The 61,604-nt window shown below is 47.0% G+C and overlaps 1 protein-coding gene across 2 annotated transcripts; it reads right to left on the reverse strand.

Moving 5' to 3' along the window:
• Positions 1 to 23,859: 23,859 nt before the first annotated feature.
• Positions 23,860 to 52,858, reverse strand: PIDD1 (p53-induced death domain protein 1). 2 transcript variants are annotated; one of them, XM_073347157.2, is made up of 16 exons: positions 52,761 to 52,858; positions 50,169 to 50,534; positions 47,704 to 48,117; positions 46,553 to 46,756; positions 45,648 to 45,702; positions 44,806 to 45,007; positions 43,306 to 43,434; positions 41,099 to 41,278; positions 37,628 to 37,775; positions 32,794 to 32,929; positions 31,928 to 32,078; positions 30,270 to 30,393; positions 28,439 to 28,557; positions 27,850 to 27,957; positions 26,438 to 26,643; positions 23,860 to 25,838 (listed from the first exon to the last, which is right to left on the reverse strand). In XM_073347157.2, the coding sequence occupies exons 2-16, from the start codon at positions 50,431 to 50,433 to the stop codon at positions 25,601 to 25,603; spliced, it is 2,679 nt and encodes an 892-aa protein (XP_073203258.2). In that variant the 5' UTR covers positions 50,434 to 50,534; positions 52,761 to 52,858; the 3' UTR covers positions 23,860 to 25,600. The 2 variants fall into 2 exon arrangements, with proteins under 2 accessions (XP_073203258.2, XP_073203259.2); XM_073347158.2 differs by lacking the exon at positions 27,850 to 27,957.
• Between the last annotated feature and the right edge of the window lie 8,746 nt (positions 52,859 to 61,604).

The following is a 61,604-nucleotide window of genomic DNA, read 5'->3' on the forward strand; positions in this document are numbered from 1 at the left end:
CCACCAGTGGTGTTACAAACGGTTTTCACTTTCAGCCCAAATTACAGGGCAACCCAACCTCATCCCAGCACAGAAAATAAAATCTTTTTCTTTTTCTCCAGACTGCAGGCTAGAACCTTGCAGGTAAGTCAAAACCATGGAGACCTAGGTGAAGGGTTGGGATCTGGGGGAAGCATGAGCAGTGATAGCAGGGACAAAGGAGAGGCAAGAGGGAACATAGCAGGGAAATCAAAGCAGTATGTTAGATGTCTGTATACGAATACAAGATGTATGGGGAATAAACAAAGAAAAAATGGTTACTCTAGAAATACTAGTGAATAATCACAATTATGACACAATTGGCATCACAGAGACATGGTGGGAGAATTCATATGACTGGATTATTGGTATAGAAGAGTACAGCTTGTTCAGGAAGGACAGGCTGAGAAAAAAGGGAGGAGGCGTTGCCTTGTATGTCAAAGATCTACACTTGCAGTGAGGTTGAGATGGAAATAGGTGATAGTCTTGCTGAACGTCTCTGGATAAGGACAAAAAGGGTAAAAAACAAGGGTGATGTCATAATAGGGATCTACTCCAGACCACCTAACTGGGAAGGAGAGATGGATGAGGCTTTAAAAAAAAAAAAAACCCACACCACAACAATCATCCAAAGCACAGGACTTGGTGGTGAGGGGGGACTTCATCTACCCAGACCTCTTTTGGGAAAATAATACATCAGGGCACAGATTATCCAACAAGTTTGTGGAATGCACTGGAGACCATTTTTTTATTTCAGAAGGTGGAGAAAGCAACTAGGGGAGAGGCTGTTCTAGATTGGATTTTGACAAACAGGCAGGAGCTGGTTGAGGATTTGAAAGTGGAAAGGAGCTTGGGTGGAAGTGATCATGAAATGGTAGAGTTCACAATTCTGAGGAACAGTCGGAGGGGAAAACAGCTCAATAAAGATAATGGATTTCAAGAAGGCAGACTTGAGCAAACTCAGCAAGTTGGTGGGTAGAATCCCATGGGAAGCAAGTCTAAGGAGGAAAACAGTTCGAGAGCATTTGAAAAACTGCCAAGAGACATGAAGGGCACAAGAGCAAACTATCCCACTGTGTAGGAAAGACAGGAAGTGTGGCAAGAGACCATTCCAGCTTAACCAGGAGATCTTTAATGATCTGAAACTCAAAGAAGAGTCCTACAAAAAGTGGAAACTAGGTCAAATGATAAAGGATGAATATAAAAAAACCAAACACAAGCATGTAGGGACAAAGTTAGAAAGGCCAAGGCACAGAATAAGATTAAGCTAGCCAGAGACATAAAGGGTAACAAGAAAACATTCTACAAACACATCAGAAACGAGAGAAAGACCAATGACAGGGTAGGCCCATTACTCAATGAGGGAGGAAGAGACAATAACAGAAAATGGAAAAATGGCGGTAGTGCAAAATGCCTTGTTTCCGTTTTTACCAAAAAGGTTAGTAGTGATTGGACATCTGACATAGATCCTACCTCATTTTCACTGGCATTCACTAAGGCTAAAATAGAGAAAGAACAAGTTAAAAATTACTTAGACAAGTTTGATGTCTTCAAGTCCACATGTCCTGATGAAATACATCCTGGAATACTCAAGGAGCTGACTGAGGAGCTACCTGAGCCATGAGCAATTATGGAAATTATGAGCAAATTATGAGCAAAAAACTCATGGAAGATGGAAGAATTCCAGAGGAGTGGGAGAGGGTAAATATAATGCAACCTGGGGAATTACAGATCATAGAATCATAGAATATCAGGGTTGGAAGGGACCCCAGAAGGTCATCTAGTCTAACCCCCTGCTCGAAGCAGGACCAATCCCCAACTAAATCATCCCAGCCAGGGCTTTGTCAAGCCTGACCTTAAAAACCTCTAAGGAAGGAGATTCTACCACCTCCCTAGGTAACGCATTCCAGTGTTTCACCACCCTCTTAGTGAAAAAGTTTTTCCTAATATCCAATCTAAACCTCCCCCACTGCAACTTGAGACCATTACTCCTCGTTCTGTCATCTGCTACCATTGAGAACAGTCTAGAGCCATCCTCTTTGGAACCCCCTTTCAGGTAGTTGAAAGCAGCTATCAAATCCCCCCTCATTCTTCTCTTCTGCAGGCTAAACAATCCCCGCTCCCTCAGCCTCTCCTCATAAGTCATGTGTTCCAGACCCCTAGTCATTTTTGTTGCCCTTCGCTGGACTCTCTCCAATTTATCCACATCCTTCTTGTAGTGTGGGGCCCAAAACTGGACACAGTACTCCAGATGAGGCCTCACCAATGTCGAATAGAGGGGAACGATCATGTCCCTCGATCTGCTCGCTATGCCCCTACTTATACATCCCAAAATGCCATTGGCCTTCTTGGCAACAAGGGCACACTGCTGACTCATATCCAGCTTCTCGTCCACTGTCACCCCTAGGTCCTTTTCCGCAGAACTGCTGCCTAGCCATTCGGTCCCTAGTCTGTAGCTGTGCATTGGGTTCTTCCGTCCTAAGTGCAGGACCCTGCACTTATCCTTATTGAACCTCATCAGATTTCTTTTGGCCCAATCCTCCAATTTGTCTAGGTCCTTCTGTATCCTATCTACCACTCCTCCCAGTTTAGTATCATCCGCAAATTTGCTGAGAGTGCAATCCACACCATCCTCCAGATCATTTATGAAGATATTTAACAAAACCGGCCCCAGGACCGACCCTTGGGGCACTCCACTTGATACCGGCTGCCAACCAGACATGGAGCCATTGATCACTACCCGTTGAGCCCGACAATCTAGCCAGCTTTCTACCCACCTTATAGTGCATTCATCCAGCCCATACTTCCTTAACTTGCTGACAAGAATACTGTCAGTGTAACTTCAGTATCCAGAAAGAAAATGGAGCAAATAATCAAACCACCAATTTGCAAACATCTAGAAGATAATAAAGGTGATCAGTAACAGTCAGCATGAATTTGTCAAGAACAAATCATGTCAAACCAACTTAACAGCTTTCTTTGACAGGGTAACAAGCCTTGTGGATAGCAGGGAAGCAGTAGATGTGATATATCTTGGCTTTAGAGTAAAGCTTTTGATACGGTCTCCCATGACCTTCTCAAACAAACTAGGAAAATATAACCTGGATGGAACTACTATAAAGTGGGTGCATATCTGGTTGGAAAACCATTATCAGTGGTTCATAGTCATGCTGGAAGGGCATAACGAGTGGGGTCCCACAGGGATCAGTCCTGGGCCCAGTTCTGTTTGATATTTTCATAAATGATTTAGATAATGGCATAGAGAGTACACTGATAAAGTTTGCAGATGATACCAAGATGGGAGGGGTTGCAAGTTGCTTTGGAGGATAGGATTAAAATTCAAAATGATCTGGACTAACTGGAGAAATGGTCTGAAGTAATAGGATGAAATTCAATAAGAACAAATACAAAGTACTTCGCTTAGGAAAGAACAATCAGTTGCACACATACAAAATGGGAAACGACTGCCTAGAAAGGAGTACTGTGGAAAGGGATCTGGGGCGATAGTGGCTAACAAGCTACATATGAGTCAACAGTGTAACACTGTTGCAAAAAAAAGCAAACATCTGTCTGGTATGTATCAGGAGTGTAATAAACAAGACACAAGAAGTAATTCTTCCACTGTACTCTGTGCTGATTAGGCCTCAACCGAGTATTGTGTCTAGTTCTCGGTGCCACATTTCAGGAAAGATATAGACAAATTGGAGAAAGTCCAGAGGAGAGCAACAAAAATGATTAAGGGTCTAGAAAACAGAACCTAGGAGGGAAGATTGAAAGAGCTGGGTATGTTTAGTCTGGAGAAGGGAAAACAGAGGAGACATGATAACAGTTTTCAAGTACAGAAAAGATTGTTACAAGGAGGAGAGTGAAAAATTCTTAACCTCTGAGGATAGGACAAGAAGCAATGGGCTTAAATTATAGCAAGGGAGGTTCAGGTTGGACATTAAGAAAAACTTTGCTGTCAGGGTAGTTAAGCACTAGAACAAATTGCCTAGGGAGGTTGTGTAAAGCTCCATCATTGGAGGTTTTAAAGAACAGTTTAGACAAACCTGTCTAGGAATGGTCTAGTTATTACTTAATCCTGCCCCAGTGCAGGGGGCTGGACTAGATGACCTACTGAGGTCTCTTCCAGTCCTACACTTCTATGATTAATGTTCACTAAGGCACCACTGCTTAGAACTGGCTGTAGCCAAACTTCTTCCTTCCCCTGCTCCCATTACACTATATTCATAAATGAATGTAGCAGTGATCGGATTGTCTCTGGCTTCCCCATCACCATAGAAGCGAGGCTATTGGGGGTGCAGAAAAGTACGGTGCTGGTCTATTGGACCTCAGAGAAGAAGGGAGGGCCCTGGAAGTGCTCACCCACAGGAACATCATTGGTCACCCCCTCAGAATAGGGACAGGACAAATGTACAGGAATGGGTGTGGGGGTCAAAGGGACAATACAAGGTAACCACTGGGGTCTCCAAGCACGGAACTCTCACCAAGCCTGGCCTATCTGAGCTCTTGTAAATGGGCAGAGCCCCCAAAGAAAAACAAACAAACCACCTCCCTCTCGACAGAGGGGCAGGGCCATAACACAGAATTCAGCTAAATGCAGGGGACAAAGAGAAACAGAACAGGGATGGGCAGGCAGGTCAAAGGGCTAAGGCAAGGGAATGAGAAGGGGGCCCCGAGCAGAGTATTCAGGATGGGGAAAGGTGCCAGACTGAGGGCCCTAGAAGGCCTGTATTCATCTACAGTAGGGGTGGGCAAACTTTTTGGCCTAAAGGCCACATTGGGGTTCCAAAACTGTGTAGAAGGCCAGGTAGGGAAGGCTCTGCCTCCCCAAACCTTAACCCTATCCACTCCCTCCCACTTCCTGCCCCCCAACTGCACTCCTCAGAACCCCTGACCCATCCAACCCCCCCTACTCCTTGTCCCCTGACCGCCCCCTCTTGGGACCCCTTACCCCTAACCGACCCCCCCCCGGGACCCCATCCCTTATCCAACCCCCCCCACTCCCTGACTGCCCCAACCCCTATCCACAGCCCCGCCCCCTATCCAACCCCCCCCCCCAAGTCCCTTTCGGAATGCGGCCCTGTGAACATGGGCGAAGGACTCAGGAGGAGCAAGGGCAGCGGTGCAGCTGGAGAGAACCAGCAGTTTCCCCTTCAAAGCGCTGCTTCTGTCCAGCCAGCTGTGCGGCCGCCCGGTGCTCCTCCTGAGTCCCCCGCCCGCATTCGCCATGCTCCCGCCACCCGCACCGCCTGCCTGCTCCCCTGTGGCTGCAGGTGAGCCTCCCTCCCTGCTCTCCCCAGCCCCCGCAGTGCAGCCTCCTCCCGCCCTGGTGGTGCGTCACACTGAGGCTGCGGGGGAGAGGGGAACAGTGGGGGAGGGGCTGGAGGGCGAGCCTCCCTGGCCAGGAGCTCAAGGGCTGGGCAGGACAGTCCCGCGGGCCAGATGTGGCCCGCGGGCCGTAGTTTGCCCACCTCTGATCTACAGCATGTGTAGTGTCAGCCAGCATGACCCTTGACCTCTAGGGGCCAGAGGAGAGTTCAGCAATTGTAACGGTAAGTTTAACGACTGGGATGCCTGTTCTCTCAGAACTGCACCCAGGCCACTAGTGCCTCACACACTGACCCCCCAAAAACAGGCGTCAGGTGGGGATTTCCCCGTCAACAGGGGCTGAATGCAAAGGTACTGCACAGTGCCGAAGGGCTTCATCTCCCCCATCCTTACTTCCAAGGAATACCGCAGTAGTAACACCACCCTTATTCTGAGGCACTTAACGCTCTCTGGGGGAATTGCCTTTCCATAGCCATGCCTTCATGATCCCATTGTTTTCCTCCTCAGCACACACCCTAATTCCAGCAGTTTTTCCCACCAGGCATCAACTAAATGGGGGGGATTTTGTTGTTGAAAGTTTAATGGTAAAAATCATGACAGAAGGAAACACATGTGGAGCCCAGAGAACCCATCCCTGCCTCATCTTTCTGCTTGGTGGGGATTCCCTCTCCCAGAACCTGCAGATCTATCTTTATACTCCTTGCAGTCCTACAATACAACTGCTAAAAGGCCAGCAGAGGCTCCTCAGGGCATAAGCCCAATCTGCTCCTTGGAGAATCTGGCCTGCACGTGGAAAATATCCAACTAACGTGGATTTCCAGAGATGAGGGTGCAATGGAACCTAACTCAGAGTTAGCTGGAGACAAGGCAGTTTGCATAGGAAGGGTTGGTTGGGAGCATATGAGCCTCACTGGAATAGTAACAGACTGCTGGGGGCAAGGAAACAAGCACTGAGAAGCAAGAAGCAGGATGTCATTCCTGCATGCAGAGTTAGGGTATATCTACACTATGAAATTAGGTCGAATTTATAGAAGTCGGTTTTTTTAAAATCGGTTTTATATATTCGAGTGTGTGTGTGTCCCCACAGAAAATGCTCTAAGTGCATTAAGTGCATTAACTCGGCGGAGCGCTTCCACAGTACCGAGGCAAGCGTCGACTTCCGGAGCGTTGCACTGTGGATAGCTATCCCACAGTTCCCGCAATCTCCGCTGCCCATTGGAATTCTGGGTTGATATCCCAATGCCTGATGGGGCTAAAACGTTGTCGCGGGTGGTTCTGGGTACATATCGTCAGGCCCCCATTCCCACCCTCCCTCCCTCCCCCCGTGAAAGCAAGGGCAGACAATCATTTCGCGCCTTTTTTCCTGAGTTACCTGTGCAGACGCCATACCACGGCAAGCATGGACCCCGCTCAGGTAACCGTCACCCTATGTCTCCTGGATGCTGGCAGACGCGGTACGGCATTGCTACACAGTAGCAGCAACCCCTTGCCTTGTGGCAGCAGACGGTACAGTACGACTGGTAGCTGTCATCGTCATGTCTGAGGTGCTCCTGGTCGCCTCTGTGAGGTCGATCAGGAGCGCCTGGGCAGACATGGGCGCAGGGACTAAATTTGGAGTGACTTGAGCAGGTCATTCTCTTTAGTCAGTCAGTCCTATTGAACCGTCTTATGGTGAGCGGGCAGGCGATACGGACTGCTAGCAGTCGTACTGTACCATCTTCTGGTGAGCGGGCAGGCGATACGGACTGCTAGCAGTCGTACTGTACCATCTTCTGCCGAGCAGCCATGAGATGTGGATGGCATGCAGTCCTTCTGCACCGTCTGCTGCCAGCCAAAGATGTAAAAGATAGATGGAGTGGAGCAAAACAAGAAATAGACCAGATTTGCTTCCCCCGCTCCCCTGTCTAGGGGACTCATTCTTCTAGATCACACTGCAGTCACTTACAGAGAAGGTGCAGCGAGGTAAATCTAGCCATGTATCAATCAGAGGCCAGGCTAACCTCCTTGTTCCAATAACAACGATAACTTAGGTGTACCATTTCTTATTGGAACCCTCCGTGAAGTCCTGCCTGAAATACTCCTTGATGTAAAGCCACCCCCTTTGTTGATTTTAGCTCCCTGAAGCCAACCCTGTAAGCGCCCCTCCCAGCGTCAGAGCAATGGCAAACAATCGGGCATCTGAGAGTGCTGTCCAGAGCACTCACAATGGAGCACTCTGATGGGGCTAAAACATTGTCGCGGGTGGTTCTGGGTACGTGTCATCAGGCCCCCGTTCCCTCCCTCCCTCCGTGAAAGCAAGGGCAGACAATCGTTTCGCGCCTTTTTTCATGAGTTACCTGTGCAGACACCATACCACGGCAAGCATGGAGCCAGCTCAGGTAACCATCACCCTATGTCTCCTGGGTGCTGGCAGACGCGGTACGGCTTTGCTGCACAGTAGCAGCAACCCATTGCCTTCTGGCAGCAGACGGTGCAATACGACTGGTAGTCGTCCTCGTCGTGTCCGAGGTGCTCCTGGCCACGTCGGCTGGGAGCGCCTGGGCAGACATGGGCGCAGGGACTAAATTTGGAGTGACTTGACCAGGTCATTCTCTTTAGTCCTGCAGTCCTATTGAACCGTCTTATGGTGAGCGGGCAGGCGATACGGACTGCTAGCAGTCGTACTGTACCATCTTCTGCCAGGCAGGCAAGAGATGAGGATTGCTAGCAGTCGTATTGTACCATCTTATGCCAGGCAGGCAAGAGATGAAGATGGCTAGCAGTCGTACTGTACCATCTTCTGCCAAGCAGCCATGAGATGTGGATGGCATGCAGTCCTTCTGCACCGTCTGCTGCCAGCCAAAGATGTAAAGGATAGATGGAGTGGGTCAGAACAAGAAATAGACCAGATTTGTTTTGTACTCATTTTCCTCCTCCCCTGTCTAGATCACACTGCAGTCAGTCACAGAGAAGGCGCAGCGAGGTAAATCTAGCCATGTATCAATCAGAGGCCAGGCTAACCTCCTTGTTCCAATAACAACGATAACTTTGGTGCACCATTTCTTATTGGAACCCTCCGTGCAGTCCTGCCTGAAATACTCCTTGATGTACAGGCACACCCTTTGTTGATTTTAGCTCCCTGAAGCCAACCCTGTAAGCCGTGTCGTCAGTCGCCCCTCCCTCCGTCAGAGCAACGGCAGACAATCGTTCCGCGCCTTTTTTCTGTGCGGACGCCATACCAAGGCAAGCATGGAGGCCGCTGAGCTCATTTTGGCAATTAGGAGCACATCAACCACCACACGCATTATCCAGCAGTATATGCAGCACCAGAACATGGCAACGCGATACCGGGCGAGGAGGCGACGTCAGCGCGGTCCCGTGAGTGATCAGGACATGGACACAGATTTCTCTGAAAGCATGGGCCCTGCCAATGCATGCATCATGGTGCTAATGGGGCAGGTTCATGCTGTGGAACGCCGATTCTGGGCTCGGGAAACAAGCACAGACTGGTGGGACCGCATAGTGTTGCAGGTCTGGGACGATTCCGAGTGGCTGCGAAACTTTCGCATGCGTAAGGGCACTTTCATGGAACTTTGTGACTTGCTTTCCCCTGCCCTGAAGCGCATGAATACCAGGATGAGAGCAGCCCTCACAGTTGAGAAGCGAGTGGCGATAGCCCTGTGGAAGCTTGCAACGCCAGACAGCTACCGGTCAGTTGGGAATCAATTTGGAGTGGGCAAATCTACTGTGGGGACTGCTGTGATGCAAGTAGCCCACGTAATCAAAGATCTGCTGATATCAAGGGTCGTGACCCTGGGAAATGTGCAGGTCATAATGGATGGCTTTGCTGCAATGGGATTCCCTAACTGTGGTGGGGCCATAGATGGAACGCATATCCCTATCTTGGCACCGGAGCACCAAGCCGGCAAGTACATAAACCGCAAGGGGTACTTTTCGATAGTGCTGCAAGCTCTGGTGGATCACAAGGGACGTTTCACCAACATCAACGTGGGACGGCCGGGAAAGGTGCATGATGCTCGCATCTTCAGGAACTCTGGTCTGTTTCAAAAGCTGCAGGAAGGGACTTTATTCCCAGACCAGAAAATAACTGTTGGGGACATTGAAATGCCTATATGTATCCTTGGGGACCCAGCCTACCCCTTAATGCCATGGCTCATGAAGCCGTACACAGGCAGCCTGGACAGTAGTCAGGAGCTGTTCAACTACAGGCTGAGCAAGTGCAGAATGGTGGTAGAATGTGCATTTGGACGTTTAAAGGCGCGCTGGCGCAGTTTACTGACTCGCTTAGACCTCAGCGAAACCAATATTCCCACTGTTATTACTGCTTGCTGTGTGCTCCACAATATCTGTGAGAGTAAGGGGGAGACGTTTATGGCGGGGTGGGAGGTTGAGGCAAATCGCCTAGCTGCTGGTTACGCGCAGCCAGACACCAGGGCGGTTAGAAGAGCACAGGAGGGCGCGGTACGCATCAGAGAAGCTTTGAAAACCAGTTTCATGACTGGCCAGGCTACGCTGTGAAAGTTCTGTTTGTTTCTCCTTGATGAAACCCCCCACCCCTTGGTTCACTCTACTTCCCTGTAAGCTAACCACCCTCCCCTCCTCCCTTTAATCACCGCTTGCAGAGGCAATAAAGTCATTGCTGCTTCACAGTCATGCATTCGTTATTCATTCATCACACAAATAGGGAGATGACTACCAAGGTATCCCAGGAGGGGTGGTGGAGGAGCACTTTAAGCACAGTACTTTAAAAGTTTACAACTTTAAAATTTATTGAATGACAGCCTTCTTTTTTTTGGGCAATCCTCTGTGGTGGAGTGGCTGGTTGGCCGTAGGCCCCCCCACCGCGTTCTTGGGCGTCTGGGTGTGGAGGCTATGGAACTTGGGGAGGAGGGCGGTTGGTTACAGAGGGGCAGCAGTGGCAGTCTGTGCTCCAGCTGCCTTTGCTGCAGCTCAACCATACACTGGAGCATTCTGGTTTGGTCCTGCAGCAGCCTCAGCATTGAATCCTGCCTCCTCTCATCACGCTGCCGCCACATTTGAGCTTCAGCCCTGTCTTCAGCCCGCCACTTACTCTCTTCAGCCCGCCACTTACTCTCTTCAGCCCGCCACCTCTCCTCCCGGTCATTTTGTGCTTTCCTGCACTCTGACATTATTTGCCTCCACGCATTCGTCTGTGCTCTGTCAGTGTGGGAGGACAGCATGAGCTCGGAGAACATTTCATCGCGAGTGCGTTTTTTTTTCTTTCTAAGCTTCACTAGCCTCTGGGAAGGAGAAGATCCTGTGATCATTGAAACACATGCAGCTGGTGGAGAAAAAAAAAGGGACAGCGGTATTTAAAAAGGACACATTTTATAAAACAGTCGCTACACTCTTTCAGGGTAAACCTTGCTGTTAACATTACATACATAGCACATGTGCTTTCGTTACAAGGTCGCATTTTGCCTCCTCCCACCGCGTGACTACCCCCTCAACCCTCCTCCCTCCCCGTGGCTAACAGCGGGGAACATTTCTGTTCAGCCACAGGCAAACAGCACAGCAGGAACGGGCACCTCTGAGTGTCCCTGAAGAAAAGCACTCTATTTCAACCAGGTGACCATGAATTATCTCTCACTCTTCTGAGGATAACACAGAGAGATAAAGAACGGATTTTGGTTGAATGCCAGCAAACATACACTGCAATGCTTTGTTCTACAGTGATTCCCGAGTACGTGTTACTGGCCTGGAGTGGTAAAGTGTCCTACCATGAAGGACGAAATAAGGCTGCCCTCCCCAGAAACCTTTTGCAAAGGCTTTAGGACTACATCTAGGAGAACCGCAAATGCCAGGGCAAAGTAATCCTTTCACATGCTTGCTTTTAAACCATGTATAGCATTTTAAAAGGTACACTCACCAGAGGTCCCTTCTCCACCTGCTGGGTCCAGGAGGCAGCCTTGGGTGGGTTCGGGGGGTACTGGCTCCAGGTCTAGGGTGAGAAACAGTTCCTGGCTGTCGGGAAAACCGGTTTCTCCGCTTGCTTGCTGTGAGCTATCATCTTCGTCCCCAAAACCTGCTTCCGTATTGCCTCCATCTCCATTGAAGGAGTCAAACAACACGGCTGGGGTAGTGGTGGCTGAACCCCCTAAAATGGCATGCAGCTCATCATAGAAGCAGCATGTTTGGGGCTCTGACACAGAGCGGCTGTTCGCCTCTCTGGTTTTCTGGTAGGCTTGCCTCAGCTCCTTCAGTTTCACGCGGCACTGCTTCGGGTCCCTGTTATGGCCTCTGTCCTTCATGCCCTGGGAGATTTTCACAAAGGTTTTGGCATTTCGAAAACTGGAACGGAGTTCTGATAGCACAGATTCCTCTCCCCAAACAGCGATCAGATCCCGTACCTCCCGTTCGGTCCATGCTGGAGCTCTTTTGCGATTCTGGGACTCCATCATGGTCACCTGTGCTGATGAGCTCTGCATGGTCACCTGCAGCTTGCCACGCTGGCCAAACAGGAAATGAGATTCAAAAGTTTGCGGTTCTTTTCCTGTCTACCTGGCCAGTGCATCTGAGTTGAGAGTGCTGTCCAGAGCGGTCAGAATGGAGCACTCTGGGATAGCTCCCGGAGGCCAATACCATCGAATTGTGTCCACAGTACCCCAAATTCGAGCCGGGAACGTCGATTTAAGCGCTAATCCACTTGTCAGGGGTGGAGTAAGGAAATCGATTTTAAGAGCCCTTTAAGTCGAAATAAAGGGCTTCACTGTGTGGACGGGTGCAGGTTTAAATCGATTTAACGTTGCTAAATTCGACCTAAAGTCCTAGTGTAGACCAGGGCTTAGTATAGTCACTGGCTGAGGGATAGGGATCCAGAGCCTACAGTGGAAGCTTGACAGAATGGAAGTGGCAGAATTATCAGTAATAATGTAGAAAAGGCAAAAAAAAAAAATCCATAAATATTTCTGTTATGGATCCGGGAAAAAACAGATGATAGTCTCATCATGTGATGATGATAACACACTTTCCATTCCACTAGAATTTCTGGAGGATGTTAAACAGCAGCTATTACAGTTAGACATTTATAAATCAATGATTTGGTCTGGATCACTTGCATCCAAGAGTTTTAAAAGAGCTGGCTGAAGAGCTTGCTGGGCTGTTAATGTTGATTTTCAGTAAGTCTTGGAACACTAAGGAAATACCAGAAGAATGGAAGAAAGCTAATGTTCTGTTCTATTCATTTGCTCTAAAGCATCTGGCACTGGGCACTGTCAGAAGAAAGGATACTGGGTTAGATGGAGCATTGTTCTGACCCAGTATGACCAGTTTTATGTTCTTAATGTTTTGCCAATATTTAAAAAGGGTAAATGGGATGACCCAGGTAATTATAGGTCTGCCATTCTGACATCGATCCTGGGCAAGATAATCGAGCGGCTGATAACAGGACTCTATTAATAAATAAAGACTTAAAGGAGGGTAATATAATTAATAATCAACATGGGTTTATGACAGATTGCCAGATTAACCTGATATCTTTTTCTATGGGATTACAAGTTTGGTTGATAAAGATAATAGTGCTAATGTAATATACTTAGATTTCCATAAGGTATTTTACTTGGTACCACAGGACATGTTGATTAAAAAACCCTAGAATATAAAATTAATATGGCACATATTAAATGGATTAAAATCTGGCTAACTGACAGATCTCAAAATGTAATTGTAACAGGGTAATCATCATTGAGATGGTATGTTTCTAGTGGGGTCCCACAGAGATCTGTTCTTGATCTTATTTAACATTTTTACCAATGAGCTGGAAGAAGACAAAATCATCACTGATAAAGTTTGCAGATGACACAAAAATTGGAGGAGTGGTAAATAACGAGGAGGCAGGTCACTAATTCAGAGCAATCCGGATCACTTGATAACCTGAGCACAAGCAAACAACGTGCATTTTGATACAACTAAATGTAAATGCACACATCTAGGAGTAAAGAATGTCAGCCATACTTACACGATGAGGGACTCTATCCTGGGAAGCAGTAACTCTGAAAAACAAATGTGGGGGTCGTGGTGGATAATCAGCTGAACACGAGCTCCCAGTGCGACGCTGTGACCAAAAGGGCTAACATGATCCTGGGATGCATAAATAGGGGAATCTCAAATAGGAGTAAAGCAGTTATTTTACCTCTATATTTGGCACTGGTGTAACCACTGCTGGAATACGGTGTCCTGTTCTGGGGTCCACAATTCAAGAAGGATGTTGATAAGTTGGAGAGGGTTCACAGAAGAGCCGCAAGAAAAGGATTAGAAAATCTGCTTTACAAATGATAGATCTAAGGAGCTCAATCAATTTAGCTTAACAAAGAGAAAATTAAGGGGCGATTTGATTACAGTCTATAAGTAACTACATGGGGAACAAATATTTAATAATGGGCTCTTTTGGCTAGCAGAGAAAGGTGTTGCACAATTCAATGATCGGAACTTGAAGCGAGACAAACTCAGACTAGATACAAGACAAATTTTTAATGGTGAGCATAATTACCCAATGGAACAATTTATCAAGGGTTGTGATGGATTCTTCATCACTGTCCATATTGAATCAGGATTGGATGTTTCTCTAAAAAGACATGCTCTAGGAATTAGTTTGGGGAAGTTCTATGGCTTGCGTTATACAGGAAGCTAGACTAGATGATTGCGATGTTCTCTGCTGGCATTGGAATCTATGAATCTAGCCCCACTACAGTTACCAGCGACAGAGTAGGGGGTTATCCTTAGTGGAACAATGATACCAGAGACATTTTTTGGTGAGTGCATTTAATGCTCCTGGAACTGAAGTTGAGCAGCTCAATCCAGTACCAGGACGGGGCTTGACCCAAAGCCCTGGGGACAGTGAAGGTGGTTTCATGCCACCATTGAATCTGCTAAGCTGGCTGAAGGCCACTTTAGTTTTTGGCAGCCCTCTTAGCATTATTAATGATTTCACCTCAGTGAGGCCTTCCATCCTATATACTCCCATTTCACTGGGCAAAGTTATTGTATGTCTGGTGATAGACAGTCCCATACAATAAAGTAGTTTATCTAGAACCTCACTAGATGGCACTGTTGCTCTAGCAAAATAAAAGCTCTTCAGCAAGTGATATCAGCCTTCAACCAATGCGATGAGGGTTGGGCAACTCTTTGGGAGGGGGGCTGTTTGTTGAGAGCTTTGCTGCCCCCAAAGTGAGATTTTTGGTAAAACTAAAATTTGTGGAAAAATTTCAGTTCTTATGACAAAAATACCCCCCCCCCCATGGGAATTTCTAAATGGAAATTTTTGTTTCAACTTAAAATATTGTTGTGAGTTTTAGAAGATGAACATTTTCCTTTTCTTGTTTCGGGGATTTCCTCCCTTTCTCCCCTTTGTACACCCCATTTTTCTCCACTGGAAAAAGCAGTCGAGAAAGGTCAAAAGTGTGTCAGAAAAGGGGTGAATAAAACTCACCAAAAATCCCAAACCTAAATATTCTGTTTTTACATTTCCTGTGGATAACCATTTTTTCCTACAGGAAAAAGAAGTGGGTTGTTTCACGAGCTCTCAGTGCAGCCTTGATTATACAAACCTTGCTTTTTGGAAGCAGAGCTATGGTCCCCAATTTGAAGCTGCAGACTTCAAAGAGGTGATGCTCAGTAACTGATCAGGGAGGCTCAAAGACCCACATGCTCCTGATGCTCCTCCCAAGCTCAGATGCACCCTAGCAGCACCTCAGACTCTGCTGGTCCCAGTCATGTGAAGGTTGTGGGTGCTGGATAATCACAGCCGTACTATATGCAGTTTGTATATGGAACACTGCACACTTGCGCTGCACTAGTCATCTACAGCAGAGCACTTTACAGAAGGTCAGATCAGGGGTTGGCCACCTTTCAGAAGTGGCGTGCCAAGTCTTCATTTATTCACTGTAATTTAAGGTTGTGTGTGCCAGTAATACATTTTACATTTACAGGGGCCAGCGGACGGAACCCCAGACTGGCAGCGGGCTGAGCGGGGCTGGCGGCCGGGACCCCAGACGGGCGGCCGGGACCCAGGACCCCAAATCGGTGGCACGCTGAGCCGCTCAGCCCACTGCTGGTCTGAGGTTCCGTCCGCCGGCCCCTGCCAGGCAGGGTCCCAGCCGCTGGCCCTGCTCAGCCCACTGCTGGTCCGGGGTTCCATCCATCCAGGCCGGCAGCGGGCTGAGGGGGGCCGGCGGACGGAACCCCAGGCTGGCAGCAGAGTGCCACTGTAAATCAGCTCGCATGCCCCCCTTTGGCATGCGTGCCGTAGGATGCCAACCCCAGGTCAGATGATGCTGACGATCACATGTTAGAGCACAGGAGTTACACGTTCTTTGCCAATACAGAATTATAACAAGCTGGCTGCCGTATTCCCATCAAGAAGGTGGGGAGGGAGTTAAATGAAAAATAGCTTTGATGAAAAATGGTTCAAGGAAAGCTTGTGTTTTCAAAAATTGACCTCAAATCATACATTTTAATTTTGGTTTGTTTCTAAATAAACCAAATACTTTTTATAGAATTCCCTCCCTTCCCCTCCCCCTTACCCCCAGTTCTCTATCTTTTTTCCCTTTGTCTTCTCCTTTATCAGTGGAAATATAAATTGGGAGGTGGATGGAGATGGGGACCAGAATTTTTCATTTAGATTAGAATTAAAATGATTTTTTTTGTTTGAAAACAAAAAACAAAATAAAAAACAGAAAGTTTTCATTTCATGCAATAGTTTTCCTGGAGAACATCTACTATTCTTTGAGCAGTCTCACTTGTAATGGCTTTTGTCATTTTAAAGGATTAGCTATGCAGTGGTTCTCAAGCTTCTGCATTGGTGACCCCTTTCACACAGCAAGCCTCTGAGTGTGATCCCCTCCTCCTTCTAAATTAAAAACCACATTTTTATATTTATTATAAATGCTGGAAGGAAAGCGAGGTTTGGGGGTGGAGGCTGACCGCTCGTGACCCCCACATAATAACCTCAGGACCTAATGGTCCCCCAATATGGTTCAGTTCTTACAGGGGATATTTTCATTATAGTTAACCCAGGCTATTGCTTGAAGATTACTTCTAACCCCACCTCCCATCCAAACACACACAGCTTCTCACCTGAATTTAGTGGTGCTTTAAAGCTGGAGAGGCTGGCATGTGGGGGAAGGCCTTGGTTCATTAGACCTCAGGTTCTGTTTTCCCTCAAGCTAGCAACCCACCTGCTTTGCAATGAGGATGCAGGCTGTCACTTGAGTGCCAATAATCCTCCAGTGCCCTTTACACGATTCCCGTGTGCCCAATACGACAGACAAAGTCTCCCACAATTCACTGGAAAAGTATCATAGGAACAGCTCAGCTCACTGCAGCACAAAAAACATGGGATGTGACTCCAGAAGTCCTAGCAACACACAGGGGTGACACAAATAACTCAGGTTGTGGGGATGGGAGATGGGAGACAGAATGAACCACACATGACAGACGTTAATCACGGTGGTTAGTGTACAACTGGAAGATGCTCAGATACTTACAGGGAAAAGGTGGTATAAGAACCTAAATAGAATAGATTTAACAACCAGCGTACACAGGAAGGAGTTGGGTTTAAGGTTGTTTCAGCAGGGTTTACTCACCACAACTCAGCCCTGTCTATACTGACTGCTAAGAGGGACTTAGCATCATGCTGGTTACCACAACTCATCAAAATCATGTTCTAACACTACCTAATTTTCCTAGTGAAGACAAACCTATTACAGGGACGGGATTGAATAATACTTAACAGGGTTCCTGAAACATGTGACAGCCTTTGGGCTGTAATGCAGACTAGGAACATAGCCAAAGCATAGCTCACTCACCTCTACAAGACAAAGTCATGTCGTCACCAGATCCCACAATGCAACGGTTTGTCTATAGCACAGACAGGGCCTTAGCATGCCTTCTCCAGAACAGACTTGTGAGATAGACTAGTCTAAGTCTTTACGTGATTAGCTGCTATATATACTGCAGCCCATGCGGAGTTGTTTCACATCATGTACTTACAAGATACAACAAGATTAAAGTTTCTTTTATTACAAATTAGGGCCATGTGCCAAAGTGCAACACTCCAAAGCTGGAGCAAAGAACAGTAACTCCCCAGAACAGACAAAAATGACACATGACATATTACAAAACTAACAGGAAGACGAGGTTACTCATATTGTCCAGTAACTCTGGTTCTTCGAGATGTGTCCCCCAGTAAGTGCTCCACTAGAGGTGTACATACGGCTCTTGAGCCCTTGATCGGAGATTTTCAGTTAGCAGTGTCCATTCGGCCCATGCATGCACCCTTTGCCTCCTTGTGCTGGATACTGAGGCTATACAGGGGTGTGTGAGCGAACTGCCCTTGATTCCTTCTCCACCCAGACATCCCCTAAAGAACAGTCCAAAGCAGAGGGAAAGGGGAGGGGGTGGAGGGTGGGTAGTGGAGCACCCATATAGACAGGTTTCAGAGGAACAGCCGTGTTAGTCTGTATTCGCAAAAAGAAAAGGAGTACTTGTGGCACCTTAGAGACTAACCAATTTATTTGAGCATGAGCTTTCGTGAGCTACAGCTCACTTCATCAGATGTTTACCGTGGAAACTGCAGCAGACTTTATATACACACAGAAATCATGAAACAATACCTCCTCCCACCCCACTGTCCTGCTGGTAATAGCTTATCTAAAGTGATCAACAGGTGGGCCATTTCCAGCACAAATCCAGGTTTTCTCACCCTCCACCCCCCCACACAAATTCACTCTCCTGCTGGTGCTAGCCCATCCAAAGTGACAACTCTTTACATAATCAAGTCGGGCTATTTCCTGCATAGATGAAGGTTTTCTCACATCCCCCCCACCCCCATACACACACACACTCACTCTCCTGCTGGTAATAGCTCATCTAAACTGACCATTCTCCAGGTTTAAATCCAAGTTAAACCAGAACATCTGGGCGGGGGGGTAGGAAAAAACAAGAGGAAACAGGCTACCTTGCATAATGACTTAGCCACTCCCAGTCTCTATTTAAGCCTAAATTAATAGTATCCAATTTGCAAATGAATTCCAATTCAGCAGTTTCTCGCTGGAGTCTGGATTTGAAGTTTTTTTGTTTTAAGATAGCGACCTTCATGTCTGTGATTGCGTGACCAGAGAGATTGAAGTGTTCTCCGACTGGTTTATGAATGTTATAATTCTTGACATCTGATTTGTGTCCATTTATTCTTTTACGTAGAGACTGTCCAGTTTGACCAATGTACATGGCAGAGGGGCATTGCTGGCACATGATGGCATAGATCACATTGGTGGATGTGCAGGTGAACGAGCCTCTGATAGTGTGGCTGATGTTATTAGGCCCTGTGATGGTGTCCCCTGAATAGATATGTGGGCACAATTGGCAACGGAAAGCCCGTTGCCAATTGTGCCCACATATCTATTCAGGGGACACCATCACAGGGCCTAATAACATCAGCCACACTATCAGAGGCTCGTTCACCTGCACATCCACCAATGTGATCTATGCCATCATGTGCCAGCAATGCCCCTCTGCCATGTACATTGGTCAAACTGGACAGTCTCTACGTAAAAGAATAAATGGACACAAATCAGATGTCAAGAATTATAACATTCATAAACCAGTCGGAGAACACTTCAATCTCTCTGGTCACGCAATCACAGACATGAAGGTCGCTATCTTAAAACAAAAAAACTTCAAATCCAGACTCCAGCGAGAAACTGCTGAATTGGAATTCATTTGCAAATTGGATACTATTAATTTAGGCTTAAATAGAGACTGGGAGTGGCTAAGTCATTATGCAAGGTAGCCTGTTTCCTCTTGTTTTTTCCTACCCCCCCCCCCAGATGTTCTGGTTTAACTTGGATTTAAACCTGGAGAATGGTCAGTTTAGATGAGCTATTACCAGCAGGAGAGTGAGTTTGTGTGTGTATGGGGGTGGGGGGGATGTGAGAAAACCTTCATCTATGCAGGAAATAGCCCGACTTGATTATGTAAAGAGTTGTCACTTTGGATGGGCTAGCACCAGCAGGAGAGTGAATTTGTGTGGGGGGGTGGAGGGTGAGAAAACCTGGATTTGTGCTGGAAATGGCCCACCTGTTGATCACTTTAGATAAGCTATTACCAGCAGGACAGTGGGGTGGGAGGAGGTATTGTTTCATGATTTCTGTGTGTATATAAAGTCTGCTGCAGTTTCCACGGTAAACATCTGATGAAGTGAGCTGTAGCTCACGAAAGCTCATGCTCAAATAAATTGGTTAGTCTCTAAGGTGCCACAAGTACTCCTTTTCTTTTCACCCATATAGAGACACACATCTCAAAGAACCACAGTTACTGCACAAAGTGAGTGAGCTCTTCTTTGAGGAGTGTCCTTATGGGTGCTCCACTCCAGGTGACTTCCATCTGGCGAGACAGCTTGGAGGAGGAGTTTCAGAACAGAGTGCAGAACTGAAGATAGTACTGCAAAACCGAGTCCCGCGCTCGTTCTAGAACATAAGAACAGCCATACTGGGTCAGACTCATGGTCCATCTAGCCCAGTATCCTGTCTTCTCACAGTGGCCAATGCCAGGTGCTTCAGAGGGAATGAACAGAACAGGGCAATTATCCAGTGATCCAGCCCCCGTCATCCACTCCCAGCCTCTGGCAATCAGAGGCTAGGGATGCCCCAGAGCATGGGGTTGCATCCCTGACCATCTTGGCTAATAACCATTGATGGACCTATCCTCCGGGAATGGATCTAGTTCTTTTTTGAACCCCATTATAGTTAGGCCTTCACAACATCCCCTGACAACAAGTTCCACAGGTTGATGGGGTCGAATGAAGAAATACTTCCTTTTGTTTGTTTTAAACCTGCTCCCTATTAATTTCTTTGGGTGACCAGTGGTTCTTGCATATGTGAAGGGACAAAGAACACTTCCTTGTTCACTTTCTCCACACCAGTCATGATTTTATAGACCTCTATCATACCCCCCCTTCGTCTCCCCTTTTCTAAGCTGAAAAGTCCCAGTCTTTTTAATCTCTCCTCATATGGAAGCTGTTCCATCCCCCCCATCATTTTGGTTGCCCTTCTCTGCACCTTTTCCAATTCCAATATATCATTTTTGAGATGGGGCGACCAGAACTGCACGCAGTATTCAAGGTGTGGGTGAACCACGTGTTCGCTTTTTTGACTGCTGCTGCACATTGAGCAGATGTTTTCGGAGAACTATCCACAATGACCCCAAGATCTCTTTGAGTGGTAACAGCGAAATTAGACCCCATCACTTTGTAGAAGGAGTTGGGATTATGTTTTCCAGTGTTCATTACTTGGCAGATGAAATTAGATGTCGATAAATGCAAGGTTATTGCCCGGTCACCCAGTTTTGTGAGATCCCTTTGTAACTCGTTGCAGGCTGCTTTAGACTTAACTATCTTGAGTAATTTTGTATTGTCGGCAAAATTTGCCACCTCACTGCTTGCCACTTTTCCCAGATCATTTATGAATATGTTGAATAGCACTGGTCCTAGTACAGATTCCTGGGGGTTGTATGCAAGGTTGGTTCCACCACCCTTGATAATGAGCTCAATGTTCCCTATGCCTTTCAGAAAATGGGAATATGTTAGAACTCTGAACAGAAATAGAGGAAGTCAACTGGAAGACTCCTTCATCCTCCTCCATCTCATCCAGAGGAGGAGCACCTGCACAAAATGGAGGGGAGTCTTGCGGTGCTAGAGGATGGCAGCCCAGAGATCAGGGTCTCTGTACCCAGAGATGCTTGGTACCCATGAAGCGTGGAGACTCCAGTTCTTCTGTTATCAAGAGGTCCTTCTTATATCTGAGCTCCTGTGCTATCGAATAGGGGATCACTACCAACGCAGTAGCCATGACCACGGTTGCTGAAGCCAACAGTACTGCTGATGGTATCTGGCGCTGCCCGTTGCTTGGTGCCGAGGGTGCTGCATGCATGGGTCCCAAAGGCTGGGCTGAATTCAATGGTGCCAGTCCCAAGTGTCTATTCTTGCTCTCCTTGCTGTAGAAGGTACCGAGGCCCTAACACAGCAGGGTCTCTCCTTCGTGCGCTGGGAATTTTCCTCGAGTACTCGCAGGGCTGCAGAGTCCTTTGACTTAACGGTATCGAGTAAAGAAGTTGAGGGTCCAGAGACCATAGATCTCGCCAGGGACCTGGACTTTCTTGGAGCTGGCTCCTTGAGGAGAGTCTCCATGCTCCTCTTTCTGGAGCCTTCCCTGAAGCCTCCAAAGTCTTCCCTTTCTTAGGGGAAGCCTGTGCTGCGGGAGAAGCAGTGTCAGATCTGTCCAGAGACAGATGTACATTGGTGTGGGGAGTGGGGTGATTTCTGACCTGACTCAGAAGCTAGCTGAAGGGAGCGATCCATCAGTAACAGTCAGTTTAAATCTTTCTGGTTTTCCCTGCCCTGCATTTGAGGGCGAGGCCTAAGTTGTATTTCTGGGAGATGTGGGACTCCGCCAAGCAATGGACACCCTTAGAGCGGCCGTCGCTCACAGGGATAGCCTCTCGGCAGGAGAGGCAACATTTGAAACCTGGCAAGCCAGCTATGCCCTGCCAGGAAAAATAAGTCTCCCCAAAGGGTAAGAAAGGAGTAAAACAATCCTCTACCGACTATCTGTAACTATGCTAACTAACTAACTAGATAAACTATCACTATAGATATATTAGAAGAGCAAAGGCACACTCAAGGCAGGTACACCAGACTCCCTCTCAGGGCAAGGTGACTGAGAAGGAACTGAGGGCAGTTCACACCCCCCATAAAGCCTCGGTTTCTGGCATGAGGAAGCATAGGGCGCATGCACGGGCCAAATGGACACTGCTAACTGAAAATCTCCAATCAAGGGCTTGAGAGGCACATGTGCACCTGAAGTGAAGCAAAGCACCCACAGGGACACTACTCGAAGAAGAAATAAGTTTTAAAGCGGCACTGTAAACTTGAACTTAACGAATGAGAACTTGCAGGCAGTGTTGTCGAGCCGACAGTTCCCGGCCTAGTGCCCCGATACCTGGGGTCCATTCCCATGTCTCCCACGGTCCAGCTGTGTGACCTTGGGCAAATCACTTCCTCTCTCTATGCCTGTTTCCTCTCCTGCCTCTTGTCTGTGTAGCTTGTAAGCTCTTCTTACGAGTTTGTACAGTACTTAATCTCAGTTGGGGCCTAAGTGCTACTTAATACAAATAACACCAAACGACAACTAAACTCCAATTTCTATAGAATAATGTAGCATTGATCACATCACATCAAGCCACTGGGCTACCTAGCCCACCATCCTGACTCTGACACTGGCTAGTATCAGCTGCTTCAGAAAGATACAAGAAACAAGTGGACAATTATGGAATATCTTCACCATAGGGGAAGTTTCCTCCTAATTCCCACTGATTTAAACTTTAGCACTCAATATATTAAAGGATATTTTAAAAAATTTCCTTCAAAAAAAAAAAAAAAAAATCAAGGGTTTTTCTGCTTCCTTGTCAATATTTATTTATAAGTCTTCTCAGCAAATCAAACTGACTCTGAGGTGTAATCAGTAGAAGTGATGATGCACAAAGTAAATAGGCTGAAAACCTTCCCCCCAGAGAAATCACTGTTTTTTGCCAAGATGGATAAAAATCAATGATTTTTTTTTAAATAAGTTTTTATTTAAAATCGGATTTTTTTGATAAAATGCTTTTTGAGGGGAAAAAACTATCTAAATATACTTTTAATTAAGATATCTTTGCGCTATAATGTATCTCATCATCAAATAGGAATTATTAATTCTAATTCTATAGAATGAGACAATATATTCATGTAATGTTTAAGAAAAGTTTTGTAAATGAGTTCCAATAGTTCATGGATTAGGGACCCAATCTTATGGGGTTCCAGGGGCTTCCGTATAGATTATTTAGGTTAATCTTTCTATTGACCAATGGGACTCAGTGCTCAGTCTAGAAGATACCATCAGAGATGCTTAGTTTTGCAGTTCTCAGACTGTGGATTTGTGTCTCCAGAGGTAATATGCTTGTTAACAGCAAAAATGGTTTAAAATAAATAAATAGAGGTGAGAAAAAAAGACCTCAACAATATTGTCCCTCTGCAAATTTGTGTACACAGAGTCAATCCCTTACTCCTCTCTAAAAGTGCAAAGTTTAAAAAAGGTCAATGACTAGGAGATTGTTGGGGGTGGAACAGATCTGGACAAGGAGAAGAAGTTTGGAGATAAATGTGAGAAGCGAGGGACATATGCTTGTTTTGTTAAAATATGTGTGTGTGCTGTTGAAGAAAAAATTCAGAACACTTAATGTTGTTGTTTTAGTTAAATAAAACAATTTAAATTGATGTTCTCCTCCTCCTTCGGCATGGGAAGAAAATCCTCCAAATATTAATGATTAACCTGTTGAATTGGAGATAGTTCACTTCAATTACCTTTGACAAATGAAATAACCAAACAATCATTCATTTTCTGATATAGCTGTAAAACTAATCTGAAAAGATTTCAAAATAAATCAGTTTAAAAATGTATAGTGTGTACCTTCTGAAAATGAAATCTACATCTATCTCTGAGTTGCGAAGAATATGTATTAAGGTTACAACAAGAATGCATTTTTATGTAAAAAACCATGATTAAATCAAGTCTTCCTGACTAGTGTCAGGTAGACCACTCTGGTTTTTGCTAACTTCTTCCAACTGCAATGGTCATAGTAGGTATAAGATTTTTAGACAGAAATGTGATTTTTCAAGTTGACGGTATCCCTTCAAGTATTGCTCCCAAGATTCAGTATATGCCATTCACGTCAGTCTCCTAAGGAGCATCCGTAATAAAAGAGGGATTCCAGTGGCTTTTGGGGAGTCCACGGAAAGACTCCCATTGTCTTTATTTCAGGCCAATTATGAGATGGGTTGGAGAGCAGGGGAAGTCAATAGGGAATTCTCATTTACAGGATACTCAGATTAGGAAGGTTAAAGGTGAAGTCAGCACCATTCCGTCCAGATCCCACAATGGCTCTGTCCTGCAGCTGACCTGATCAGCTCTTAAAATGCCACATGAATATTGTGCTTTTCATCCCAAGTGCTTTGAAAACTATACACAGGAGTGAGTGCTGTGACCTCTGAGCTGAACCTCACCTGCTGCCCACTACTGCAGAATCCCACCGCACAAACAGTTTAAGAGAGGAAGTGAAGAACACAGTATCCACTTGAAACTGCTGGGAAACTTTAAAGAGGCAACTTAGAATCCAAATTGGCATTTGGCCAACACAATGGGTTCAACCTCCTAATTCACTGCAGAAAGTAAAATGGAACCTACGGTCAAGAGCGGCTAGGTTTTATGTCTCATCCAAAAGACCTCCAGCCCCACAGAGGCCTAGAGTTGGGCAAAAAAAAAAATTGTTTTAAAAAAGTAATAATTACAAAATGGTTTTTGAACAAAACAAGAAATTAGAAAGAGTGGAAAATTTCTACCAACGAAAAAAAGCAAACAAACAAACTACCCAAACACCAACATTCCCCTCCCTCCCCACAAAAAACAATTCTCTTTCAGGGTTTGTTTGTTTGTTTGTGGAAGGAAAAAGTCAAAACTGTTTTCACAGGAAACGTAGGGGAAAGGAAAATGTTTCTAAATTTCCCACGCTAAAGACTGTGAAGTGCTCAGATATGATGGTAATGGGGACCATATAGGTATCTAAAATAGATAGCTGGAGGTCTCCCAGTCAACTACTGACCCAACCTTTGCTTGGAGATCTGCGAGGATCACAGCACAAGCTCGTATAGTGGGATTCCCCCATTAAGTTTTACATCAAACACCAGAACACAACTGAATCTGTCCCTATAGAAATGCTGAAAGAAGAGATGTGGTGGGGAATGTTTAGATCCCAAATCATTAGCAGAACATAGGTTTAGGCATAAATTATATATAAATATCTATTACAGCAACATTATTAAAAGCAGTGTTCTCCATTATTTAACTGCTCTGAATTTCTCCACGTCCCTAACACCTAAAGCCAGAGGGCCTGAACTCGGGACTCACCAGCCTTTCCCACACACTAGGAAATTGGCACATATGGACTTAACAGAAGTCACACATTAGCATACCCTTCGCAGAGCATGGTGGGTTAGTAGTGGATGATCACAATCCAGCTGGTGCCCCCCAGCTCCCATGGCAGGTGGTGGCATGTGGATCAGTTGGCAGGTCCCCATGCAGCCATGCCACCTAATGCACAGGGGAGGGATCACCACAGTAAGAAGCAGAGTTCCTTCTGCTGGCTGCTACACCATGGCTATCGTGGAGTCTTCAGCGCTGCTCTCCTGGTCCAGGCCCACCCGGCGGATGGACGCCCTGTATTTCTGCCTTCCCAGTTCGATGACCGTTTCAATCTCGTCTGCAATGTCCTGGCGGCCGCTCTCCTTCATGGCTGTGATCAGCTTCTCCACGCAGTTTTGGTCGTCAGAGTTTTGCTGAGCCCAGGAGAAGAGCATGTTCAGGATTTGACTATCCAGATCCTCCCTGAGGAGAGCAAGAAGCACAGAAATAAACCCACCATCCCTCACGGCATTTACTTGAATCTGTGACTGGGTCCGAACTCCAGAAAGTGCCATCATGCCACAGTAAGATGACTCAGTGGGACTCACTACCCAACCCTTAGTTTTCAGCTGAAAACTAAATTATTTTGATATGAAAATACTGCCACAGTGCCTCAAGTTCCCATTCCTGTCAACAGCATCAACTCCTTGGTCAGACTACATCTCCCAGGATGCACCAGAGTCTCCATTCTTGGAGAGATGGGGTAGTGCATCATGGGAGTCCCTAACCATGATGGGAGATATTATCCTGCCGGGCAGTCCTGCCCATAGAGATAGGGCATAGGAGGCACCCAAACTACAATTCCCGTGAGACACTATGGGAGCATTCCCAAACTGACATATTTCAGTTTTCAGACAAAATATTTTAGGTTTTTAAAACAAAAACAAAACATTTTGTGACTTTTTTTTTTTTTTTTTTAGTCAAAACCCCAATTTTCCCACCAGCCCTAATGGAGATATTCCTACCCTGGAAATGTGTTGGTCCATGGGGCCACCATATCAATCTCTGCACACATGGCTCACCTGTGGTTGTATCCTATTCGTTCGATCTGCTGATAGGGTAGCCCCAGGTTCAAGCCAATGGTTTGCCAGTCAGCTCCAATGCGCCCAGCAATGCCAAGTAGATTAGCTTGTGTCAGGTAGCCGGTCTCGGCATTCCCCAGGTTCAGAGGAGGGAAGGAGAAGCCATTCTTGGGCTCTGAATGCTCACCTGAGCGGGATTTCAGTTTCTGTTTGATGGGAGAGAGTGATAGAAGTACTCCTGGCTGGAATGATTTCCTTTTAAAGGGGCAGTGCCAAGTCATTTAGTTGAACTTTACCTCTTTGCACCTTGGGGAAGTAGATTTAATGTGGACTCTAGGGACCCAGTTGTGTGAAGTGCTGACCACCCACTGTTTAGCGGACTCCAGTGAGAGCCATGGATGCTCAGCACCCACAATCACAGCCTGAAGCAGGAAATCCCTCCTTGCCCTGTCTTTGGAGATTCCGTTTTCATTACCAGTTGTTTCCCCGAGTACATGTCCCTCAGCCTTCAGGGAGCTCTTACTCTAGGCCCCAAACCAAGGCTGTGCATGTACCAGAAGTGGGACTGCAGTCCACAGTGCTTACTCTGGGGTAAGCCTTACGGTGATGTTCAAAGAAAGACAACAATATTTACTGGTTCGAGCCAGCTCGAGAGAAATAAAACTTGCCATGACACAGCTTGGCCAGCCAGGTCCCTTTAAGGCACCCCTGGCTCATTCCAGCACACTTCAACACAACGGTTTAATCAAAATGCCTTTGAGCTGCCCTGCACTGGAAAATCCACCTTCCCAACAATACCCATCACTGGGGTATTCATATGCAAGACAGAAACTGTGCTCAGGTCTAACCAGTTTCCTCCTCATTGAGCTCCCTCATTCACTCAGAGCAACAATCTGTCCTCCACAACATTTCATTGCATCAGTGCGAGCTCAGAACGGTGCAAAAGGGAACAGGACAGGAAGGTGGATAAACTAGAGAGAGATGGGGAACATTTCCAGTTACACACTTCCTTGGGGAGGAGGGGAGCTATCTCACAGTGGTGGGAAAATACCCACAGAAAGTGCCCATGGCCATTTACAAGAGCTTCACTCCCAAAAGCAATTGTGCCTGGTCATCTTCAAGTGATCTCACCACCAGCACCCAGTCCCTCACACTTCAGACACGTGAAAGCACGTGCACAGCTATTCGCTCCTCCACCCTTACGGTCACATGGCTGCATGCGCACACACTCCCCCTTTTCAGAGGAAAAGGGATTCTTCATTTTCCATCATGCAGTTTCTACAGACGACACCTCCGGCTGTAGTCCATCCCACTCTTTTCAGGGCTAAGTATGGGAGACTTCAGTTTAGCAGACAGACACAAATATTTCCCCATCTATGTTAGGCTTCCCCGTAGGTGACCAAGTAACTCACAGGCAGTTTGATTGGCAGAGTAGCCAGCCAGTGGGAATCGGGCCCTTTCCTCTTCTTGGTGGCATCTTCAGGGACATTGTCTGGAACTTCGCCACGATAGAAGGAGACCTTCACAAGCAGGCGAGATCACAGAGTAAGACCTAGAGGCCATTTCAACGGCCATGTCTATCTATGCAGCTTGTTTTCTATTTGGCAAGGATTATGTAAGAAGTTTCCCACCCAGTCCCTACAGGAGACCACACATTCCCCACTTGGCGTGCCATCTGCAGTTTGATTGAGTGGGTGCCATTGGCAATAATACAAGGATCCACCACAGAGTCCAGCCCCCTCTCCCTTACTGCTAATAGGCCAAGAGTTAACTCATAACTCTGGGCACCAGCCTGGGTGATAGGTGACCATTCATATTCAAGCCACACTCTCCTGTTGGCTTATTTTACGGGTCAGTCTCTGGTGAGGAAAAACAGAAACTCGATTCACTGACATACTCAAGGCTCGGGCGCTGCAGCAAGGGACGCCACAGGAAAGGCGAGGACTGCGAAAAAAGAAAATGAGGCTCTTGAACTGGTGAGCACTATCCCCAGAAACTCACCTGCCCTTTCACAGCTTGGCCTTTCCTGTCCACTTCAGCAGTCACATAGATTTCCTTCATGTTCTTCAAGTGGGAGTAAAAGATGAAGGAGATCCGTCCATCCACACAGTCTGGGCGGTCTGAGCGGAGCCAGGGAAAACCAATCAATCGATCAATGTACAGAAAACCTTCCTACTCCTAGGCAAGGGCTACATCAGCAGCTTCCCAGACCAGAACCCACTTCTCCCTGTTTTCTGGCTCGTCCCATTCTGGGACAGGGCTGCCACCCGTGACCATGGAGGAAGCAGATCATGCAGAAGCAAAAGGAAACCAGCCACCGGAGGAAGAGGAGTTGCAAAGAGTGCAAAGGGAGGGGAAGATGTTGAGGTTAAATATTGCATCTGTCCTACCCAGGAATGGATCACTAATGAGCAGGGGGAACCAGCTGGAAAGTGACTCCTGTTTACACAAAATAAACCATCCGTCTCTTTTACATTTCCTTAAAGGAGGTGGGGGGGGGAGAGATATGAGTAGGGATAAAGGAAAAAGTAATGCTGCATATGTTGCCTTAGAATCATAGAATATCAGAGTTGGAAGGGACCTCAGGAGATCTTGTCCAAACCCCTGCTCAAAGCAGGACCAATCCTCAATTTTTGCCCCAGATCCCTAAATGGCCCCCTCAAGGATTGAATTCACAACCCTGGGTTTAGCAGGCCAATGCTCAAACCACTGAGCTATCCCTCCCCCCCTTAGGACTGTACCATCCTGCCAAATACCTGTGACAAAGGGTAGGTGAGGGTTCCTGGTGCCCTGAGACTAGGCTACAGAGTCCTGTGTGAGTCAGCGGTAAAGGGTCCGATCCCGGGTTCATCTTCCCCAGGGCCAACTGAGAGGGACTATTGTCTTTGATGTCACAGTCACAGTGGAATTACACCAGGGTATTAGAGATCAGGAAGAGGCTCAGAGTGCAGCTGTGACATCCCTTCCCACCTGGATGCCCCAGGATACAGTCTTATGGTTTTGGTCCCACCCCCTGTAAGCTGAGTTCGTGAGAGAGGGAGGTAAAATGAGGATGGCCAACAAGACAGATAGGCATTAAACTCCACACAGGGAGTTCTCTGGGCTGGACCGTTCCAAGGGCTTTCTCCCCATAGAAATGGCTTTGTACGTAGACTACATCAGAAATGGATGAGACTTGTTAGATCAGCTAGCGTGTGCTCGGAGTACACAGGTCATGTACTCAGCTTACCTACGGAATAAATACACTGTACTAGACTGTACCCCTCTGGGGGTTGTTGTGGTTTGCTATGAAGAGAGCAGAGTCCAGCATGGTCCTGGAAGCAGCAATTCCATAGGGAGAATTCACTACCAAAAACATGTCCTGCCGGCCTCTCGCTCTGTCTCCAGAGAGCAGAAGGACTGCTGCATTGCCCATCAGTTGATCAGCATAGGCAGCAGTGCTATGCTCCGTTTGCCAAATCTGCTAAGCCAGTGGTTCCCAACCTTTCTGTGGGAACTGCCTATTGCTACTCCCAGAAGACTGTGGCGGGCGCCGGACACCTTGCCAGATGAGTGTGCCACCGGAGAACCGACTGCCAGAATACCGCCAAGAAGCAGCAATGCTTCTCTGTGGCATTTCAGCAGGCGGTTCTCCGTCGGTGGCATTTTGTCGGTGGGGTGTCCTGCGGATGCACAAAAATGCCCTGGCGGGCGCCGTGGCACCCACAGGCACTGCATTGGGGACCACTGTGCTAAGCGAATACAGAATGGAGCAGCAGCTGCTGGGAGGGAACTGAAGGCGAAACAGACGGAGGAAAGAAAGAGCAGATTGGACAAGAGGGCTCTGCTATACCGGCATCGATGTTGATGCCTCGCTCGAAGGCTGCAAAGAACTGCTCTCCCTCAAACAACTCCACAATGTCAGAGGGCTCCGGGCCCTGGTAGCGGTCATGAAGCTTTCCCAGAACAGGATCGACCTACCAGGGATGAAAGCAACATGGGGGTCTGTTTAGGCTTTGCACATTCACAACCCCTCCCCCAACCCCCAAAAAGGGTCCAAGAAATTTTTCTCTTGCACTGTCAATTCAAAGAGTTTATTTTTCCAAGAGAAAAAACAAAAAAACAAAACAAAACCACACAATTCCCCTAAAGGTCTAATCTGTCATTAAAAAGTGACGGTAGCCAAGAATCATGTGGCTCCCATGGCATGCTTATAAAACACATGGTGTCTAGGCACACAAATATGCTCCGCTGTTTGTGGTGGTGGAGAAACAACTATTTATGTTAGCCTTGCTGTCAGCAGGACTAAATACCAGCATGGACTGAACTGTTCCAGCCCGTGCTGACCTAGTGCCAAAGTCTAGCTGGCCCTCCTTTTCTTACACTAGCAGGGTGCTGAAGCCTATCAGTTGTAAACTATCTGGTCTAATTCCATTTTCAGCTCTGGGGAAGGAAGCAGAGTGTCTAAGCTAAATACAAGTTGGGCCAAACTTCTATTTAGCTCAGACTCTCTCGACTTTCTTCCCCAGACCTGAAGAAGAACTCTGAGTAGCTCAAAGGCTTGTACCTTTCACCCACAGAAGTTGGTCCAATAAAGGATATTACCACGCCTACTTTGTCTCTCACATATCCTGGGACCAACGTGACCACAACAATGCTGCCATCAGAGGTTGAAAATTCCTTCGGCATCATTAGCCACTGCAGTGTCTGGGTGTTAGAGCAGATTAATTGTAACCTGTCAGTAACCCTTCAAAACCAAGAAGTTATTCCCTCTCTTTTCCCCACAACATTTAGTCGTGGGGAGATATTTTCCACACAACTCTTGTGCTGCAATGCCACGTAGCTGAGGCCAGGACACAGCCTAAATGTGTTGTCTCTCTGCTGAAAGCCTCATCCTGGGGCAGCAGCATGCAAATACCCAAAGACTATGAGCTCTTACTTCTCAAAGGCAGTTTGAGTGAAGCTAATGCTGTGCAGCCTCTCTCACCCTGCACATGGATTTGGACTATCCTACCAGTGAACCCTCTGGGACCAACTTCCGGGGGTGAAATCCTGGCTTCAGTGAAGCTAAAATAGCAAGACTCCCGTTTTGGCTTCAGTGGCACCAGGATTTCACCCCTGACGCCCAAGGCTTGAAGTTTCCCTTCCGGTGTTTATGAATGTGTTTTATGTCAATACTGGAACACAAGAATTACACACAAGTGGGACCAGCCAGCCCAGGGGATTATAATGGACAGCACAGCTTTCACCATTCAGTCGTCAGGCTGAACTAGACTGGTGATCGTTGCACCAAACAGCTTTGTGAAATACGCTATAGCTCTGTCCACTTCCCAGCGGGCCAGTCTCCCTGGCGCAAAAACCACCATTGCAACAGGAACCCTCAATCAATCAAACAGCCGAGGGCTAAACGGGCAGGGACATTTGGTGAATATGCCAGGCACAATTGCTCCCATCGCCCCTTCTCCCATGGCTCTGGATTGAGGCCCCTTGGCAGGGCAGCGCGTGCAGTACCTTGTGCTTGGGGACACACTGCAGCAAAACTTGCTCGGGGTCCTTCTTCCTCTGCAGCGCTATGAAATTCACCTGGTACAGGCGCAGCCTCTCGTACACCTTCCTGGCGATGCCACCGATGTAGGTCTTGGTAGTATACCACAGCCAGTACCTGGGGAAGGAAGCAAATGAGGGAGGGATCCATCTGCCAGCAGAGAAGCCAAGGGCAAGGACGGGAACCTGAAGGGGTGGACCTTAAAGTGACGCTTCCTTTCTATCGAAGGGGATAGGCAAAAATTAGGAAAATCTGGATTTCAAGGGAGCTGAGTTGAAGGCACCATCCTGTCCGCTTGACACAGGTTATCCTCCAAAAAGCAGATTCCCAGCCCAAGACTGAGCGAGAGAACTTACCAGTGAGGGGGAAGGGTTGCATCAGCAGCCTATGGATGAGGGAAGGATTCCGGCAGCTGGGAGGAGTGGTGGCCGGGAACCTCACTGTTGAATGGATTTAGGTTCTGAGTGGGAATGTACTCACTTGAGCATGGCCTCTTTAAAGCTACCTGGCCTACAAGGGCAACCACAAATCTGCTCACTGCAATCTGGTGGGATGTGAAGTGAGGAGAAACAGAAACCGCCCAGGACACAGAAGCAAGCTTTTTTTTTCAGTGCGGCTGTACTGTGCACCGAGGAATTGGGAATATTAACTGGAGGTATAAAGCTTCGACATTCCATCCTTCTTAAGGGGAAAGAGCAACCCTGGCAAGGCGCTGGGGGCTGGAAGGGAAACTGGCAACAGCAACAGCACAGCCTCTGGTCTGGGGGAAAGCGCAGCCATCCACCTTCTAGCCTTTTCTTCAAACACTGTCCGTGAGCGGGTCAGAGCTCACCAGGAGAAGTGGGTGACTTCAAACCGCGCGTAGAGGTGGGTGAACTCCAGCACCACCTGATTGGTGATGTCATCCCAGGTTTGGGCTTGCAGGTTGCCGTGAAGAAGATGCAGCCTGGAGCGATCTAGGGTGAGACCTAAAAATCAAGAGACACAAGCCGGTTTAGTTTTAGATGAACATGGATTTTTTTTTTTGCCTTGCTTGTTGCTTTACAAATCCAAGTGCAAAGCAGCTGGAGCCTTAGGGGAGTTGTGGTTTGTTTTTTTTTAAAGCCACAATTGCTTACCTTTGGGAAATGCCAAATTCCAGCTCAGCCAGGCCACTTCTTTGAAAAAGACCAGCCCTGAATATCTGATTTGCTATTCCAGTGGAACTCCTAGCCTTAATGCGTCAGCCACTTAATTACCTCCTAAGCCGATGGGTTGCATGACCTAAGAGGTCTTTTTCTACCTCTGACTCCTAAATGTTTGTACGGCACCTGGCACAAAGAGGCCCCAATCCTGACAGGGGCCCACGTGTCCCAGGGGCCTCTTGATGCCAACTGGCAGGGGGCACAGGAGGTGCCTACAATTTTAAAAGGGCTTCCCTGGGCCTGATGTCTACATAATAGAGTGCCAAAGGGTGGCATGTGAAGTCTCTACCAACAACCAGTAACACAAAGGTCATCCTAATTACTGTGAATGTATGTACAAAGGAGTTATGTATCCATACTGAAAAATACAGTCCTAAGTTATGTAAGTTACGACAGGTCACCAGAAGGTGATAAATGTGCTCCTATCAGGCAGAAGGGAAGAAATGTATCTGTCTAGTCATGTGTGTATTGTCCCTGTCTGAGTGGAGAACTAATTACAGACTGAGCCAAATGCTAATCAAGAGATTGTGAAGTTGACAAGAAAAAAAAAAAAATCTCAAGGGGAAAAAAAAACAAACAACAAACAACAATCAGCATCGGGAACATCCTGTTTATAAGTAAAGACTGAATCGGGGGGGGGGGTGTGAGGGAGAGATCACTGGGGGTACAGAGGTACACCCTGGATCTTTCACTGAGGGGGCAAACTGAAGGGTGCAGCCAAGCCTGGCTAAAATACACTGGAAGGATTTGGGGTGAGTCTAGCTCTAAGACATAAAAGTAACTCGTTAAATAAGTCTAGGTTCTAGAATGCGAGTTATAATTTTACTGTATAGGCAACTGTTTGTTTCTAATATGCGGAGACTTGCTATCATGTGACTCTCTTCTCTGTGTTAAATAAACTTGTACCTGTTTTCACTGTAATCATCTGTACGTGCTGTGAGGTAAGCAGAGCTGTGAGATGAGGTGTAATTAGCAAGCTGGGGGGTACTGTTCCTTTGGGAGCAGTGCATCTGTGAATTCTGAGTCTCTCCAGTGGAACAGGGGTTGGACGCTGCAGGGGGAAGCTCAGAGGACTCAGGGGCTGGCGTGTGCCTATTGCTAACCTGCAGCGGGGCAGCGAAGCCCACATGGGCTGACAAGGAAGTGCTTGGGTTGCCCATGGCTGACAGAGTTGGGGAGCTGACCCATGGCAAGTACAGACAAGGTTTCCTCACACTAAGGGCAGGGGGAAGCAAAGTGTCTCACAACCCTGAGTACCCCTGGAAGCGTCACAGCCCGTTGTGCGCTACGCTAACAGAAACAACAAGAAAGCCAAGGGAGATCAAAGGGAAACCGGAATTAATAAGCTTAGACAAGCGAAACTTCTCCATTTGCCAGGGTCCCCTCCTAGACACCACCCCCATCTCATCCAGACAAATGCCTCTGAGCAAGAAATCAATTTAACCAAAGACAAATTGTCAAGGCAATTGTCATTGTGTGCCATTTCAGTTGGCTGCATTAGGCCTCACTTCCTGTCCTAAGCTATATGAAATGAAGTTCAAGCCTCAGTGAACAGCGACCACGTTATAACCCCATGCAGACAGCAACAGGCACTCTGGGAAAAGCTGCAAATTGGCTTCTAGCTAGGTTGTTAACGCTCTTGGGCAAGAACTGTCTTTCCTATTACTCATTTGGACAGCGCCTAGCACAATCTCAATTGGGGTTCTCGTGTGACACTGTAATAATAATAATTCTAGAGTGGGGGAAATGGTGGGTGCATAGCTTTACAGCTCCCCCACTTCACCTCCTAAAGTCCACAATCATCGGCAACGGAATCGCTTCCCCGCCCCGCATCTAATATTCAGAGATTATTCTACAACTCTCTTCTTTTAATTCAATACCCTTATGGATGCTGCTCCATCTCCAGATTTTCTATAAAATCCTCAAAAGCAGAAGCTATTGGACAACCCTCTGGCAGCCAAGATGGCTGAGCAAGGAGATGCTGTCCCTCTAAGACTAGCAACACCAAAGGATTCAAGGGATAAAATCAGGGACACAGGAGACAAAAAAAAAACAAAACAAACCCCAACCTTTCTATATGCCAATGACATTCTCCTAGATATTAAAAATTCCAGATCCATTCCAAACACCCTACAAATGATAAACGTTGGCAAATTCTATGGCTACAGGACAAACTGGGACAAGTTCGAAGCAGTGACAATCCCATGAGATCTAGTTGTAAGTGGCTTCTCCTATAGGGACATGTAGATGTTAACAGACAAACCTCAGCTATCTTGGCATCCTATTCCCTAAGGAAATTAAAAACAGTCAAGGATAACCTCACCCCATTAACCATGCAAATAATAAGCAATTTAAATAGATGGCAGGCACTACTTCTCCCCCTTGGGGGAAAAATAAACAATTAAAAGGAATGCCCTTCTCAGGAGCCTTTTTATTCTGAATTCCCTCCTTTTCCATAGTCCTCCCTTTTATTTTACCAAAATCAACAGGGTCAGGTCCTTCCTGTGCGGTGCTGGTAACAAACTAAAGCAGCCTTGCAAAGAGCACAGCTCCCTGTCAAAACATGCAGTTTGAGATTTCCCAACTTTAAAACTTTACCACCAGGCAAAACATTCTTAGCCACGCAGCACAGTGGCTCCTTCCGTCATGCTGTCGAGCCCCAGACTGGCTCCAGCTGGAAGCAGAATTGGTTGCTCCTTTTCCTCTTTCCCACGGTGCTGCACTCACATTACTACCGATTCGCTACAAAACAATGACCAGCTATTGTGGAGGCAAAAATCCCCAGCGTAGCAAGTCTACTGAATTTAAAAACAATCCCCTTCTACATACCAGGATCTCTGGTCTCTATCTAACCTGAAACTCTAGCAGGCAATCCCATCATTTGGAGAGTCTGGATTAGGAAAGGGATTTTGACTATCAATATTAAAAGAAAGGTTCAATCTAGAGTCTAAGAAGGAGTGGCAATATATCCAACTTAAACAAGCCATCTCCCATCTGCTTGGCCTTCAATACCTGCAATGCCTCTGACTCTCCTGAACTGCTCTCATATCTCCAAATATTACTCCGATTGCCAAGACCTAGGGCACAACACGATATGCACACTTGGCCAGCAAATCTGAATTAAATATAGATTGGAGGAGGAACTAGGCCAATTACTGTCTGCTCATCAATGGAAACAAATTTTAGCCAGTGCTTCAAACTGTTCCTTGAACCTCCATTTAAGATTAATCCAGCAGAAAATCATACAGGAGGTGGCTTTGGATCACACTCCCACTGTTCAAAACAGGAGCCACTAAGTCAGACAAATGCTGGCGCTTTGATTCAACAGGTGCTAATTTAACCCCTGTGCTCTGGGAACGTGTATGTTTTGGGCAGAACTTAATTGCAGAGTTAATTTTTTCCAGTGAAACAAAATTGGGTTCCCAGCTAAACATGTACTTTTAAACCAAATGGACGTTAACTGGAAGCACCTGAAAACCTGTGGCTTAAGCAGAGCACTAATAATTGCTCAAAGGCTGGTACTACAAAAATGGAAATCCAAAAAAATGACCATCAATTGAAGACTGGCGCATAGACATTGTAAGCCTGGCTGCCATGATGGGCTGAGATTTCCAAAACAGATTAAAGCACTGCTTAAAATCAATGGGAACTGGGAATCCAAAACAGCCATAATATTTTTGATGAATACATTGTTAAATGTACCAGAGATCACCCTTATTCCTCTAGATCCTGTATTAAAAGACCACTTCCCAAGCATCACCAGGATGTACCCAGTCCAATTTTGCTTTACCTTTATTAGGCAAATGTTACAGCTAAACAGCAGCTTGTCAGTCCCTGATGTTGGTTCACAATATAATCAATCAGTATTCTGCGCACTGCTGGAACCTACATCTTCACATTTCCTGAATTGCTAGGGTTGGAAAGCCTGACTGGACTTGCAACTCCAATGGAGTCGCTCATGATTCACACTGAGATCAGAATCAGGCACCAAATTTACAACCTTACCGTTGCTTTCATTTTCTTTTGTGCATTTAAACAGGATGGAACGTTTGGGAAGCATTTACGGAGCCAGAAGGCATTAAATCAAAAAGAGTGTGTTTTCTGTAGATGGCAAAGTATAAGTGTTTTCCCACCTCCCCAACCTCTTTTGATCAGTTACTCTGGAATAAGGGAGAAATATCTTGTTTCCATGGGATGGCACTGGTGTCAGTATTCCTTTATGACGAAAGAGGACCTGTCCCACCAGCACTCTCCAGAAAGCAGTGGAAAATATTAACAGCTTATTATAGTAGTTCTACTACTTATGTACTAAGCTTTGTGCATTGGACCCTGATGCTCCTAACCACAAACACTGAAAGGTGCCATTTGTTCACAGTTTGGTTTATTACATCAATTGCCTGGGGGAAATTGAAAGATAATCTACCAAGTAGGAGGATTTTAAGCACAGAAGCTTTCCATTGGCATTTCTGGGCATATACTAACCTGTGACCCCTGGAGGTAGCGGGAGCTGAATTTTAACTGGCCTGAGGAAATCCACAGTGGAATTCTGGGAGAGGCAGAGCAGGGGACTGGCTCTGGACTCTGGATCGTCTGTGATCTCTGCCAACTCCTCTGCCGACACTGGCAACACCTGGTGGTTGAACAATAATCAAATCAGCTTAATGTCTGAATACCTGAGTTCACTGAGGCAGAAAGAGGGCAACGGCACTGTGACGTTATCTGATTAAAATATGACCATATAGATCGCTGTTGCAATCACTGTTATATATTTGCAACAAATCTTGTACAAAGATTGTCAAGTGAGGTGTCTATGAAAAGATTATGATTTGCTGGTTATGATTATGCTATCTGTATGCATGTATCATTTTTGTACTTGAAGTTATGAATATTGGCTCTATACCTGGATTTCAAATGTTTGCTCCTGGGGTAATGCCCACAAGGTATTTAGCCTGCACATCTTGAAGGGACTATTCAAATTAAGTGGCTCATCAAGAAACACTTAACTGACAGTGGACCATGGGAGACGCTCATCTGCACTGAATGAACTGTCCTGTGGACGTTCCATCTGAAATATAGTTAATGGCCTCCTGCAATGACTAGGTGAAATGCATGGACATGTGACTTGTCCATGTGACTACAACCACCATCTTGTTACTGTACTTTTCAACAGTAAGAACAATGGGATTCCCACCACATGGCAGAAGAGATAAAAGGCCCTGGAAACTCCTCCATTTTGCCTCTTTTCTGCCCAAACCTCTGGACTATGGACGATACTAATGGGAGCATTTTAACCAATGGATGGAAGACTTTCCAATGATTTGGAATGATTTCCAATGACTTACCAAGCCAGCAGTTTATTCCATCACTGCTGCAAGTCTGAATCAAGGAGGTTCATTTATCATATGTATTTGATTCCTCTAACCAATTTTAACTCTCACCTTTCTTTCTTTTTATGAATAAACCTTTAGATTTTAGATACTAAAGGATTGGCACCAGTGTGATTTTTTGGTAAGATCTAAGTTATATTTTGACCTGAGTGTGTGGCTGGTCCTTTGGGATCAGAAGAATGTTTTATTTGAAGAGATTGGTTTTAAAGAACTACTCATCTCTAAGTCTAATGTTTTCGGTGGTAATACAAAGACTGGAATGCCTGAGGAAACTGCTTTTATGACTTCTTGTTAGCCAGTGTCGTGAAACAGAAGTTTACTTTTGTTGCTGGTTTGGTATATCCTATGTGGGATTAGCCACCAGTCTTGGGGTGTATCTGCTCTATTTCTCAGCAGTTTGTCCTGAATTTGGTGTTCTCACTTGTGACCCAAGAAGGCATGGTTACAGGCCCCAACCGCTCAAATGCCAGGCCTGACTCAGTGGCACAGGCTGGCTGCCAAGTGGGAGTGTGAATCCTAATTCCTGAACCACATTCTGCTCAGAGTTATACTGGTGTAAACTTGGCAAACAGGGCCCTGAGCCAGATTGAGTCTTCTCGGTGCTACTGTCACACATTTAATTAAACAGCTACCACGACCACCCCTACTAACTTTGACTCCATGCATCTGATGAAGTGGGTTTTAGCCAACAAAAGCTTATGCCCAAATAAATTTGTTAGTCTCTAAGGTGTCACAAAGACTCCTCATGGTTTTTACTAACTTTAATGGGGCTGCTCCAGAGTTAGAATAAGGGTAAAGTTTAACGCTCTGAATCTCACTTGCTGAGCTGGTCTGTCATGCTTTTCGTTCTTGGATACTAAGCAAGAGGCTAAAGCTGCATGTCCTTTGACAGTGCTGCCTGCTGGCTTATCAAGCGCCTTGGTAGCAAAGCTCTGAGCAGAACCCCATTCAGCCTTCCCCAGAGAAGGACAGAGGGGCCAGGACTGTATCAAGGAAGGTTGTATGGGAGAGGGGAAAGAGAAAGGTTTGTTTGTTTTTAAACAGGGTACAGGATTTAGTTGGTGTTGGTCCTTCTTTGAGCAGGGGATTGGACTAGATGACCTCCTGAGGTCTCTTCCAACCCTAATATTCTATGATTAGTCTTGCCAACTCCCCTGTCCCACAAGTCCCAGATACATTTGTCCCCAGCCCCATAGCCTGGAAAGGTCAAAGCCTTGGGGAATGTGGCGGGAGACCCAAAAGATGAACATTGCACTCATGCATTATGGCAATGATTTGCAAAACTCCTCAGCACCCAGCACACCAGCTGAGGTCAGTGGCAGCTGCAGGCATTCAGCACTCTGAGAAGTGAGGTACTCAGGGCCCAACCAAACATCTATTGACTCCACTAGGTGTTAAACCAGGCCCTACCTCAGCAAGACGTGCTAGCGTTTCTCAGATGTAGCTGCCATGTCAGCATGTGGCCATCAGAGGCTTTTCTTGCAGCCACAGCCTCCTGTGCGGTGATTTGGGGGGCAGGGAGCAAAGCAGCAGCCCCTTCCTCGGTCTGCAAGGAGGGGATGGGCTCTTCCCCCCTCTGGAGCCACAAACACCAGAGGAGCAGACAGTCAGTATAAGTTCCCCCTTCTCCCATGGGCGGTGGGGCTCAGTCTTCTGGCTTCAGCCCTGGGGTGGCAGGCGGCAGGCTCCGGCCGCTGGGCTTTGGGCTCACCAACCCCCTCATCACCCCTGGCCCCCGACTCATCCACCTCATCACCCCTGGCCCCAGCTGCCTCCCTACCCACCTCCCCATCCAAGGCTTAATTTGTCCCCCAGCTTGCCAGGACCGAGTAAGTCTGCTGTGAAAAGCGATATTTGTATGCTTGTTACTATCACTGTTTACTTCTCCCAGCTAGCTAACAAGTCTGCGGCTGTGAAAAGTGACACTAACAATCATACAAATATCACTTTTCACAGAAGCAGACTTACTAGCTAGCAATTCTTAAACAAAACAAAAAAAGCAAAAGAAACGAGAGCAACAAAAAACCAAGAACATGCAAAGCACCTTCTTTGTGTTTCTATTCTGTTTAGGTCCAGTAAAGACTAGAGACCACTGTACGTTGTTGTTATTATTGAGTCTGCAAAAAAACCACCCTGCAATTACAATGATTGGGACTTGTATGGGTGCAGATTTATTTGTTCTTCCTCAACTTAACTACGTTTTTCAGAAAAATGGACATAGCAGCCCCAGCAACAGTAGGTGGCTGCATTCTGAGGCCACCAAAAATTTTGCTAGGAGAACCTTAACAAGTTACAATGCTTGACCTACGGCGTATGTGAGTGCTAACCCCTGCCAGACAGCTAATGACCCAGCCCATTTCACAGCAGGGGAAACCGAGGCAGGGAGGCTCTGTGACGTACCTAAAAGCCACAAGAAGCCCAAGTCAGACCCAGTTCCCTGGCTGGTGCTTGGCCCATCCTTCTTTCTCATTTAGTGCATCTATCCTATTGCCTGCTCTCATCTCCAGCACACGCCAGCAGTCCTATCAGAGCTTGCGTTTTAGTTTTAGCGTACACACACACACACCTGCAATGTGATGCTCCGAGTCTCCTCTGTGACTCCAGGAGGGAAGGTCACTTTGATGCTTGGATCCACAGTGGAAAAGAGCAAAGTCCCCGCTGATGGGACACTACATTTATTCTCCACGAGCCGAGAGACGACCAGGAACCAGGAGAAGTGGGGGATGCTACAGCAAGCCATGTGCTTCTGTTACAAAACGTGGGAAACAAAGAAAACACAGCTGAGTGACATGTTACAGTATCTTTCAGACACACGGATTGACACCAGTTGAAGTCAATGGAATCACTGAAAAAAAATCAATGGCTCATAATGTTTCATCAGTACATATGCAGATATATTACACACATTTAGATGCAAACACACGCCACCAATAAAGCTTATTTTCTTAAACACCTGAGAAGACATTTGCACCGTTAGAGCTGGCATTTGAGGTGACCTTTCATACCCCACTCCTGGTCTGAGTCACACTGCAGACTGCAGAAGCAGCCTAGACGTTTTGGACAGGATAGCCTGCAGCACCCGCTGTGCTCCCGGGATTGATTGCTGGTAGGGTGGCAGGGAGAGCACAGGTTGACCCTTAGCACAGTACCCCACAGCACTTCACAAAACATGGAGTAAGAGGAGGTCCCAGCCGAGCAGATCTTTCAGTCCAATGCTAAATTAAGATGGAAAATTGTAGTCTCTAGGACAACATTTCTCAAATGCGGCCACCAGGGGCTTTTCGGTCAGCTACAACAGCCTCCTGGGCAGTGATGGCAGGGGGCAAAGCATCGGCCCCTCCCCTTCCCTCCTTGTTGCTCCTGAATGCGCCGCCCTGCACCGCCTCTGGAGAGAGACGAGGCACAACACTGCAGGAGCAAGGCGAGTTCTTGACCCACCTTGAGTAGAGGAGGTTTGAGTAGCAGGCTCCAGTGGTGGGACTTCAGGAACCAGGCCGTGCAGCCCTGGGCTCTGAGCACGGGGCAGCAGGTACTGACCCTCCCACCCCACCCCCACAACTCTGGCCATGTGGCCCTGGCCTCCAGCTGCAGGCCTTCAGCCTCCTGCCCCTGGTTCCAGCTGCATGGTGGCAGCCGCTGGCTCCCGGCTCCAGTCCCGGGCTCTGGCCGTGCAGCGGCAGGCACTAGCCCTGGGCACTGACCCACAGCTCCGGCTGCATGGCAGCAGGCTGCGATCCTTGGCTCCAGCCATGCAGTTCCTGTTCCAAGCTCTGGGTTCTGGCCGTGGGCACTGAGCCTCAGCCCTGGCCACCTGGCAGCAGACACCAGGCCCTGGCTCTGGCCATGGGACAGTGGGGTTCATCACCCACCCCCATCACCCTTGGCCCCAGCTACCTCCCACAGCCCTGTATCCATCCCCGCCAGGCCCAGACCCTGCTGCTTTCCTGGCCTTGCCTCCATCCCCCCGCAATTGCCCCGGGCCCCTGCTGCATCCCCCTTCCAGGATGTAATGGGTCCTGGGGCTTGCTGAGAAAAGTGATATTAACAAACACGCAAATACAGCAAAGAGCCCTGTGGCACCTTATAGACTAACAGACGTACTGGAGCATGAGCTTTCATGGGTGAATACCCACTTCGTCAGATGCGTCTTACAGATCCAAACTAACACAGTTACCCCTCTGATACTAAACATGCAAATATCACTTTTCACAGCAGACCGACTAGCTATCTGAGAAAAGTGATACTTGTATGTTTGCGAATATCACTTTTCACAGCCTCCCAGGTAGCTACTAATATACAAATATCACTTCTCACAGCAAGCCCCAGGACTCACTAAGCCGGGGGGGGGAGGGCAGGTGTGGGTGGAGGTGGAGAAGAGGGCCGAAAGGGGAGGCAGCATTATTTTTGTTATTGAGTCTGCCTAAAAACCCTACAGATATGCCTTCCGATGATCTGGATGTGACTCTGTGCATATTTAATTGTTCTTCCTAAAGTTAATTAAGTATTTTAGGTTAAAAGTCTCAGTGCAGCCACCAGTGAGAGTTGGTGGCCACACTCTGAGGCCATCAAAAAATGTGTTGCGAGAACCCCTGCTCTAGTTGCCACGCGTCTGTATTGGAGAGGAGGGATGCAGGCGCAACCCCTTTATACCAACTGGACCCACAGCTCAGGTCCAAGCTAGCCCTGGGGACTGGACAAAGTTAAGCCCTGCTATCTGCCGCAGGGCAAGTCAGATATCCTGCATGTGACCAGGAGTTAATCCAACCTGCTCACCTTCGGCTTTCCTCTCTGCTCCACCTTGGTTTGCAGGTCGCTCCAGCTCTGCCCATTGAAGGTCCGAACTACCACCTCTCGCTCACGCTGCGTTTGAGGGGAGGTGTAAGGCATCCAGATCTGCACCTCCTGGCAGGGGACAACAGGGAGTTTCCATGAGACGCCAACAGAACGGCACCCCGACTCTAGAGACATCCTCTTACCTGGGCAAACAGGGGAGGCCAATGTGACAGGGCGTGGCAAGCCTCCGTGCTCCCCTCTCCCCGCTGGAGGCCCCACTGCTCTGCTCCACCCCACCCCTGGAAACAGCCTTCTGAGAGGAAATGAGCAGTGAGCACATGATCTCTGGGCTTACCTAGAGAAGCATCCCGGGAGCAGCCATTGTGGGAACCATGGAGAGCTGCTCCTCCAGCAACTAAAGGGCTGGGGATCAGTAACACCCAATCAAGGGCAAAAAAGAGAAGGAGCTGCCTGCTGCTAGCAAGGTAGTTCCTGGCTGGAGCCGGTGGCATGAGCAGAGATGCTCCCTAGGCTACAGACAAAGGAGCCACGCTGGACCAGGGCCCATTGCTGGCCCCAAATCGGCGGCCGGAGCTCAGGAAGAACCCTGCTGATTTAACTCTGGGGAGCAAATTAAACCCCAGAAAGGTAGGAAACCATTTGATTTCTGATTAGCCCTGAAGGGCAAGGGGCTGCTTCTATCCAAGTTGGCTGTACCCCAGAAGGGGTCTGAGCTGGGTGACCCGACCAAGCCACAGAAGACCCACAGAGGTAGGCTGACAGCCTGCCGGGGGTGCTGGGAGCTGACAAGAGCAGCAACACCATGCCCAGACGCTGGGGGACGCTCACAGGGGTAAGCGCAATCCACCACAGGCAGATTTTAGGCAGAGAGTGGGGGGTGGTTATGAAAACTGATCTCTCCTGCAGCCCACCAGCCCTGGAGTCAGCTAGAACCACTGCCTCCAGTTCCTTGGCTATGCTCCAGACAATGCTTCGGTGGGGGTGTTGTGCACTGGCCTCCCAAAAAGGCCAGTGAGCTCCTGTTGGCCATGACTGGCTTCACCGGGCTACTCATGTAAGCGTCCATTAATGGGGCATGAGTCCTGTTTCTGGCAGACAGAGGTCACCCCCAGGGGCTGGCTCTCCCCCTAGGAGGAGTTCACGAGCTGGGAGGGAGGAGGTTCTCATTCAGAGAACAGCCTGCATCGTGGCAGAAGGGATGGGGAAGGTGTGGGGACAGCATGCTGCCAGGGTAGAAAACACTGCCCTTTTGGGGATTTGCCCTGGTGCTGAGAATCCCTTTCAAGTTTGATCCCCAGGGCTATTTGCAAGCAGGGATGTGTGGTTCAGGGATCCCAGCAGTCAGCACACAGCCCCAAGACATGATCCTTTCAGGCCACAAACAAGGATTTTCTGGCCAGTCATATTTGCACATATGGACCCACGATGGGCTATAACAGAGTTCTGCCCAGCCCCGTCCTGCCCCTCACGTGCGCTTACCTGCTGGAACTCAACCCCATGAGGCCACAGCTCCAGGACTTCACTCAGCAGGATGTCATGGTGCCTCAGTTTCACCCACCGTGGGTCAGGCGAGAGCGTTTGGAAATGGATTGTTACTGAGGAGGTGGCAGCACCCGGGGGGAAGTAAAACTGGATGCCGCAGGCCAGGATGACTTTGCAGCCGTCGGGGGTCACAGTAAAGCTTTTGAAAACGAAGCAATGTATGAATGACATCTTGCAATGACTCGCATTGGTGTTTACAGTGTTGTTGTAGCTGTGTGGGTCCCAGGATATCAGAGAGACAAAGTGGGTGAGGGCATCTCTTTTATTGGATCAACTTAATCTGTAATGCACTAACCCCCCTTTTTAGCCTATGACTATAGGGGCGTTAATAGGCCACTTCAACTTGACTGGTCCCTTAGAATATGCGCTAACTACTTTTGCCAAAAAACTCTCTGTTCCATCTTGTATGGAGCTGTGACACTCCCCAGACCTAAGGAAGAGCTCTGTGTAGCGTGAAAGCTTGTCGCTCTCACTCACAGACACTGGTCCAATAAAAGATATTACCTCACCCACCTTGTCTTCCAATGACATCACACGCCATTAAACTTTTGCTTTTCTGTGTCTTGTGACTGGCAAGACAAACTCCCTGCATGTAATGGAGTAAAACTCTGACTTGTCTATTGGGACTGAAAACAATTTGGGGCAGAGACTACTCCTAATAATGTGTATATACAGCACCTAACACAACGAGACCCTAATCTTGACTGGGGCATCTAGGTGCTACTGCAATACAAAATAATAAATAGTAACAAAAACAATAAAGACACTGCGTGAAATACCTGTCATCACTGGGTACAAGGAACACTCTTCCTAGCTCTCCTGAGCTGGATTCATCTGCAGTGAATCAGAAGAAGAGACATGAACTGGGTGGGTAGCAGGCAGACTGGAGGCAGACATTCCATTGATTTGAGGGGTGCAGGTGATAAAGGAGCATTCCTCTTGCAACACTGTGCTCATAACAGGCTGGATCCAAATTCCAGTGAAGTCAGTGAGAGATTTTCCATATCCCCCCCCATGGACTTTGGATCGGGTTCCATGGGAGGACAGACAGAGGTCAGTGAACTTTTGATGCATCTCTTTTCCTGCACTTAGCAGCTATTGCCCTGGCTGTATTGTCATCGCTGACTCTTCCCTACCTCTGCCTCTTTATGATCTAAATAGCAGGTGCTTTTTGGGATCTTTTTGCTTGCAGTCTGAGGACTTTCCCAAGAGGCCGACTTCCTTTTGCCCACTGACTCCCCCACAGCCCCACCTCTGCATCGCCAGCAAGACCTTTCCAATGATCAGGCTGAGCAAAAGCATCTCCAGAGATTTTTTTTTTTTTTTTTTTACACCTTAGAACTGACTCTCAAAAAACGAGAATCCCTCCCACAGAACTAGCACAGCCTGTAATTGAAGACACAGGCACCTAGTGTAGGAACTTCTGGATAGCCGTCCTCTCCCTTACACACCCTCTAGTGCAATTAAGCCCACATCAAATGTGGATTGTAAACTCTTTGGACGAGGGGCTCACCCTTCCATGTGTCCGTGCAGTGCAAAATACACCTGTAATGATGCCATACCAATAATGACCCATTTTCTCCCCCTCATCTCCAACAATCACATTCACACACCAGCTTGTGACACTTGCTAGAGCCTGGGAGCAGCTGTCTGAGATGCAGTCAAGCCAATGAGACGTAATTACCAGATTGCAGGGGGATCTCAGGTTCTCCTAAAGGATTGCCCCGCAGGTGCACGAAGGGAGAGCTCTGGATCTCGGGGGGGATGGAGCGTAGCCTGTTGTTCTGCAAGTCAAGCCTGGACAAGTTGGGGAGGCTGGCGAGGGATGCAGGGACAGTCACCAGGAGATTGCTGTGAAGACGCAGCTGCTGCAGAGATCGCAAATTGGCTGCAAGTTAGAACAAGAAGAAAAATTGCCCCCTCTCAGTAAATACATGAGTAGTGATTCTAACCACCATACACATACATCCCCAATTCCCCTTAGCAAGCACCCAGAGCGCCACCCCAGCCTGCCTGCACCAGACCACTAAACACACACACAAATCATGGCTATATTTAAATCATGAGGGGGGCACAAAGATTGTGGGTTCAGAGAATTAGCAGGTTGGGAGAGCAGTAAGTTCTTTGGGACAGGGACTGTCCTTTTGTTCTGTTTGTACAGTGCCTAGCACAATGGGATTCCAGTCCATGCCTGGGGCTACAACATGCTATGCCAATATAACGACCATGGCAGAAACCTGGGCATAGTAATACAAAAATCAAAGCTGTGGAAATAGCCCCATTCAGAATACAAGTTTGAGATCTGAGAGTCCAGCACTGAACGGCTCTCTGGATTGGTCTGGACTCAACGCAGAGGTCATTTAAAACAGAACAACCCATCATCCTCATTAGCCCTCAGTGCATTGCCTCACATCAGCAACTGCAGAGATGCTGGGATCCTGTCAGGAGCCAGTGCCCCAGCCAGCCAAAGGGCTGGATCCTCAGCTGGTTTATGTCAGTTTGAAGGCAATGGCATTATCCTGATTTGTAACAACTCAGGATCTGGCCCAGTGTCTTCTGAATCTTCAAAGTGCCCGGTTTGCTTACTGACTAAATTGATGGGGCCCTATATAGACAACATCCTGCTCCTAGCAAGTCGTGCAAGAGATACCTCCCAATCCACAGCCCTGCTTGGGGGTGATGAAGTAAGGGGGGCAGTGACAGACACCTAAATCCCATTTAGGTTTTACATGCCTTCCTGTTCAAAGACCCCCTAAAACCCACCCATTCCATGCCAGAAGCTAGGGACTCTTCTCTTTCATTCTCATTCTCTCTTTCTCTGGGTGCACCTCTTACCAAGGGAGCCAGGGACGCCCACCAATTGATTCCCTGAGAGATCCAGCTCCAGGCAGTTATACAGACTCCCGATCTCGTCGGGAAGCGATTCCAGGGCGTTTTCAGACAGGTCCAGTCTCTGCAGCGCTGCCAGCTCCCCGATGCTCCGTGGCAGATCCCGGAGCTGGTTTTTCATGGCAGAGAAGAAAGTCAGTTTACTGAGCCGGCCGAAGTCTTCAGGCAGCCCCACCAGGCTGTTGTGGCACACCAAGAGTACACGGAGGCTGGCAAGGTCAGTGACGCAGCTGGGCAACCTGGAGAAGCTATTAAAGCTGAGATCCAGATGTGTGAGACATAGTAGATTCCTAAAATCTTGTGGCAAGGTTGTCAGGGAACCCTGTTGACAAGCACCGAATTCATCCTTGGCATGCCCACCTGGGGGCAAGGAAAAGCAGAGAAAAAGGAGTCCATGTTACATGGATTCTGCTAAGCTAGCCTCAGATAGGCACACACAGCTCCCTCTCAAATCAACAGCATGGCAAACTGGAAATTCAGACAATGTTAACACGAGGCTGGAGGGATTGGTGCACGCACGCAGATTATAAGAGTAAGGTGTATAGCATGGCCTAATGGCTAGTGCACTAAAGTGTGGTTCAGGAGACCTGGGTTCTAGTCCCAGCACCGTCACTGGGTGAATCACCTGTATGACTTCACCTCCCCGTCTCTCAGTTTCTCCGTCCGTAAAATCGGCTGTATCAACTGTGGAGGACTCTGTATTGTGTGTGGTTCTGTGGAGCGGGACGTATGTACGAGGGGTCTGTTTTAGCACAGTCTCATCTTTTTTTCATTCCAGTCTGACCCCTGGACCTCTGACACCTAAAACTTTGGTGCGTTAACAGCTGAGGAGGACAGGAGAGATTTCTCTGGTACACAGTGGGAGAAGGGAGAACTAGGAATTACAGGATGCACTTATGGAAGAGGCAATTTTAGCTGAAGATGGGGAAATTTCCCTGAGAGGGAGGTATATTTGGCTGTGGCACAGGTTCCCCAAGGGAAAGGATAGACGCCTCACTGCTTGGGACTTTTAAAACTAGCCTGGACAGAAGCACATCAGTAATAACCCACACTGGCAGGGAGGGGGACTGCATGGTCTAATAGCTTTCCCCATCTCTGACTTTGACAAGTCTAGGTTTGATGGGAGGCGTGCTCAGGTATTTAAGGGCACGTCTGGCTCCAAATAATAAATCAAGCACATTCAAAGGATTTCTGGTTTGCTTGAGACTACCAGGGCAAGTGACCCATGTGGGGAAAAAAATGTGGCAGCCACATGATCTAAATTCACACTTCCCTAAATGTACCAGTATCCTCCCTTCCTCCTACTCACCACCCTCCTGCAGTGCAATTTTAAATGCTTACATTAGAGGAGACCACTGGATTTTTTTGTTGTACAATAGAAGAAAGATTAATATTTGAGAAACCCTGGATTAGCAAATAGTAGGGCTCAAATACGGAATTCTTAGTGAATCAAGTTTTTCCCACTTCAGGATACTCAGAGTATCTGAGCACTTCACAGCATAACTCTATGGAGGTAGGGAAGTATTAATGTGCCCATTCTACAGATGGGGGAACTGAGGCCCAGATCCACAAAGATATTTAGACTTCTGACTTCCCTTGATTTCAAACACCTTTGTGGTTCTGGGCCAGAGATATTTGCCTAAGGTCACATTCTGGTGGAGCAGGGGAAATGAACCAAGTCTCCTGACTCCCAGGTTAGTGTCCTAACCACTGGACCATCCTTCCTCCCTAACGTGCACACACAGCTCCCCACAGAAGACTGGGTGGTTCAACATTTTTCCAAGATAACTAAAAACACATCATTTGTATTCACAGCCTCCTAGCATACAAAAACTAGGAAGCCAAAGAAGCAATACAATGGTCAACAGGTATTTATTGAATGTCATCATGCCACAGACTGCAAGCCTTAGGCATATCCACTCCAATACTTTTTGTGCTCCTGATAAGTTGGCTTCTTTGCTGTTCATTCTCAAACCATGTTCCCAGCCTGTACTGCAGGGCACAGGATGACGGTCTGTTCAGAAAGCTACACCAGAACGAAATGCAGTGAAAGGAATCATTATGTCTCATGAGGGGGGAAATAATCACCAAAAATTATTTCAGATTCTCCACAACTGAAGATCTAACCCAGTCTCCATTCAAGTGATATTCAAATAAAAGGCTGCACCTGTCAGACTGAATCAGGTGAGGAAATTGGTCCCCAGCAGCTGTGGAAACAAAGGATGGTAATAACAGCCCCTACGCTGGATTTTGCTCAATCTGCTTGCTGCTCCCCATAAGGCTAACAGACCCAAAGCCGCTGCAAGGAGCTTTAGTGCACAATGGAAACCATAAAGCGCATCCATCCTGTAGGAGCAGAGAGAAAGAGCCAAGCCTGGACAAATGGGCAGGGATGCTTCTCCGTGTCTTACCTTTGAGCACCAGCGACTTCAGGCACTTCAGGACAGGAAGGCTACCCAGCGTGGAGTCTATGAGGGCCTCGTTGCAGTTCAGCCGCAGGAATTCCACCTGGGCCACCTCTTCCCTTCGTTTCTCAAACAGCTTGAGGAACTGATGACAGCCGTCGGGGTACACATCCAGGTTCAGCCTGTTGCCTGCAAGGCGGCAGCCCTCAAGTGCGGCAGTCACCAAACTGCCCTCCCCCAAAGCCGCCCCAACCTCCGGCAGCTCTGCCATCTTCTGCTGTTAGTCCACTGGGGCCGGAGCATGTTTTGACTTGCCAGGCAGGCAGGCACTGGCAGCATCACAAGGCAGCCGTGAAGACGAGAAAGGAGGCTCTAAAAGGGAACATGAGCACACAGTGAAACCCTACTGCCCCTGCACAGCCTAGCTAGAAGAAGCTTGTAAACAGCATCTTCCGACCATAATAAGATGCATGGGGATTGTACATACAGTATCAGAGTAACAGCCGTGTTAGTCTGTATTCGCAAAAAGAAAAGGAGGACTTGTGGCACCTTAGAGACTAACCAATTTATTAGAGCATAAGCTTTCGTGAGCTACAGCTCGAAAGCTTATGCTCTAATAAATTGGTTAGTCTCTAAGGTGCCACAAGTCCTCCTTTTCTTTTTTTTTTTTTTTTACATACAGTATGTCACTAAAGATTTTATGGGCAGTTGGTATAGACTTTGAGGCCAGAAGGGACCATCATGATCATCTAGTCTGACCTCCTGCACATCACAGGCCCCAGAACCTCACCCGCCCACTCCTATAATAGACCCCTGAACTCCAGCTGAGTTACTGAAGTCCTCAAATCATGATTTAGAAGACTTTAAGTTACAGAGAATCCACCATTTACACTAATTTAAACCAGCAAATGACTGTGCCCCATGCTGCAGAGGAAGGTGAAGCCCCCGCAGGATCTCTGCCAATCTGACACAGGGGAAAATTCCTTCCTGACCCCAAATATGGTGATCAGTTAGGCCCTGAGCACGTGGGCAAGACCCACCAGCCAGACATCTGAGAAAGAATTCTCTGTAGTAACTCAGAGCCCTCCCCATCTAGCATCTCATCACCGGCCATTGGAGATCTTTGCTGCTAGCAGCAGTAGATCAGCTATGTGCTAGGTATAGCAATAAGGTGGAACAGCCACCTTGGCGCATTTCCTCCATCTAGCCAGAAAACAGAGTCATCTCCAGGAATTTAAAGGGTGTAATCAAAGGAGAAGGCTTGCTTAGGATAATAATACCTAGTTCTTCTATAGCACCTTTCATCAGCAAGTCTCGAAGTGCCTTACAAAGGAGGTCAGTATCACTATTCCCATTTTATAGACGGGGAAACAAAGGCATAGAGAGACAAAGCAACTTGCCCAAGGTCACCCAGCAGGCCAAGGGCAAAGTCAGGAGACCTTGGTTCCTAGGCCAGCACTTGATCCAATAGGTTGTGTAATTAGGAGCAACAGGATGAAATTGCAGAGAGGAGAAAGCAGAGGCGGGTTGGCTCACATCAGCACAAGGACTAAGGAACAAAACTTGTAATGTAACTATGCAGTGATGTAATGAAAAAAAAAATCACATCACATTTATGCACTAGCTGGGACGGGGAGTGCCCTGGGGGAAGCACACACAGCCTTCTGCATTATGGGAGAAGAGGGAAAGGCCAATGTGGGATAAATTCTCCATTGCCCCCTTCACCTTGTGTGGTCATCTATACTACTGGTTTTCAACCTTTTTTTTATTTGCAAACCCCTACAAAAGGAAGCGCAGACCATGTTCGAAATTTTAGACAGTTTGCAGCCCCCACACCGAGTTGCATGGACCACAGGTTGAAAACCACTGATATACCAGTGCGATTTGAAACCAAAATGCAATTAGTCATTCTGCTTTGCTAGCAGCTACCCAGGTGTTAATGTTAAGCCCTAAATTTCAAAGGAGGGCAGTACCCCCAGCCTCATTTTACAGAAGGGGAAAGTGAGGCACAGGGAAGGAAGCAGCTTGCCCAAGGTCATCGGGCAGGCCACTGGCAGAGCCAGGACTAGAATGTGGCTCTCCGGAGCCCCAGTCTAGTGCGCTACCCACTGGGCTGCCTCCCCTAGGCAGGGTCCCGAGCCATGGGGAGTTTAGCCCCACAGCGCTGTGGGGAACACCCCGGCAAGCCCAGAAGCTGCAGCGATGGGCTCTTGAGGGAGCAGCACCCAGCGCTGGGGGGGACGCGGGCTGCTGGGAGAGGGAAAGGACAACTCAACCCGCTCAGCCACAGCAGGGCGGGAGGGGACGGGCCCCCATCTGCTCCGCGGACTCAGGAGACGCCAAGCGGCCGACAACTGGGCCCTTGTACCCCGAGCGGCCCGGCCAGGCTGCGGGGATCGGGGGTTAACGCCGCCCCACTTCACCCCGCCTCCGCCCGGGGCAGCGGAGCGGGCTCCGCTTCCGCCGCCCCGCGCACTTGGTGGAAGTTGGGAGGCGGCGCGGAGCGGCCGGTCCCCGCCCCGGGCGCGGGGGGAGCAGCCCGCGGGCTCCCCTTAGCCCCACGTGGCCGCAGGCAGCGGGGCCCCGCGCGGCTCTTACCCGGGCTGGAGGGGCCGGGGGCGGGACCCCCTCGCGCGGACAGGGGCCGGGACTGCACCCCGCAGCGCCGCGAGCTCCAGCCCGCCCCGCTCTTAAAGGGACAGTCCCGGGGCGGGGGTGCGGGGGGGGGGGGCACGATCTGCAGCCCAGGGTGGAGCGTCCCGGGGCCCCGCCCCTCCCGGCTGGCCTAGGCACCCGTGCGCCGCTCGCGGAAGCGGGAACCCGGCGGCGTTGCTTGGCCACATGTGCAGCCACGCTGGTGCACGGAGCTGTTGGCTCGACCCCCTCCAAAAGCCGCGCGCGCGCCCACACGGGGGAGGGGGGGGGGATTTATTTATATTTATGGGAGGGGAGAGGTAGTACCACGGGAGTTACACTTCCAAACCCAACCGATTTAGCCAGTAAGGGCTTTGCATCTTCCTCCTCCTTTCTGCCAGTGATTATGCTGAAGCGCAAGATGCCAGAGCCCGGGCTCCAGTCCTGGCAGGAAGAGAAAAGGAGGACTTGTGGCACCTTAGAGACTAACCAATTTATTTGAGCATAAGCTTTCGTGAGCTACAGCTCACTTCATCGGATGCATACTGTGGAAAGTACAGAAGATCTTTTTATACACACAAAGCATGAAAAAATGGGTGTTCACCACTACAAAAGGTTCTCTCTCCCCCCACCCCACTCTCCTGCAGGTAATAGCTTATTTAGAGTGATCACTCGCCTTACAATGTGTATGATAATCAAGTTGGGCCATTTCCAGCACAAATCCAGGGTTTAACAGGAACATGTGGAGGGGGGGTAGGAAAAAACAAGGGGAAATAGGCTTGAATAGAGACTGGGAGTGGCTAAGTCATTATGCAAGGTAACCTAAGTTAATTGTATCCAATTTGCAAATGAATTCCAATTCAACAGTCTCTTGGAGTCTGGTTTTGAAGTTTTTTTGTTGTAATATCGCAACTTTCATGTCTGTAATCGCGTGACCAGAGAGATTGAAGTGTTCTCTGACTGGTTTATGAATGTTATAATTCTTGACATCTGATTTGTGTCCATTTATTTTTTTACGTAGAGACTGTCCAGTTTGACCAATGTACATGGCAGAGGGGCATTGCTGGCACATGATGGCATATATCACATTGGTGGATGTGCAGGTGAATGAGCCACTGATAGTGTGGCTGATGTGATTAGGCCCTATGATGGTGTTCCCTGAATAGATATGTGGACACAGCTGGCAACGGGCTTTGTTGCAAGGATAGGTTCCTGGGTTAGTGGTTCTGTTGAGTGGTGTGTGGTTGCTGGTGAGTATTTGCTTCAGGTTGGGGGGCTGTCAGTAGGCAAGGACTGGCCTGTCTCCCAAGATTTGTGAGAGTGTTGGGTCATCCTTCAGGATAGGTTGTAGATCCTTGATAATGCGTTGGAGGGGTTTTAGTTGGGGGCTGAAGGTGACAGCTAGTGGCGTTCTGTTATTTTCTTTGTTAGGCCTGTCCTGTAGTAGGTGACTTCTGGGAACTCTTCTGGCTCTATCAATCTGTTTCTTCACTTCCGCAGGTGGGTATTGTAGTTGTAAGAATGCTTGATAGAGATCTTGTAGGTGTTTGTCTCTGTCTAAGGGGTTGGAGCAAATGCAGTTGTGTCACAGAGCTTGGCTGTAGACAATGGATCATGTGGTGTGGTCAGGGTGAAAGCTGGAGGCATGTAGGTAGGAATAGCGGTCAGTAGGTTTCTGGGATAGGGTGGTGTTTATGTGACCATCGTTTATTAGCACTGTAGTGTCCAGAAAGTGGATCTCTTGTGTGGACTGGAGCAGGCTGTGGTTGATGGTGGGATGGAAATTGTTGAAATCATGGTGGAATTCCTCAAGGGCTTCTTTTCCATGGGGCCAGATGATGAAGATGTCATCAGTGTAGCGCAAGTAGAGTAGGAGCATTAGGGGACGAGAGCTGAGGAAGCGTTGTTCTAAGTCAGCCATAAAAATGTTGGCATACTGTGGGGCCATGCGGGTACCCATAGCAGTGCCGCTGATTTGAAGGTATACATTGTCCCCAAATGTAAAATAGTTATGAGTAAGGAAAAAGTCACAAAATTCAGCCACCAGGTTAGCAGTGACATTATCGGGGATAGTGTTCTTGACGGCTTGTAGTCCATCTTTGTGTGGAATGTTGGTGTAGAGGGCTTCTACATCCATAGTGGCCAGGATGGTGTTTTCAGGAAGATCACCGATGGACTGTAGTTTCCTCAGGAAGTCAGTGGTGTCTCGAAGGTAGCTGGGAGTGCTGGTAACATAGGGCCTGAGGAGGGAGTCTACATAGCCAGACAACCCTGCTGTCAGGGTGCCAATGCCTGAGATGATGGGGCACCCAGGATTTCCAGGTTTATGGATCTTGGGTAGTAGATATATATAGTAGTTGTATATTTAACACCATTATAAGTGCTGGAGGCAAAGCAGGGTTTGGGGTGGTGGCTGACAGCTCACGACCCCCCATGTAATAACCTTGTGACCTGCCCCCCACTTTGAGAACCCCTGTGCTAGGTAGTAAGTCTACCAGGCCTTATACAGGGCATGTTTACACTTAAAAAGTGTATTTGAGCATATGCTCAAATAAATTTGTTAGTCTCTAAGGTGCCACAAGTCCTTTTCTTTTTGGGGATACAGACTAACACGGCTGCTACTCTGAAACTTAAAAAGTTGCATTAACGAAGATTCTGTCCACCAGGGGGAGAGAGCACTGTCCACACAGAAGAGAAAAGGGTTAAATTGGTTGCTCAGAGGTGTGGATTTTTCACACCCCTGAGTGACATAGTTATCCCAATATAGGTCTGTAGTGTAGATCATAAACTTCCCCCACTTTGTTGCTGTTACATGTATTTAAATGCATGGTTCCAACATAAGTTAAAGTTATCTACTTTAACACACACATCTCCTATGAACTTCTTTCAGAGATGATTTCTCAGTCTCTATAGTCACCTGCATTCTTCTGAGCTTGAGGGAAAAAACAGCAACATCTGTGTTCTTTACCAAACACTTAAGAGGCAAACAAAATTCTGGTACTCCATATAGTTTGCATGCATCCTCCACACTTCTCTCTTTCTTTAGGCCACAAACAAACAAAAATCAAATGCTGCAGTGTTAATAGGCTTAGACGGATTTGATTTTTATTGGTAAATGTCAGTAAACATTGATTTCACTGTACACACACAAATGAACAAAACATATTGCTATTGATAATAATCAAAATTTACAGATAGGCAAAGTAAAAACAACCCCACTGCTTGAGAACTTAAGAGTTTGATTTAAGGATATTATTTACTTTTTATAGATTGACATGTGATGTTGACAATTTTTGTTTTAATAATAATAAAGCTGTAACTTTTTGAATTTCAGGGTCTACTGTTATTACATAATTATTGTCTGACCCTCCATAATTTCCCCAAACTGTGAAAATTTAAATAGATAAAAATGCTTAAAAACAAACATTGATATTATCTGCTGACATTATAAGAACATAAGAATGGCCATCCATCCATACTGGCCATCAGCTCTAGGCTCCACAGCCACCTTCTCTCTTGTGTGGTGACCTGTGTATCTCTACTTCTTGACTGGGATTTTCCCAGGCTGCACAGTTGCTCAGCAAAGTCAGACAAGTAAGGCCTGCTTTATTTTTTTTCCCCTCTGAGACAGTAAACAGTATAATTGCTCAGTTAAATTGCCACACAGCTCTTTCTAAGGAAGCACATTCTCAGTTTAAAAGAAAATATATTAAAAACAATAAAAGAAGCTACCCACCTGTTAATAAGCTTACCAGAGATCACCTCAACTCCAGCAACGGCTCTGCTAGGAGTCAATCCTTCAAACCCCACCAAGATATTTTCCTGTGGTTACAAATTCACAATGGCCTGGGCTCAGAACAAGCACCCCCATGAATCTGTGAGTCACTCCTTTATCCAACTGGGATCTTTGACATGCAGAGTACTGACAGGTAATCAGCCAGACAATGGGATTCTCCTCAAGAGGTACAGCTTTGCATCCCCTTCCTCCCAAGTATTTCCGAGGAAATGCACTCAACTAAAAACTTGTCTACACTGGCGCTTTACAGCGCTGCAACTTTCTCGCGCAGGGGTGTGAAAAAACACCCCTCTGAGCACAGCAAGTTTCAGCGCTGTAGAGCACCAGTGTAGACAGTGCCCCAGCGCTGGTAGCTATGCCCCTTGTGGAGGTGGGTGTTTTAGAGTGCTGAGAGAGCTCTCTCCCAGCGCTCTGCCGTGACCACACAAGCCACGTTAAAGTGCTTCCAGTGTAGACTAGCCCTAAATCTTGTCTGGTCTGTTGTTTCAAGAGAGTCCTTTGGAAGCTCATAACACTTCCCAAGCTTTACATTAGTCCTGTTTCCCCCTTAAAGAAGTTACATACAATCCCACAGCAATATATAAACGTTTGCGTTTTTAATACAATGCACTCCTAAGATATTTAAACTTATTCCTAAGATTATTCCTAAAATATTTAAACTTAAATCAGTATTCAATATTTAATCAATATTCAATAATAATTCAATATAATCAATATTTAACTTAACTCAGCAAGGTTTGTCCAGGATATTGCAGGGAATTGCTATATCTGTCACAGTAAGTATAAAACAAGAGACAACATACGGATACATAATGTTATATGGGCTAGATTCATAAGCCAGCTCCATGCACCTACATGGGAAACGGCCATTATTATTGGTACCCTTTCTGTGGCCCAAGCAGTTAGTCGATATGAGGGGGTATTGCTGAGAGCAATTAATGATATGAGTCAGGTATTTCTTGGGTGCAACTCTGTTTATTTACAAAGAATCTACACAAATGTGTTTCCCTGAACAAATAGAAACAAACCACAAAAGGCAGTCTCTGCTCAGAAATCCAAAGCTGCCCTTTCAGTAAGTACTGTACCATAAGAAGCTCTATACCACAGCTTTTCTCCAGGGCTACGCTCACTGCTACTTCTCTCTCTGCAGTGTCTCTTGGCTTTCTGCCTCTCACACATACAGTCACACATAGCTGCAAGCAAACAATCAATCCCCTTCTAGTCCTTTTATTTGCAGGTACATGGTTTAACTCTGCTCAGGTTTTCTAATGCAGCTTATTAGCTTGGGCAGTGGCTTCCTATTGTTCCCAGTGATCACTAGATAAAGGGGCCGAACTGCTCTTTCCATCAAGCCTGAATGAAGGACTGTTAGCACACTCATCAGTTTTAACCAGGTCTATGATTATTGGCAGCAATTAATAGCTTCCAGCATAACACTATTATCTGCATTTTAATAATGTCCAAAGGTCCCAAGCAGAATCAGGGCTCTATTGTGCTAGGTGCTGTACAAATACACAGGAAAACATGGTCCCAGCTCCAACGTAATTTAGCTTTCTAATCTAATCCAGAATGCCATCTGAGTGTATTTGTACAGGACATAGGGACTGTAAGGCTGTCTGAATGCCCTCATATAACAGTGTGATGTGATAATTCAGAGAGAGTTAAACTCTGTCTCTGACCAGAGGGACAACAAATGCAACAGGAACAACTCAGCCATGAGGGGAAGGTGGCAAGAATGAGACTGGTCTCAGGTGAAGAAGATGATTGGTCATTCAGGGAGTATAAAAAGGAAAGGCTGGTGGGTGTTTGTTTAGAGTGGTATTAAGGTAGGGAATATGGTAAGACTGCTTGAGAGGAAATTAGTTCAAAGTTGTATGTTTGAAGAAGAGGACTCCAAGAGTGCCTTAATGTTTTGACCTCTGGCTGTGAGAAATCATTTGCTTTGCGTTTGGCTTCAGTGGCTTGGGTCCTCATCTATACCATATAGAGAGATTTCCCATTTGCTGAAATTTGAGAGTTCATATCAGTATTATTGGGGCCTGGTTTGGTTTTATTAAACCATTGTCCTGCCTTGTGGATTGTGAAAATAGGGTATGAAGTTCCCACCTTTGGATGTCAGGTTTAGATTCTAGGGTCATCTGGGGGTACCTGTTACAGACCAGTGCTATGTCTGATGGTCTAGGTGCACCTTTAATACACCTAAACTGTGTGGATTTGTGCTTGGAAAGAGTTTACTCTATTTGACCTACAAATTCCAACCCGTTGTACCTATTCTTCAGCTGTAACTGGTTTATTTGCAGGTATTTATCCAGTATTCAGGGGCCAAAATGCTCCTCTACATCTCCTTTATGCAGGGCTTGACACTGCAAGCACTTTATCTGACGCTTGCTATGGTGTCCTTAGGTGCCCTGATGCTGAAGCAGCTGTAGTAAACAACCAGGGTGAAACACCAGTAGAGCTGGCTTTGTCTCTTCCATTTTCCCACAAAAATCTGCTCCTCTAGTAGTGTACCCCTGCACAAGGAAACATGTTCATGCTTCCATCAGACCACTGTATAGGGCCCTTATGCTCCCCCTTCTGTTTTCTTCTTTGTTGTTGCCTTTAGGGGAGTCTGTAAAAGGCAGTTGTACTCTGTAAAGTGGTTACCTTCTTATTCAACAGATCTCTGTTTAATTGGTCAGATCTGTTGACTTCAGGGGTCAAAATTAATGTTAACTCTTCAGAGCCTACCTAGCTGAGAGCAGGACCTGAATTCTACCCTGCTTCATGCATCATCTAAATAACTTAATTAAATTCCAATTATCATGTCAAGTTTCCTGCTCCAAGTTTATCTGTGTAACCGAATTGAAGATAGTAGAGTTGCACAGATGTTAGTAATGTCTGACAATGGGGGTTGGTTCAAGATGTATGATCCAGGAAGAACATGCTGATTGCAGTTTGGGTTTGTAGGGCTAGCAGTTAGAAAAAGCAGCTTTTGTAAAATGAGCAGACTTTCTCTGGAAATTATTGTTAATAGAGTGGGCGTAAAATGTAATAGAGAGAGTTTTTTCTTTTATTCCAAGCTTTTCACAAAGCTTCTCTTTTTCTATGACAAACTTTAAAATGGAAATTTGTCTAAAAAATTCTTAACTTCAGTAGGTTAAAAAACACTCCTCCATAATGAAAATATCTTCTGTCAAAAAATGTTACTCATCAAATTGGTCACGAACCCATCTGACTAGTTTTAAGTGCAAGAATGAACCCCACAATGCAGTTTTTACAGCTTCAGAGCAGAACTGCACTTAGTTTATTTGCAGGCTTGTCAAAGAACAAAAAGGTATTAATCAACATTGCATTTTTTATTTCACTTCCTAAATTTAAGGTGCAGTTCTTCCTTCACAAATGAATGTTTGCTTGTTTGTTTTTTGTTTTTTAAAACATTATAGGGTTACACGTTTATTCTTGCAATCAGAACTGGGCAAAGCAACACTTTTTGTCAACTTGGTTTTGACAAATTATTTGAAGAAATCCGATTGTTTTGTGAAGTTTGAACTCTTTTGAAAAATTATTTTCACTTAGAACTTTTAAATATAAAATAAAAACCATTTTATTTTTGAAGTGGATTTCCATTTTAAACTTTGTCATGCAGAAAAAGAAAAACTTTGTAAAAGCAAGCTGCTGTTGGAGGGTTTTTCCTGGATCAGACAGGTGTTAACTCTGCATAATGCCATGTTCTGATGTTGTCTAACCATGGCACATATGTTATTATCAACTTGTAAGTAGCCAAGTAATGGAGGATTTCCTATAATTGCAGATTTCTGAGCAGCACACTTATACCATGGGCCACCATTTACTGCTGTGCAATGGGAAATGTTTGTCCACCTGGGATATGTAGGTGATGTATGGTTCCTGGTTCCAGCCCCCCTTCTGTTCAAAGGTAAACATGGGTTCAGCAGTGCCTCCAGGAAGGTTTGTGATCTTGGAGGTAGCAACAGGATAGCTGTCTTCAAATACTTGAAAGGCTGCCATAAAAAAGATGGAGAAATATTGTTCTCTTGCCACAAAGGGCAGGACAAGAGGCAATGGATTCAATCTACAACATAGCAGATTTAGATTAAATCTCGGGAAAAACTTCCTAACTGTAAGAATAGAAGGACAATGGAACAAACTGCTTAGGGAAGTTGTGGAATCTCCTTCCCTGGAAGTTTTCAAAAGGAGACTGGGTAGCCATCTGTCTTGGATGGTTTAAACACAACATATCCTGCATCTTGGCAGGGGGTTAGACTAGATGACCCTTGCAGTCCCTTCTAACTATGATTCTAACAAAAAAGTTATACACATGGCAATTGTTTTTTTGATTTACCATGTTGCTTTACTCCAGTCAGATTGCCCAGTGTCTGAGCTGCTTATAGGAGGCACCTAGTTCCAACAGCATGTAACTTGGAAGTGCTTATAACTGCATGTCAGTTTTATTGTTTCCTGTCTCCAGGATAGGTACAGCATGAGCAGTGGCAGTATAAGTTTCCCTGCAATACTTCCATCATTGTGGTTCAACCTTAACTGGGGCTTCTGCGTGTTATAGCAATATTAATAACTGAGTCTCCGTGCCTATTTTAGTCCTTAGCTTCTTTGCCAGGATTGCCAACCATGGTGATGGACCACAGTTCTTGCTATGTGGATTCTTATCTGTTAGAAAATTTGCCAGAAACAGTCAAGCTTTTTTTGCACACATCCATCAGGAGGTGATAATTTTCAGTTACTGCTAACTCAAGATGGATTTGAAGCAGACAACTAAACTTCCTTATCCTGTCGTCAATTCCTTGAGCCATCCAGTCTCCAGAAAGTAAGTATGCTATGGGTGTGATTCTTCTCTCACTTGCCAGGACTTTATGATGACTGGAGGTGCTCTGGATTTGATAACGTGATAATGAATTAATTACTTGGGTAATGGGGTGGACAGTATACGCATAAAATTTGCAGATGACACCAAGCTGGGAGGGGTTGCTAGCATTTGGGAGGGCAGCCTTAAATTG

This window comes from Lepidochelys kempii, chromosome 6 (assembly GCF_965140285.1).
Source record: "Lepidochelys kempii isolate rLepKem1 chromosome 6, rLepKem1.hap1, whole genome shotgun sequence".
NCBI lineage: Eukaryota > Metazoa > Chordata > Testudines > Cheloniidae > Lepidochelys > Lepidochelys kempii.

Bases quoted from the DNA above. Each gene is read 5' to 3' on its own strand.
- PIDD1 (XM_073347157.2), bottom strand. From the start codon at position 50,433: ATGGCAGAGCTGCCGGAGGTTGGGGCGGCTTTGGGGGAGGGCAGTTTG. The intron at 45,703-46,552 runs GTAATTACGTCT...GATTCACTGCAG, and splicing joins TGAGATCCCCCTGCAATCTG to ATGAATCCAGCTCAGGAGAG. The intron at 25,839-26,437 runs GTGAGCCATGTG...TGCTCTCCTCAG, and splicing joins CGAATAGGATACAACCACAG to GGAGGATCTGGATAGTCAAA.